The sequence below is a fragment of the Mustela nivalis genome (assembly GCF_964662115.1).
Source record: "Mustela nivalis genome assembly, contig: HAP1_SCAFFOLD_1799, whole genome shotgun sequence".
Taxonomy (NCBI): Eukaryota; Metazoa; Chordata; class Mammalia; order Carnivora; family Mustelidae; genus Mustela; species Mustela nivalis.
The window spans coordinates 4424-76512 of NW_028134865.1; the positions used below are offsets into that span (position 1 = coordinate 4424).

The 72089-nt window shown below is 40.7% G+C and overlaps 2 protein-coding genes, 1 long non-coding RNA gene and 1 pseudogene across 4 annotated transcripts in view; 3 read left to right on the forward strand and 1 right to left on the reverse strand.

Annotated features, from left to right (window-relative positions):
* Window positions 1–995: 995 nt before the first annotated feature.
* On the reverse strand, window positions 996–56717 carry LOC309858055 (nucleoporin p58/p45-like). Its single transcript, XM_082750750.1, is given in 15 exon segments — window positions 996–1138; window positions 26242–26382; window positions 29825–30197; window positions 34075–34280; window positions 35539–35786; window positions 38470–38644; window positions 38964–39029; window positions 40152–40176; window positions 44571–44681; window positions 47306–47443; window positions 48092–48241; window positions 50537–50572; window positions 52242–52384; window positions 56513–56522; window positions 56525–56717. Coding segments are annotated over 11 exon segments (999 nt in total). The 5' UTR covers window positions 56619–56717; the 3' UTR covers window positions 996–1138; window positions 26242–26382; window positions 29825–30197; window positions 34075–34280; window positions 35539–35735.
* LOC309858056 lies at window positions 7827–13127 on the forward strand. The gene is made up of 2 exons (XR_014308027.1): window positions 7827–8407; window positions 12853–13127. It is a non-coding gene; the product is annotated as an uncharacterized lncRNA (long non-coding RNA).
* On the forward strand, window positions 15644–20704 carry LOC309858054 (ral guanine nucleotide dissociation stimulator-like). Its single transcript, XM_082750749.1, has 6 exons — window positions 15644–15982; window positions 16381–16488; window positions 17868–18061; window positions 18648–18707; window positions 19638–19837; window positions 20089–20704. The coding sequence occupies exons 1-6, from the start codon at window positions 15845–15847 to the stop codon at window positions 20397–20399; spliced, it is 1011 nt and encodes a 336-aa protein (XP_082606875.1). The 5' UTR covers window positions 15644–15844; the 3' UTR covers window positions 20400–20704.
* Window positions 56718–61249: 4532 nt separating the features above from the next.
* The window catches only part of LOC309858057 (mitochondrial import receptor subunit TOM20 homolog pseudogene), a 19568-nt pseudogene continuing 8728 nt past the window's right edge, over window positions 61250–72089 (forward strand). Inside the window, exon 1 of the transcript in view lies at window positions 61250–61382. The product of the transcript in view is annotated as a mitochondrial import receptor subunit TOM20 homolog pseudogene (transcript). The remainder of the gene's footprint in view (window positions 61383–72089) is intronic.

Here is a 72089-nt window from a genome sequence, read left to right on the forward strand (position 1 = left end):
TAAATAAATACAAAAATAAATAATGCTTTCTTGGGCTCCTGTGACATTACAGAGTTATTCTCTCAAATTGTACTTACATTAAGAAGCCACTTTAAGCTAAACATGTGTTTCTCAAGTCATTCTCCTTAAGTAAAATTAAATTGCTTTGCTAAATTAAAACTTATTTACTGGTCTACTTAAAAACTATAGGAAGTAAAAGCAAACAAACAAACAAAAAATCGATAGGAAGGTTCCGATGTGTGATTTTCACACAGTTGGTAAATAGCATCATTGTAAAAATTCTGGCCTACTAGAAGTTGAGTTCAAATGAAAGATGAAATGAAGTAAATAACACTGAGAACACAGTAAAGTGCCACTGTTTTTTGACTTCTACTGATTTCAGCATCCAAAGTGAGACAACATCAGAATTTTTGGCACAGATAAATGACCTAGGAATATATTATCAAAGCACTGAAATATGAAAGATGCAGCAAAAAGCTCAACATACGGGAATTTAAAATGATCTAGGGTAGTATTCCTATGAACTGTAACATAAAAAGAAATGCTTTATGTGTTTTGCATGTACGTATCAGAAAGTATGATTTATGCTTCATATTCACATAGGGAATTCTGTTGTTGTAGGCAAACTGCCCAACCGCTAAGTATGGACTTGTTGGTCATTGTCTTTTTTTCAGTTACATAACCTCCTGTTACAACTGAATGAGCAAACCAAGATAAATCCCACTTTCAAGCAGGACCAAACAAAGAAGTCTTTCTAGAAGATCAAACACTTCTCATCAATCTGGCAGAGGGACCTTCTTACTAAGAAACCACCCCTACTGGCTGAGGAACAGACTGTACAGGGACTCTCAAGGTAGCCAAACACACATTCCACACCCCCAAACACCTTGTGCTCACCTTTTCCAACAGAGTAACAGCCCTCATTTAAATCTTACCAGTTTGTCACAAGGATTCCCTGAGGGCAGATGAATGAAAACATGCAAACTCGAGGCCTCACCTTGTGTGAGCTGGGACTGTTGTGGTACAGCGGCTGTGCATGGTGCTGGCTGCTACTCTGAGCTCCTGCGTCCTGGACAGGGTTACCAGGCTGGGATTTCCCCGGCCTAGCAATTGTTAAATCCACCCTCTCGCCACTAGCCTGGAGAAAACACACATATATAATCACCAGTCATTAATGATGCTTCTCACTTAAAAAAATTATAGGGAGGGTCATTTTCAATGCACTTATCATCGCTGTATCAGAGCCTCACCTGAGTGGGGACTGCAGGCCCCTGCTGGGGGTGGGGCAGACGAGGGAGTTCATTTCAGGAGCTAATACTTTAAAACTTCTGCAGGTAAAAGAGCCACACACAGACCTCTTGGGTAAACCTTCCCTAATCCTGGAAATACCAAGGGTGTAAGCAAAGAAAGCCTGGGTTCTGATCTCCCCATGATTTCTTGAAGGGTAACTGTCTTTTTATACTTCCCTCCCCTGCAAAACTGGCCTTGGACTGAGAGAAAGAGAGCAAAGAAGATAAAAGGACGAACGGATTCTAAACTGGATTACAATCCTTTGTGATTTCTGAAATAAATTCCAAGATGGCTACTTTGAGAGTGATAATCAATGAAACTACGTGTAGCTCTGTTTCCACACACTACAGCTTCGAATCGAAAATAGGGATCAGCTTAAACAGTCCTGAAAAGAATGATAACAAAGGTCCTGTAAAACAGGATTAGTATTTATATACATCACAAATTGTGTGCCTATATATGCCATATGTGCACTCACACATAAATGTAATTTTAGAGGTGATGACAACCACGTTGAATTTAGAGGTCCATTATCTGTATTTATAGATCTAGATCTGAAACACAGATTCACATTTATTATACTTTTTAAAGCTATTTTAGCTTTGCTTTTAACGTACAGGCCTGGTCTACTTGATGCTGATTCTTGGTCATGACTACAACTTTCCAAGTTTACTATCATTTCTATGGGAAAATTTGACAGCCTGCTTTCAAGAAGCTGTGGTGGAAAGTAGAGCACTCCTCCCCCATGACTGCAGTCAAGTTGGAAAAGGAGTGAAAACCATAATTTTAAAAAAATGATTTTATTTATTTATTTGAGAGCGAAAGCGAGAGAGCAAGGTGGAGGGGCAAAGGAAGAGGGAGAAGCCGACTCCTCGCAGAGCAGAGAGCCCAATGTAGGATCTGAGCCGAAGGCAGATGCTGAACCACGGAGCCACCCAGGTGCCTGAGTGATAACCAATTTTAAGGCCCTATTAAAGTCACTTACTTATTCAAGTATTTCATTAAACTAGTTTCAGACAATTCTTCCAATAACTGAAAGAATAACACTCCTCATGTGGCCAGAGTCTGGGGATTTGATCTAACAGGCAAATTCCAAATAGAACGCTTACAATCCAGATATTTGAGATTCTGACACTTCCCAGTATTAGATCACACGGTGTGAAGGGTGAGAAACCCCTGTGATCTCATTTCAATATTAAGAATTGTTTGCTTTACTGCCTAACCCTCCCCACTACCAAATACTCTATAACCAGTAATTCAGCTTTATGGGAAGACCCCTGCTCATGCAAACCTATTAACAAACAAATCCCTGATCTTTTTTGATTTCTTAAAAGACAAAATTCTGGCTGTGTGATGGAAGTGGACATATAAGCTTTAAACGATGGGCCAACATTTGGGTTTAGGCCAACTGCCTATCTAACTCTTCAGGGTTTCAAGCACAACAAAAGAATTCTGTTAAAGTCAAGATTTTAAAAATGCAGGATGCCTAAATGACAATACCTGTATTTCATAAAATAGTGGCATGCCCTTTTGATGGGAGTATATACTGGTATGATCTTTCTAGAGGGAAGTTAAGCAAAATGTCTTAAACTTGAAAACAAAACATTAAAAAGTCTGTTGACAGGGGAGTGTTTACGTAAGTTTTAGCACAACACGCCTACTATACAGCTATATCATGGTGCATCTATTTTCAGGGTAAGAAGGCCACAACATACAGCTGACGTAAAGAAAGGGTGGCAAACTCAGAATTTGTAAGCTGACTGCATGTCTAAGTACCTACGTAAATAGGAACCTATTTATTTGTAGGCATATACAGAAAAATGACAATGTTCTTCAAAACTTTAATGTCACTATCTTATGGACTTTAGACTGACTGTGATTTTGATTTCCTTCTTCATTTTCTGTATTTTGTCTTCCTTAGTCTCCTTTTCAGACATGGAATACATGTTATTCTCAGAATCCAAAACATTAAGATGTTTTCCACAAAGAAACAACTTGAGAAATATATTTGGTATCATATATATGTATCTGTATTCAATTTTTTTCAATCTCAAGTCTGGGACAAGAGACCAACTCCTGAATCTCCCTCCTAATGCAAGACGGCTACCGGGTGTGTGTGTTCCCAAAATTATAATGAACCAAACATTTGTGAAATGGAGTAATGAAATGGGATTTAAATTTGGGTTTTCTTACACAGTACTTAAATCTTCATTGTTAATTCTGTTTACTATACACATTTCCCAGTGACTATCAACCTACTTTAATTCCTGATGCTCGATTATGTTTACTGCTTGGTTTCCTCTATGTCAGAGTGTTTTCTTGTGCTTACTAAAAACAAAATAAAACATAACTAAATAAAACACCATACACATCTTTGTTTCACCCCTATCATTGTAGGAGATACCCATATCATTAAATGCTCTGGTAGGTTATAGAACCGGAAGGTCTGGCCTGGATTATTTTCTACTTTTTCTATCTTATTTTTTAAAAAAATTTATAAAGCTGTTTTCTTTTTTTAAAGATTTTATTTATTATGTATTTATTTATTTATTTGACAGAGAGCAAGAGAAGGAACACAAGCAGAGGGAGTGGGAGAGGGAGAAGCAGATTCCTGGCTGAGCAGAGAGCCCCGATGTGAAACTGGATGCCAGCACCCTGGGATCATGCCTGACCGAAGGCAGATGCTTAATGACTGAGCCACCCAGGTGCCCCTCTACTTTACCTACTTTAATGTTCTTATTGAAATTTTTTTTTCTCTAATAATAACCATCTTTACTTCACAGGGATACTGTAAGAACACAAGTTATGATGTGTTTGAAATGCTCTGAATGCTTTATAAAAAGGGCACTACAGAGATAATGAGTTCTTCTCAATAAAAATTGATTTTCCCCACTTGTATGGAGGTGAAGCGGAGAGTGAACGTTACAAGAGCAGGGAAGTCACAACTTTGGAACCACAGCTCCTTCAAGCTTTTCTTGTCTCACCTGTTAAATGTGGACATAAATGTGTTTTTTATGTGTGGGCTTAGGTGGAGCCCATGGAGCAAATGAAAAACCCATGTGCAAAAATAGAGCCTTCACTCTATAAAGAGCAAGGCTAAATGTTCACAGGGATACAGTTTTCCGGACAGGATTTTATCTGTAATGATAAAATCATCTCTTGTGCATTTTGAAGGATTTGGGGAGCCGTGTTTGATTTCCCCCATGAAATATCAAATATCCCTCAGGTTCTCATGTTACGAAAACATCGACATAAAGGCTGAGCACATGGAATGAATATCCGCGTGTACCTGAATGATCTGGGCGGCAAGCTCAGGGGTTCCGAGCTTCAGGTCGTGTCCATTGATGGCGAGCACTCGGTCGTTGCTGCTCAGCCTTCCATCCTGTGCAGCCAGCCAGGCCCTCTTCCAACAGATCAAGGATAAAAACACCTGGTTCACCGGTCCTTTGAATGGGTTTAATGCCAAGTTGTTCACCAGAGTCCTGTTTGTGAAAGACTACGTGGAAGACCTCTTCCCGGGGAGAGCTACTGTCGGGGTGGCTGTAGGTCCGGCCCCCAAAGCACCGCTCTCCAGCACGCTTAGGTGCAGCGTGGAACAGGGCTGGGAAAGGGCGGCTCTGGCATAGTTGTGAGACACATTGTTGGTGTTACAGTTGTTGACCTGGAAGAAAAGAATTATGACTGAGGTGGGACAATCTTTTATCCTCTCAACTGGTAAACATTTATACGCCATTTCCAAAAGAAACGGACTTTGGAAAATGACATACAGTCATTATTTACAAAGAAAAGCCCTCTGAAGATGTTTTAAAATGCACAGTTCCTAAGCTTCACTCACAATGACTAGCACGAAGTAGAGAATGGCAGTTAGGATCTCAGGCTTCAGCGAGGGTGCTGAATCAGAGTCCCTGGTCCTGCCAGTAGTGGGATGTCTGAGGGTGTCCCCTGAGTGGTGAGATGGGTTTACTCTCCGCTTCAAGGGACCAGGAGGAAAATGCAGAGACAGCAGCAGCATGTGGCAAGTGCCAACAAAATACTAGTTCTAGTGGAACAGAAACTGAAGTTCTACTGGATTGATGTGGCTTTTCCAAATGAAAAACACCTACCCTGGAAAAAATACACCGAGTTTTAATCTAAGAAAAGGGACAGATTCTAGATACACAACCTGATCTCAGTTCAGTCATTTTTACTTTAAAGAAAAGCAGGTAATTACAGTTTCACTCTGTTTAGCACTCAAGTGTAACATCTATCTAATACAACAAGCTTAACTCAGTACTCACAGAACATTTATTTACTAAACCTTATGGCCCTGAAAGGAATATAGTGACTGATCCTGGGACAGGAACAGGACTAAGAAAATACACCCAGCTTCAGTTATTCACCTAGTCAGAGGAAGAGGTTGGTGCAACTCTGAGTGTTTATCACAATTAGAATTCCTCTCCTCATCTGCCTGCACCAACAGCAAGCAGGAAATCGACATTCTCTTGGATGTGTTATGTGGCACAGGCTCTGGGTTAGGTGCTTGTGATTACCCAAAGCCTTCAATCTTTTTCACGTGAGTCTATCTTAAGGAAAGTCTTCCCCCTTCCTACTCATCTCGGGATGACAGTTTTGAGCACCACTAACTTGAATTTTATTGATTTGGGCCTGTGGACATCTTTTAAAATTCAGGCATCAAATGCCATAGATCTCACACATAAACTTGCTCTTCGCCCAATTTTGCAACATCTGTGCATTTGGTTGCCATCCAGATCCTTGATGAAAAAGTTGAGTAACATAGGGTCAAGAATAGAACTTTAAGGCAGCTTCTAAAAAACCAGCCTGACGTGGATTTGTTAGTCAAAACTCATCATTTCTGGTTATTCAGCTAAAAAGCCACTTATCTCTAGGTTCTTATTTTTCCGTCTTTGATTCACATCTATCACAAATGACTTTACAAACATCTGGCTGGAATCCAGCGCTAGCCACGTGCGAGTATGTAGCCTCACACCATTTTTGTGACGTGGGTTGTGGAATATCCTACAATCGGAGATTTTCCCTTCACAAAAGTGTGGTTGCCAGTGAAACACAGAGAAAGCAGAAACCAAATAAAATACTGTTGCTAGATGTTGTAGAAATAGCACCAACAGAGTAAACTTTACCACATCTTTAGCTAATTATCTTTTGGACCAATGCAGTCAAGACATGACTGCAATTATTTTCCTCAAAAACCAAAAGTGATGGGACACCTAGGTGGCTCAGTTGGTTAAGCAGCTGCCTTCGGCTCAGGTCATGATCCCAGCATCCTGGGATCGAGTCCCGCATCGGGCTCCTTTCTCGGCAGGGAACCTGCTTCTCCCTCGGCCTCTGCCGGCCACTCTGTCTGCCTGTGCTTGCTCTCTCTCCCTGTGTAAGCTGCAAAAAAGGGCAATCTGGTTCTTTTTGTCTTGGCCACAAAGGTGTCAAAAGGTCAAAACCAGCTACAAGAGTTCCTCCACGGAGAATCAGTTTAGGAGCTGGGGTAGAAGGAATACAGCATAAGGTGTCCAGAGAGCTGTGCCAACCTCATGCAACCAGAATACTACTAATATCGTAAAAGGACAGCAAACACAGGAATGCGGTAAATAGCTAGCTATGGTAGGATCAGAAACTGGATTTTACATAAGCTGGATTAGTTATGTTTCCTGTATTCTCCTATTGCCTCTTTGGATTTAGTCAAGAACAAAACACTGCAAGTTCAGTCTGTGTCAGCCAGGCCAAGTGCAATGAAGGAGGGGTTTTGGGCCCAAGTGTCGAAGTGGAAATCACAAACTACAAGAGGCAGAATACAGATGGGTGTGGAAACCAAAGCCAGGAACCCCCAGTGGAAAGGTCAATCCTTGCTGCTCTTGGAGCCTAGTTTGTCTGTCTTCCCCTCTGGACATTTCTCTTGAAGAACTAAAAATCCTAGAGGTTCTAAGTTTGGTTTTAATGAAGAAGACAGCTATTCCCAACAGGATATCATAACCAAATCCACTCTTTTATTGACTCAGCAAGTTTGTCCTGGGTATCGACTCCAGGCACAGCTCTGTGAGAAGCCTGTCCCATAGTATGTAATAATGGCGGCTGCCATCCCCAAAGGAAGACACTACATTTGAATAACTCTCTGTGACCAATTATGCATTAAGTGGTGAAGAGAAGGAATGTCTTCAGCACTTAGTGTGAGAAGAGGTCTGAATGGGTGAAAATGGCAGGGCAGGGCTTTCTGGATGAAGGTGGGGAAGCTGTAGCACAATGGGGACAGGCTGGAACATGGAGGGAAGCAAGGAGACTGCTATGTCTGGCTTTTCTGCTACATTATACATTCTATGAGGGCAGGGGTTGCTTTTTGCTCTTAATTATACCCTCAGCTCTGACCACCATGCCTATGATGTTTCAGTAATACACCGATGGCTACAGCTGAAAGAAAAAGCAAGGGTGAAGGCTGAGGGGACAGGTTGTGTAAGAGTTCAAAGAGGACCTGGACTATTAGATTAATCAGTATGGACTTGATTCTCTGGTCCAATCTATCAGGAAAAGCAGAGTCACAGGTGAATTAACCGGACAATGTCGTACCGGATTTCAGAGCAGAGTAGGGAGGCAGGGGTTTTGATTCTCCTGGGTTAGACGTGAAGCAGTGAGGGCACAGACCAGAGAGATGGCAGGGAAAAGAGAAGGGGTGAATACCAACAGACCGTGGGGAAGGACCCAGCAGTGAAATCGAGGAGGCAAGAGTCCTTGAGCTTGGGTTCCTAGAAGACATCTTTTCTCATTCATGCCTATTTCTTCTCTCCTAAATATCCATTCTTTTAGCTTCAAGTACCACATACACTTGTATGGGTCATATATCCAGGTCAATTTTCACATACACTCTAGAATTCACATGAACAGTAGAATTCTGGCCATCTCATGCTCATCAGTATGCCCTCACACACAACATCATCTTGCCCGAAGCAAGTTCATTTGTTGGAGTAGCTCATTCTTTTTAAAGAGAAGAGGGAGAGGGTAGCACCAAGGATTAGTGCAGAGTCAGGCTGTTTGTGGATGAGAGTGCGTTTGAGAGCCAACAAGAGGTGGTCATGATTTCCGAATTCTATCTTAAATTCAATGCTGTAAGTTTTAAGTAACTTGTGCTGTGTGACCTGTCTTTTCTAGATTATAGAAATCCGTGTAGAGAAGGATGAATCAGACAACGAAGGTAACTGATGGATGGTACCCTGGGACTAGGGATAGAGCCAATGGGACAAGAGAATTTAGCAGTGAAGGTGGCCCCGAAATAGACAACCGTGGAGACCAAGCCAGGAGGAATCCAGCTGGCCTGGAGAGCCACACACTGAGGCACATGCGGGATCAAATTTAAGATGGGGGTAAAAATACATTCCATGAGTTTGGGGGAAATCAGAGAAATTACAGATAAATTCTGATCTGTTTAGCACTAAAAAAAAAAAACAGTAAAACTTACCTTTTTAGAAGTCAGATTCCACAGTACCCTAATTTCCTAAGTTTTCAATTGATGAATAAGAGCAACAAAAGAGGCAAGTTAACAAAATCATTTAAAAAATTGATACCTGAAGAATTGGGTCTCCAGCAAGAAGTCTTCCATCTTTGGCGATCACCCCATGCCGACAGACTTCCTGGATAACAAGGTTGATCAGTGGCCTTTCATTGCCGCCCACAATGCTAATTCCTAGCTGAATATAAGGATCAGACCGGTGAATTTCAATTGTAGTAATTATAATTATGCCTTCCGGAAAACTAACCGGCTGCTGCATAGCTGCCAAGTTAAAAACGAGACGGAGAAAAACAGGTGGAAAGAAAAATGTTTTCTATTTTGATTATCTTCACGTAAGTAAGTTATCGTCTATCATTAGTGATGACCTTATGTTAATAGATGATTCATAACAAAGCAATACCACGGGATAAGAAAAACAGAATGACCAAAACACCAATAGGTAAGATTAGCAAAACACTTCCTCTTTGAAAGGTGATCAGTAAATAATCAACAAATAACTACTATGCATCAGATCACTAGGGACCACACAGTGATCTGATAAAGAAATATACAGAAAATATCATCTTGCCCTAATTGATCAGATTGACAAAATATCAATATACAAAATATCATCTTGTCAGTTGACCCATGAAACAGCTGTAAACAGTGCAAGGCAGTACATATGAAATAAAAAAGACAAACTCTGTGACATACAATCACCGTAGTGGTTGACAAAATAACCACATTAAGCAAGAAGAGGAGGGTCTTGATCTGAGCAGTAGGAGATAGAAGAATTGTTATAGCCAAGGCTGGGAAAACTGGGATTTGTAGAAAAATTGGAATTTTCATAAGAGATAAACCTATTTAAAAGTAAGACAAAGGGCCAACTACTAAGATATGCCCAAGATCTAGGACTAGAGGTTTTCTGCCTGTTTCCTGGTGGGTCATGTAGACAGATCAGTGGCTGCTACCAGAGGACAGCAATAGTCAGACACATGGCCTTGGGAGTCAGATACATACCTAGCCATTTCGTGGCTCTCAGACTTTGACCAATGACTCCCTGACTAAGTTTCCTCATCATTAAAAAAAAGCCAGTATTGGTACAAGCATTTAATAAGTTAATATATGTAAAGTGCTTGGCACAGTGCTGACACAGAACAAGCACGGAGGCTGAGGTATTTTTTTGTTCTTCTTGATGCTGTGGATTTCTTAGTCAAGAAGCAATAGGCATCAAAACAAACAAACAAAAGAAGCCTGCTGATGACCAGTGAATTTGTGGACTACAACAGAAGAGGGGGAGGGGGAAGGATAAGCCTCAAGGTAAGACTCCCTTTCTGTTTCTAACCGGCAAACTGTTAGACTTGTACACTTAAAAGGTGAATATGTGATATGTGAAGCATATCTCAGTAAAATTATTTGTTGAAGAGGAAAAACAACAACAACAACAACAACACCCCATGTAGGGAAAGTAATAGGCAGTACTGAGAAGAAAGGAAATATCTGATTTGAAAACAGATGAAAAGCAAAAGCAAGGTGAAGAGCACATACTGTCAGTGGCCGTGTTCTCCTCGAAGGTGGGGTTGTCCAGGCCAGGCTCCTCAGGCCACGGGGGCAGAGACGCTGATATCAAGCTGCGCTCAGCAGGTGCTGTGCCTGTCCCTGAACAGTCCGTTTCGAGGGATAAAGTACCTGGAAGATCTATTACAGTGGTTCCATTTTCATTCTCAATCTCTGTCTGAGCTTTATCAGTTTTCCTCCTTTCTAGGGCAAGTCTCCGATGAAAAGCTCCAGGACATCTAGAGAGAGAGCATTAGGGGGTTCCCAGATGATTTGAAAGGAAAAATGATAGACAGCTTGTGCCCCAACAACAGAATAGCCACTGCTTCAATGCCAAACTCACCTAGAGGTAATCCACAAGTGGTATGTAATCTGATTTTAACCTCTGCTCAAACTAAATTCCTACCACACTGTGTAGCAAACTTAAAACAGGCGTTGGCACAAATAGTGGCTTCGTGCATGTCTCAAAAAATACTTCAATAAAAACCTGTATTCAGATACATACTAGTTCCAGAAATACACCAGCACAGTTGACGGTATACTGCAAATACTATTCTGAGATCCTGATTGCATAACCCCCTTTTCACAGGGATGGCTTAACTCCTTAACAGGAGTGGAAACAGCAGTCTTCTTCCACAATGTGCTCCTGCATCCAGACTTGGACCCTGAGTGACACTGTTCCTTTCCAATCTCAGGGCCAAGGGTACACATTCATGTATTAGTGAGAAGCAATACATCTGAGGCTCTGCCACTTGCAGAAAAGCAGAGCAAAGGCTCAAGAGGCTGCGTATGGTGGGTGGCGGTCTTATGTCTAGGACTGCAGACTTCATTCAATGATAGTGTGTTTTAAAATCTCAAATTTCATGAAAAATCAAGTATAGGATAAATTTATTGAAAACTGGAAGCTATCCCTTAGCTGTAAAAGTAATGAATTTCCCCTCACAAACTAAAGATAAGTTGTGGGTTTCAAGTTCTTGAAAAAGATTGCTATGGAATTTCTTTATCCAGCTTTTTCTCATTCCCGGTTTCCTCATCACCTTATTAAGAAAGAGGACAAAGGATTTCCCTTCTGCACTGTTGTGCTGCACTCCAGGAAATGTTCCTGCAAGGACCTGACAAGTAACGTGGAATACTGTATCACTGAGAAAAATTATTTTTGTCAAGTAAGTAGATTGCATGAGAAATGCATTTTAAAACTATTTCATTCAATAAAAAAATGGTGACAAAAAGTGGATCATAAAACAATACTTGAGACTAAAACTATAGGGAAAGATTCAATTCTCCAAATGCATATCACACACTGGTATCCATGTGCGTAACAGCCAGTCTTCGATGGAGAAACAGACTAGGAACAGGAAGTGGGAAGGAAACATAAGCAGAATGTGCACAGCTGAGAAAGAGCCTAGCTAACAACTAAAAAATCCTACAAACTAAGTAACTGTAAAGCCCCTCTTATCTGATGCAAGAATAAATTGTTTTTTCTTTTCTTTTCTTTTTTTTTTTTTTTGTTTTGTCAGAGAGAGTGAGCACAGGCAGAGACAGAAAGAGAAGCAGGCCTCCTGCTGAGCAAGGAGCCCGATGTGGGACTCGATCCCAGGACTCTGGGATCATGACCCGAGTGGAAGGCAGCCTCTTAACCAACTGAGCCACCCAGGTGTCCCCAAGAATAAATTTAAAACTGGAACCCTGAAGTTGTTAGAGAGGTAAAGAACCAGGTATACTTACATCCCAATGGGACAGCAAATTGCTAAGAGGGACTAAAGACAAGTATTTTGTGTGATATCACAGAGAACTATGGAAGAACGCATTCATCTAGCACTCAGGAAGGTTACAGAAGACTACGCAACACCCACCTTTAAACAGATGGGGAGCTGGGCACACAGAGACGGAACAACTAGCCAGGAGGAGACGATGAAAGACTTCAAACTACACAAGGGAGGCAAGAGTGCCAACAAAGAAAAAATGACATAGATTATACCATAGAAAGAAAAAACAAGTACAGGGGCGCCTGGATGGCTCAGTGGGTTAAGCCACTGCCTTCGGCTCAGGTCATGATCTCAGAGTCCTGGGATTGAGCCCCGCATCGGGCTCTCTGCTCAGCAGGGATCCTGCTTCCTCCTCTCTCCGTGCCTGCCTCTCTGCCTGCTTGTGATTTCTGTCTGTCAAATAAATAAATAAAATCTTTAAAAAAAAAAAAAAGAAAAAACAAGTACATATGAATGGCAAAAATCATGAGCCTCATTAACATTTATAACTAAGACATAAGACTGGCAAGTCATCAGAATTTTTAATAGTTAAAAAGCTTAATATGGTTTTTATTTAATGGATGACAGATTTTTAAAAACATATTTTTCTGCCTTGCTTGTACGATAGAGCAATTTAGCCAGCAAGTACTCTTAGGAAACAAACTAGTTAAGAGTATCAGCTCTTCCACTTATTGACAACCTCTTCCATTTATTAACAACCTCTCTGCCCATATTCTTCTTTATATAACAAAGATAAGACGGCCTAACTCATAGAGCTGTCATGAAAACTAAACTGGACTAATATAAATTGCTTAAAATACTGCCTCATAAATAATCAGAACTCAATACAAACTAGTGACTACTAGTATCATAGCAACTTAAAAGTACTCAAGCTAGGGCTCCTGGGTGTCAGTTGGTCAAGCGACTGCCTTCGGCTCAGGTCATGATCCTGAAACCCAAGACTGAGTCCTGCAACTCACTCCCTGCTCAGCAAGGGGTCAGCTTCTCCCTTTGACCCTCCCCCCTCTCATGCTCTCTTTCTCTCTCTCTCAAATAAATAAAATCTTTTTTTAAAAAGCACACATGCTATACAGTTTTCTTACAGTACATCTGTATCAAGTCCCCCTGCTTGTGCTCTTTTCCCTCTAATAAAGAAATAAAATCCTAAAATAAAACATAACAAATTGAGCATCAAAGTGAACCTTGAGGCCTTCAAGACCTGGCCGGAAACACCCTCCTGTGTGTATTTCCTTGTCATCTTTCTTGTTGTGCTGATGGCGTCAGAGGTGCATGTCATCCCAAGGAGGGAGAAGGCCGATGGTGGAGAGACTCTGGGCTCCTGAAGAACACAGAAAGGATTTCAGTCTCTAATCTGAAGATCCACTCAGCACTGTCAAGGGGGGGACCTCTGTGGTGACAGGCTACCAAAACCTGGGGAGTTACATGGTCATTCAGCGTAATGTAATATAGCTCCGTACAGCATGTTGAAATGACCAAGTTCACTTGAATAGTGATCAGCCTAAAACCTTTAAAGAGGACCAAAGAGGCACCTGGCTTCCTCAGGCACTAGGATCCTTGATCTCAGGGTTATGAGTTTGAGGCTCACATCAGTCACAGTTAACTTAAAAATAAAACAAAAAGCGTACACAGGACTAAAATCAGTGAGGCTCAAACAACGAAGCTGGTCTGTGCTGGGACGGATCCTGTCTCCCGCTCATTCAGCCACTGGGCACTGCGCACTCAGATGGTGCCAGGGCTTATCAGCCCAGCGGGTTCTCCTCGTGAGAGCTCAGGGTCTAGAGCAGAAGATGGACAAATGAGAAACCAAAATGTGAACGGGAAAAGCGATTGCTCCACAGCAAAAGAGCAAGGGACACAACTAAGGCCCAAACTCCACCCGGTGAGGGGTATGACAAGGCTGTGCTGAGATGACACGGAGAATTCCTGCGGGAGGAAAAGAAGGAGACAGCCCTGCACAAATGCGAGTGCATTCCACCTGGCGGAGGGCACCATGGAGCAGAGGACTGGAGGTTAGAAAAGGGGGCCAGGGTGGCCAGAGAAGCTGAGGAAGGACCAGAGTGGGAGGGGAGGAGGGCCAGGGCCCGGGAAGTTGGGCAGTATCAGTGCCCTTCTCCCAGGGCTGTGTGACCACACTTCCCCACACTCAGTGGCTGAACCAACAAATGCTGCCTCGTGGTCTCAGGGGATCAGGAATCCAGCAGTGCTCTGCTGGGGGCTCCTGCCAGAGACTCTCCTTAAACTGGGCTGCTGACAACACCAAGGGAGGACCTGCTTCACCGAGAACCTGAGCGCACTCAGGGGCATGGGCCAGATACAGCCCATCTCAAAGACCTGACTTTTGTCTGCTGTGGGCCCACAGGGCTGGGCCATGTGCGTATGTCTGGGTCATGGTTCAACCTAGGGGCTTGTGCTCCAGTATGAAGATTGGAGAGAGAACATGGATCCGAGTCAACATGGGGCTGGGCAATGAGTTTTCGAACAAAATCTCAGAAGGGCCTTTGGGTCACGTGGCCACGTTCTGTGACATGGAAGTGAATCACCAAGTCCAGACCACACTCTGGGGAGGGGTCACACAAACATGTCTACACAGGAGTTGTGGAACCAATGGAGCCCCCGAAGGGAGACTGTGAAGATCCTTGAAGGGTCCGGGCCTTGCCCAGAATCAGACTGGTATGGATGCTTAGCCGGCTTGAACCCAGCTCTTTGAGTATCCTCAAAGTTGGGGTCCTGGATGCAACGTAGCCATTCACTGGGGGCTCTGGAAAAGTTTTTCTGGAAGGAAGTGGCTGTTGGCCTGGAAATGTTATCGGGCTGAGGGTGATCATTGGTCTCCTAGACAGGAGACATATGCCCAGGTTCTTGTCTGAGGAGGATCCCGGGTCATGGCGACCCACTGGATGGACCCCTATCTGCATCACACACTTTGGAAAGGAGAGAATGGCCTGCATCCCGGGACAGGCGGTCTCTAGGGCTAAGGGCACATTCTGACCATCAAGGGCCAAGGCTCCAGTCCCTTCTTTAGGGTTTGCATTGAAAAGAAAAAGCCTAAGACCTTGGGAAGCTATTACCCAGCCCTCTGTAAGTGGGGCTGTCCTCTTCTGGGACTCCAGAATGTGAGCACCGATGAACACATGTGTGCACACAGGAGCTTGTGTGCTGGTGCACACAAACACACACCCCAGGAGGGACTGTGGGGTGGGATCTGATGAGTAGCAGATTCCAAGAAGTTGACAGGAGGGAGGAAATTGGGTGGGAGGTATTTCCTACATGTGACAGCCCTCCTCTAACATCATAGCTATTATCCAACCTATGCCTGTGGACATCTGATAGAAAGACATGCTGGACTCATCCATATTTGGCAAGAAGACCATCCTTGTCTGCCACAATGGCTTATCTAGGGTCTGAACCAGGTAAGAATAGAGACTTGTGTCTGAAACCAGGTGTGTTTGCAAGCTGGGGCCCTGGCTGCTCCCAGACCTTCCCTGGGGGCCTGTGGAGAGGGGTGTGTTGGGGTCACTGTGTACAGATAAGATGTGGCCTTGCATGCAGAAGGGGGAAGAGGAGATGGCAGATGGGAGCACTGTTCGTGTAGGGGTCCAATCAGGAGTGGGCCCTGATAGGGCATCTCAGGAAGTGATGTCACTGCCTGGATCACAAAGGCCTTCAGAACTTGGAACCCCTGCAACCAGGCAGCCAGTCTAGTCCAGTAGCAGGGTTACTGGACTCAGGACCTTGACACAGAAAGATGTTTTCCTGTTGTGTACCTAGTTTCTGGGGCTCTGGGTACCAGAACCCCCAAGAAAATGACTTGTTCCCATGCTGCAGACATTGGCTAAAACCACCCCCCCAATGCCGCAGGACCTTTCGAGGGAGACGCCATAAGGTACTTACTACTGAGGAGACTAGGCGATGCCCACCCCTCTGAACCGTCCTAGGGAAGCCCCATCCCTTTCTCTGGAGTTTGAGGGGAGGAGGGATATGTGGGGGTTCCTGCCCATGGGCTGGAGGAGGGTGAGTACAGTGGATACTCTTGTGATCCCTTCTTGTTCACACCAATGTCAGGGTGGGCAGGGTGCACAGGGGATTCCTGAGGTGACTCTGAGCTGTGCCAGAGCACATCCAAGGCCCTGAAGCTGGGCCACGTTTCTCTCCTTGGGGGAGGGCTCTGCCACCTGGGCTGTGGTGTGTCTGGAATGGAGCGCCCTGGGTCTGAAGACCAGCAAAGGCCTCCAGACAGGGCTCTAAGTCCTCCTGCCTGCCTGCCGGGCACTGTCTTTAAAGAACGCCCCAGAGGACATGGTGCAGGAGGTGACCGAGGAGATTGCCTGCTCTCCTTCCTCCAAGGACACGAAGCCGCACACGGCCAACAGAGTCTGGCGCTGGCTCAGGGTGAGTGCAGGTGCTGGGGAGACCCAACCCCGGGGCGCCCATGCAGCACCAAGGGCCCCACTTCCTAGAAGCCAACCTGGCCTCCTAGAGTCCTGTACTCCCGTGAATCTGCATCCCATCTCTTCCCCAAACTGGCCCACAACGTTCTGCCCACGCCTTGGACAGAAGCACTGCCATTGTCCACATACTTATAGGAGTATCATTAAAGAGACTTTAGACCAGGTTTCATCCCGTTGATTTAGACTCCTTTTGCCCTGGCCAAGGCATTTTCCTAACTCGTGCTCCCAGGTGCCCCCACTGGCCCAACAGTCCTTCCTCAGCTTCTGCAAGTCTTGCAAAGACTGGATTGGGAGACTTTGATCCAAAGGGACATGGTACTCTGTCTCTTGCTCTGCGCTTTGGTATTGATGGAACACATTGTTGCCCCCCCCCCCCCCCAAGGAAAAGGAACAGGGGCCTCACTGCACTGCACTGCACGGCAGTCCGGAAGGCCAGTCATTGATCACAGCCATGGAGCCCTTTACTGGGGCAGGACTGGATGTAATCCCCTTCTCTGGCCAAGGCACAGTGCTGCATCCTACAGCCTCCGTGCCTTCTTATCCTAAGCCCTCTCACCTTAAACATCTCTGTGTTCTCATCTCAAGAATGGGATATGTTGGGTGCCGGGGTGGCTCAGGGGTTTCAGCCTCTGCCTGCAGCTCAGGTCATGGGTCTTGGGTCTCACAGTCCTGGGATCGAGGCCCACGTCGGGGGCGTGGGGTCCTCTGCTCAGCAGGGAGCCTGCTTCCCCCTTTATGTCTGGCTGCCTCTCTGCCTACTTGTCACCTCTCTCTCTGTCAAATAAATAAATAACAAGTCTTTCAAAAAAGTAAAAAGAATGGGCTATGTTATCAGAAATAACAGGATCCATGCCACTCAGGCAGGGATGTGCTATCCATACTCCGCTCACAAAGGGACCTCAGATACTAGCAAGTTCAGACATCATTTCTTTCAATTCTTTGTATGGATACCAAGAACATTTTCTCATTGCCTTAAAGGCTTCTTAACTGATTGGCTGATTGATGGATTTGAGAGAGAGACAGGGGGAGAGTGGGGAGAAGTAGACCGAGAAACAGAATCCTCAAGCAGACACTGCCCTATGGACACAGCCCTACGAGGATCGCAGCCTCAGAACACGGAGACCATGACCTGAAGCAAAACCAAGAGCTTTAGGCTGAACCCAATGAGACACTGAGTCACCCGATTCTTTTTCGGACTCTGGGCTCTCTTGTCCCACCTCTTGCTGAAGTCCCTGAGATCTGGGGGCTCATTCTGCCCTCCAAGCCCCAACCCTCCTGGTGGCCACAGCACTGACTCATGTCTCCTCTGATTCACCTCAGGGGAAAAATCGTTCAACCAGGAAGAGGAGCAAGACCTCGGTGCTGATGGCCAAGCGGGCCAACAAGCTGCAGGCCGCAATAGATCACCTGGTGCCTGCCGTCATCAGACAAGATCTACACTGTGTCCACACCTTTCTGGACACATACCGTCACTTGGCCACCCCCCAGGAGGTGCTGGACCTCCTCTTTGCAAGGTGAGCACCCTCCCCTGCCCCTAACTGCTCTGTGAGATTTGGCCAATTCCTGTTGTGAGACTCTGGCAGGTCCCCAAGCTTCCCCAAGCTTCCCTTGCTCCTAACTGGGGCAGAGGTATTATAGGGACTCAGTGGGGTCTTGTAGGGAAAGGACACCTGGGAGCCTGCGCCAGTGGAAAATTCTGCTGGAGGGCCTGTGGGCATGCTCTTTGCTCATTCCTGTGCCCCTCATGATGAAGCCTCTGCCTCATCCCTGACTCTCACTATGATCTTGAGCTGGGCTCCTTTGCCACTGAAAGGGAGATCTGAGACTCCTTCTGGGGCCTGTGTCTGGCTGAATCCAGAGCAAGCATCCCTGGGGGTGAGCAGGGGCCGGGCCCACTCAGATGTCGGTGATGGGCTGGTTGGGGCCCTTTTATTCAGCAAGCATTTAGGAAGCCCCGGTAGGTGGAGGCGATTATCCAGGAGCTGAATGGGATCCCTGCACAGAACAGAGAGCACCCCAGGGCTGCAGGCTAGTCGAGGGTCTGGCGGTGAGAGCCAATATCCACAGACATCTCATGCGATGCCCCCTGGCCTCCTCTAGATTCGGATGTGTTTATTCCAGCTATGATGAGGTCGGCGGACCCCAGGAGCAGCGCAACATGTGAGTAAGCTTTGGCTGCTTTAGGAGGGCCTTCCCTCTCCACCAGGGTAGTGAGGGTCCTGTGAGTTTGAGGGGCTGCCGGACCTTCAGACTCACCTCGTTATTCTGCTTTATGGTAAATGTCTGAGAGCTTCTACTGGAAATTGGAAAGGTGCCCTGGGGAACTGGGGTAGGTGTGTGAGCACTGTGGGAGAGCAGAGGGGGATGGAGGACAGCTTCCACCCCTGAGAGGGTCATGCTCCATCCCTGCCCCTTCCCAGCCCTCTCTCTGCCCCAATTCTGGGACCCAGAACACAGGATTTAGGAACCATCGCATAGCAGTGTTGGCACCTGCACGTTGGGTGCACAGAGGGGTCTCAGGGAGAGGGTGACCCAGTAGAGCCCAGGGAGCAGCAGGCATCCCACACCCTGTGGGAGGTGAGTGTCAGTGGAAACAGACCCACTCTCATGGCACCTAGTGAACGGGCAGAGGAGGGAACGGTGGAGGTATGGGGAGGGTCCTGGGAAGGCCTGGCTAGAGACAGAGTCCCTTTGTTCCCTCCTCGGTTGGATCTTCACTGAGCAGAGGCGAGTGCAGTGAGGGTAATTAAGAGGCCAGACACCACTTCTCCCCAGGCACATGCAGTTGAATTCAAGTGGCTCGTGGGCAAGGAGACAGACTGAGGAGTGTGTCCAGCTCCCCTAAGAAGTCCAGAAATGCTCCCCCCATTGACCAAGGACTCCCACTCCTAGCGGCTTTTGGCCAGCCTGCCGTGTGGGAGCAGGCCTTTCTCACGCAGGACTGCCAGGTCGCAATTGGACAAGGAGTCCGACTGGTCTCAGACAGGAGCTGACAGCCCAGGGGCCCAGGTTCCCACATAGGTTCCCTGGGATTTTGGTTTGGATGCGTACCCTGTCCTCTGACTTCTCTGCCTCCATGTCTGTCCCCAGGGCCGTCTATGCCATCCTGAACACCTGGGTGGAAAAGTATCCAGGGGATTTTGTGCAGCCTCCGGAGTTTCCCAGCTTGCATACGCTGCTGGCCTACCTGCAGGTCAATGTGCCGGGCTCGGACCTGCAGCGCCGTGCCCAGCTTCTGCTTCCAGAAAGGCAATGCGCTCCTGAAAAGACCACGGAGCCAGAGGCTAGGGGTGAGGAGGACTGGGGGTGACTCATGTGGGCCTGAGGCGGAGGCAGGGTGGGCCACCCTGAGGAAGCCTCCGTAGATTGTAATTGGGCCGAAGAGAGTGAGTCGTCTCAGATCCCTGTCCCCATGGGCTTCCATCAGGGACACCTTCTGGGGGCTGGGTCTTGAACGCAGGCCACGCTGAGTGGTGGGGAAAGGGAAAGGCAAAAGGGAAGTCAATCAAGCTGATGATGCTTTCTCTTCTTGGAGCTACAGCACCGGCCCCAGAGCCAGATCAGGATGTGTCTCGGGAAGTTGTTCCACCAGCCACTCTGGCACCTGCTGCACCTCTGGGGCCTGAGCTGGCCCCCGCCATCCCTGCTATGGCTGCTCACTATGGGTTAGGAAGACCAGTGACCCCCCCTGACCCATTGGGGCCAGGGCAGATGGTCGTCAGGGCCCTCGTTCACTTCTCTGCCACGGAAGAGCCACCAGGCCTTTTGACTTTCCTGGATGACCAGCAGGGTCCTGCCACCGAGCTGCCGCCCCCTGCCTCCGTGGAGCAAGCAGGCTCGGCCCCCGAGTAGCAGCTTGTACTGGCTGCAGCTCCAGAGCATGACTCCCCCTCCCCCATCATTTCCTTCTTTATCGTATTTGTTTTCTGTATTCACCTCTATAATTACTTCATAGATGTTATTTATTAAATAAAGTAGAATTTGAGTTTATATAACATTTTACTCGCATCCTTTGCAGTGGGATATGGAGGTCTCATTAGGTCCATCCAGAGTGTTGCACAACCATGTCGTTCTACGACGTTTCTGTCACAGAGACACCCACGCTCCTCATCGCTCACTGCTCTGTCCCTCCCCCAGTCCCTGCAACCACTGCTCTTCTCTCTAAATTTATCTTTTAAAATATAATAACCTAAGGAAAAAAATACCCTTTTCTTCTATAACTTGATATGCCATTGCCACTTCATCTCTGACCAGGACCTTCCCCCTCACATCCTGGACAAATGAATTTACTGTGTTCCATACTGAGAAATGTTGTCACTACGATTATTCCATGAAACTGCTGAAACGCTGTCAGTACCTTGGAAGCCCAAGCCACATGAGCCACGACGGCGACCAGCTGGAGTCCTACTCATTCTCCCTGAAGGTGCCTGGCTGCTCTTCGGTAGCCTGGGCTGCCTCCTCGACAGTCTGGACCTCAAGTGCTTTCAGGACAACAGCAGGGGACGCGGTGCTGGCTTTTAGCATAGCCATGGCCTCACTGTGACTTCAATTGTTCAAATCAATGCCATTGATATTCAGCAATATATCACCTGTCCAAAGGAATAAACCAGAAAATGAGATGAGCTACCAAGTCATTATCTTCCCTATACATCCTGTTATTTGTAATTTTTCACATCTCTGTCATTCTTACGATATCGAGGGAAAAATCCAATTCATGGAAAACATTCCAAAACAACTCAAAACTTTAAGATAATTTCATCATACATAGGAAAAAATGTGGCTTGAGGCACTGTGATTTGACTGGACGTCCAAGTCATTAGACCTGGTTTTGCTAATGTGCAGGACCTGGGCATGTTCATTTCTCTTCTTTGGGCTTCAGTGATTTCTATAGTTCTTTCCTGCTCAAAAATTATTTGATCTTTTGCTCTTAGAAATGAATTTTTAACATATCCTGTTTTAGAGTTACACAGTTTTATAGATATAGTCCTACAGAGTTTGCTCAGCGTGGATGTATCAGAATACTTAAAGAGAAGAGATCCTTGGGTCTACACAAAGAAATGAAACTTGTGATTTGAGCATCTTTTGCTTAAGGAAGAAAAAAAGGTGTTTGTTGCCCTGACAAGTAATATAATAATAATAAAAAAAGGGCAACGAGGATTATATAAAAGGTTAGGAAGGAAAGGATGAGTGTTCTATTTTTTAGAGGGTTTTTTCCAACATCAAATAATGCAATGATCTAAATAAACATTAGAAAATAATGGAAAGGGCGCCTGGGTGGCTCAGTGGGTTAAAGCCTCTGCCTGCAGCTCAGGTCATGATCCCAGGTCCTAGGATCGAGCCCGCATGGGGCTCTGCTCAGCCGGAAGCCTGCTTCCCCTCCACCCACCCCCCGCCTGCCTCTCTGCCTACTTGTAATCTCTGTCTGTCAGATAAATAAATAAATTCTTAAAAAAAAAAAAGAACGGAAACATCATCAAACTGCAGCAATTTTCCTTCCCATTAGGCGTTTTTCTAACCTTAGAGAGAGGTTTTACACTTATATATGGAAGGGACACTTTAGAAGATTTTTAAAAAATCATATTTGATAGAAAATTTGGGGAATATTTGTTACTTTTTTCAAACATGAGTTGCATGCAGGGAGAAGATGGGAAGAGTTTCACTGTTCCCAGCCCTTCCTATCTTACCTCCTTTGATGCGGCCATCACGTGCCAGACAGCCATGAGCTGGCACACTGGTTACAAGGATGGGCAGTTCACCACTCTTGCTTCCTCTGCCCCCTGCCACTGTCATTCCCAGGGACTCAGGTGGTTCCTTCTTTACAGTAATGTGTTTTTCTTGGCATGTAACACACTGGGGAAGATCCTAACACAGGAGAAGAAAATTCATTGCAAAATAAATAATACATAGCTGAAGTAAAGTAAGGAAACTGAAGGAAAAAATACCATGGCAATGATAAAGTCACTGTTAAAATCAGTTACTGAAGAAATAATACACAGTTCCTCATGGTACAAACATGACACCGAACACTGGGGATCACAATGTCAGACTTTGGATGGCTGTATTTTCATATGACTATGTATGGAACAGAAAAAACTCAGGACTGTTGACATGTGGAAGTCAAAATAGGGCCAATTCTACAAAGGTAAATAATGCACTTGAGTTTTAAGATTCTGAAGACAAGCTAATTAATTTTATTTCTCTCTCTCTCCTCTATTCTTTGAGAGAAATGGTGACAGAATAGTACAAAAGTAAAGTGCGGATTTAGTTAACTGCCAGAAAAAAGCTATAGATCTATCTTCTGTTTCTTACTCATGAGAATGCTCGGTCATGAAATGGGTGCAAACTGATCTTCACAACCTTCATGGAAAGCTATAAGGATATGAAATAACTGAATTTTTGAAAAAGTTAAGGAAGAGAAAAATTCTCCAACAAACTGTGTTCTCAGGAAAAAGCAATTTTTACCGATATTGATTGTTTCTATTTATGGGGACACTCCTAGAAGAAAAGGAAACTTTAAAACATCACCTTTTTTTAAATTAGAATGCCATAAAAAACAATGGGTACCTATGAAATATTAATATTAAAATAGCAATAGTAACTAACATTTATTGAAGATTTACTATGTGTAAAGCAAATGGTTTCACATGTATTATTTCATTTTCATGGTTTCATTACATTTCACTACAATGGTCCGGAGTGTAAATCCTATGGTTGGCCCCATTTTATAAACAAGGAAATAGCCTTATTAGAAAGGTCATGTAGGGGCACCTGGGTGGCTCAGTGGGTTAAGCCGCTGCCTTCGGCTCAGGTCATGATCTCAGAGTCCTGGGATTGAGCCCCGAATCCGGCTCTCTGCTCAGCGGGGGGCCTGTTTCCTCCTCTCTCTCTGCCTGCCTCTCTGCCTACTTGTGATCTCTGTCTGTCAAATAAATAAATAAAATCTTTAAAAAAAAAAAAAAGAAAGTTCATGTAATTTGCTCCAAATTATATAGCTACGCATGATCACACTGGGATTTGAGGTGATTCAAGTTTAAAAAAAATACACATACACACACACAGTGTATATACATAAACATGTATTCATATGTAGTTGTCTATGTTCATACAGCATGATGCTATATGCATCCACACTACAATGGTGCTATCCCATTAAGTGTAATGATGGAAGCTCCTATCTCAAAAGGTTCCTTAACACATATACTGTAACAGCATAGTGTAGATAACAAGATAACTATTACCACGACTAACAATATCAACAGCAGAACTAGATGAGTTCTTTTGCTAGAACTGTAACATTTCCTTTAGTGACACTGCTTCAGAGCGGACAGGTACGACGTGTCAGTCAAGCCCTGCACCGGCAGGGGTGTCTGCTCTTCTCTCCTCCTGAAACCAACACTCTGAAATTTTCTTGAGGGCACTACTTAAATAGCCTAGAGTTCCTAGAATTTTGACCTCATAGAAAACCTGTAAACGTCCACAGGTGGTATCATAGCATATGACATCTATGTTCGCATCCTTCAAAACTGGGCAAGACCCACGTGATTATGAAGACAATCCAGGTAAACTCAGCTGGGAGCACATTGACTTCAACGCTTGTGTCTGTCAGGTATCGAGTCAATTAGAGGTGGTTGTTTTATTCCTCCAAATGGCTGAGATGTATGCATTTTAGCCAAACTTCACAGATTACTCTTGGTATACTTCATGGAAACTTCTAAGGGCTTAACACTGGATGAATGTTTCCAAGCAGGGGCTACGCAGGGGCTTAGTAATAGAGTAATGTGTGCTTTAATTTTTAACAATGATTATCCTCTGAACAGGTTGTTTTGATAAATTTGTATTTGTTTTCCCTAGGAGACCTTTATATTTTAAAGTAGGATTTGACATCACAAATGCTGTATGTTAATGGTAAATTGCTAAATTAATGCTTAAAATTCCATTAATGTGGCTGTTCTAACAAGCAGGTTTACAGAGCACCTAGAGTAAGAATTCAGCATTGCTATTTAAAACACCACCACTTAAAATTAAGGAAGAGGAACTAGTAAAAAGAAAAATATTTGTGCCCAAAACAAAAAAAAGGACATAAATCGTCCTCTATATGAACGCTGAAATGGTTAAATTTGTAGCATTGTCTTTGAGCACCCATATTTCCACTTTCTGTAGAATTCATGGATTCAGTTACCAACTTTTGCCTTAATCATGATTCTTTAGGAATATGTATATATAGGTAACTTGTAAATCAAGGACCAGCTATATGAACAACTCCTATTCAAATTCCTTTTCGAAACAATAACTGCTTTTCGTAGTCATCATTGTGAAAGCAAAATTATAGGTTCCCTTCACACATTTTGTATTCTGTTCAAAAATAAGATGAAGTTTGTGCTTATAATTTCTTAAAAGTTTTAACTGAACAAAGACCAGTGACAAGTGTATACTTCAGCTCAGAAAACAAGATAAACCTGATGGGCCAAAAATACTTGTGCCTTTAAATGATGCTTTCTTGGGGCGCCTGGGTAGCTCAGGGTGTTGAGCCACTGCCTTCGGCTCGGGTCATGATCTCGGGCTCCTGGGATCGAGTCCCACATCGGGCTCTCTGCTCAGCGGGGAGCCTGCTTCTCTCTCTCTCTCTCTCTCTCTCTGCCTGCCTCTCTGCCTACTTGTGATCTCTGTGTGTCAAATGAATAAATAAAATCTTAAAAATAAATAAATACAAAAATAAATAATGCTTTCTTGGGCTCCTGTGACATTACAGAGTTATTCTCTCAAATTGTACTTACATTAAGAAGCCACTTTAAGCTAAACATGTGTTTCTCAAGTCATTCTCCTTAAGTAAAATTAAATTGCTTTGCTAAATTAAAACTTATTTACTGGTCTACTTAAAAACTATAGGAAGTAAAAGCAAACAAACAAACAAAAAATCGATAGGAAGGTTCCGATGTGTGATTTTCACACAGTTGGTAAATAGCATCATTGTAAAAATTCTGGCCTACTAGAAGTTGAGTTCAAATGAAAGATGAAATGAAGTAAATAACACTGAGAACACAGTAAAGTGCCACTGTTTTTTGACTTCTACTGATTTCAGCATCCAAAGTGAGACAACATCAGAATTTTTGGCACAGATAAATGACCTAGGAATATATTATCAAAGCACTGAAATATGAAAGATGCAGCAAAAAGCTCAACATACGGGAATTTAAAATGATCTAGGGTAGTATTCCTATGAACTGTAACATAAAAAGAAATGCTTTATGTGTTTTGCATGTACGTATCAGAAAGTATGATTTATGCTTCATATTCACATAGGGAATTCTGTTGTTGTAGGCAAACTGCCCAACCGCTAAGTATGGACTTGTTGGTCATTGTCTTTTTTTCAGTTACATAACCTCCTGTTACAACTGAATGAGCAAACCAAGATAAATCCCACTTTCAAGCAGGACCAAACAAAGAAGTCTTTCTAGAAGATCAAACACTTCTCATCAATCTGGCAGAGGGACCTTCTTACTAAGAAACCACCCCTACTGGCTGAGGAACAGACTGTACAGGGACTCTCAAGGTAGCCAAACACACATTCCACACCCCCAAACACCTTGTGCTCACCTTTTCCAACAGAGTAACAGCCCTCATTTAAATCTTACCAGTTTGTCACAAGGATTCCCTGAGGGCAGATGAATGAAAACATGCAAACTCGAGGCCTCACCTTGTGTGAGCTGGGACTGTTGTGGTACAGCGGCTGTGCATGGTGCTGGCTGCTACTCTGAGCTCCTGCGTCCTGGACAGGGTTACCAGGCTGGGATTTCCCCGGCCTAGCAATTGTTAAATCCACCCTCTCGCCACTAGCCTGGAGAAAACACACATATATAATCACCAGTCATTAATGATGCTTCTCACTTAAAAAAATTATAGGGAGGGTCATTTTCAATGCACTTATCATCGCTGTATCAGAGCCTCACCTGAGTGGGGACTGCAGGCCCCTGCTGGGGGTGGGGCAGACGAGGGAGTTCATTTCAGGAGCTAATACTTTAAAACTTCTGCAGGTAAAAGAGCCACACACAGACCTCTTGGGTAAACCTTCCCTAATCCTGGAAATACCAAGGGTGTAAGCAAAGAAAGCCTGGGTTCTGATCTCCCCATGATTTCTTGAAGGGTAACTGTCTTTTTATACTTCCCTCCCCTGCAAAACTGGCCTTGGACTGAGAGAAAGAGAGCAAAGAAGATAAAAGGACGAACGGATTCTAAACTGGATTACAATCCTTTGTGATTTCTGAAATAAATTCCAAGATGGCTACTTTGAGAGTGATAATCAATGAAACTACGTGTAGCTCTGTTTCCACACACTACAGCTTCGAATCGAAAATAGGGATCAGCTTAAACAGTCCTGAAAAGAATGATAACAAAGGTCCTGTAAAACAGGATTAGTATTTATATACATCACAAATTGTGTGCCTATATATGCCATATGTGCACTCACACATAAATGTAATTTTAGAGGTGATGACAACCACGTTGAATTTAGAGGTCCATTATCTGTATTTATAGATCTAGATCTGAAACACAGATTCACATTTATTATACTTTTTAAAGCTATTTTAGCTTTGCTTTTAACGTACAGGCCTGGTCTACTTGATGCTGATTCTTGGTCATGACTACAACTTTCCAAGTTTACTATCATTTCTATGGGAAAATTTGACAGCCTGCTTTCAAGAAGCTGTGGTGGAAAGTAGAGCACTCCTCCCCCATGACTGCAGTCAAGTTGGAAAAGGAGTGAAAACCATAATTTTAAAAAAATGATTTTATTTATTTATTTGAGAGCGAAAGCGAGAGAGCAAGGTGGAGGGGCAAAGGAAGAGGGAGAAGCCGACTCCTCGCAGAGCAGAGAGCCCAATGTAGGATCTGAGCCGAAGGCAGATGCTGAACCACGGAGCCACCCAGGTGCCTGAGTGATAACCAATTTTAAGGCCCTATTAAAGTCACTTACTTATTCAAGTATTTCATTAAACTAGTTTCAGACAATTCTTCCAATAACTGAAAGAATAACACTTCTCATGGGGCCAGAGTCTGGGGATTTGATCTAACAGGCAAATTCCAAATAGAACGCTTACAATCCAGATATTTGAGATTCTGACACTTCCCAGTATTAGATCACACGGTGTGAAGGGTGAGAAACCCCTGTGATCTCATTTCAATATTAAGAATTGTTTGCTTTACTGCCTAACCCTCCCCACTACCAAATACTCTATAACCAGTAATTCAGCTTTATGGGAAGACCCCTGCTCATGCAAACCTATTAACAAACAAATCCCTGATCTTTTTTGATTTCTTAAAAGACAAAATTCTGGCTGTGTGATGGAAGTGGACATATAAGCTTTAAACGATGGGCCAACATTTGGGTTTAGGCCAACTGCCTATCTAACTCTTCAGGGTTTCAAGCACAACAAAAGAATTCTGTTAAAGTCAAGATTTTAAAAATGCAGGATGCCTAAATGACAATACCTGTATTTCATAAAATAGTGGCATGCCCTTTTGATGGGAGTATATACTGGTATGATCTTTCTAGAGGGAAGTTAAGCAAAATGTCTTAAACTTGAAAACAAAACATTAAAAAGTCTGTTGACAGGGGAGTGTTTACGTAAGTTTTAGCACAACACGCCTACTATACAGCTATATCATGGTGCATCTATTTTCAGGGTAAGAAGGCCACAACATACAGCTGACGTAAAGAAAGGGTGGCAAACTCAGAATTTGTAAGCTGACTGCATGTCTAAGTACCTACGTAAATAGGAACCTATTTATTTGTAGGCATATACAGAAAAATGACAATGTTCTTCAAAACTTTAATGTCACTATCTTATGGACTTTAGACTGACTGTGATTTTGATTTCCTTCTTCATTTTCTGTATTTTGTCTTCCTTAGTCTCCTTTTCAGACATGGAATACATGTTATTCTCAGAATCCAAAACATTAAGATGTTTTCCACAAAGAAACAACTTGAGAAATATATTTGGTATCATATATATGTATCTGTATTCAATTTTTTTCAATCTCAAGTCTGGGACAAGAGACCAACTCCTGAATCTCCCTCCTAATGCAAGACGGCTACCGGGTGTGTGTGTTCCCAAAATTATAATGAGCCAAACATTTGTGAAATGGAGTAATGAAATGGGATTTAAATTTGGGTTTTCTTACACAGTACTTAAATCTTCATTGTTAATTCTGTTTACTATACACATTTCCCAGTGACTATCAACCTACTTTAATTCCTGATGCTCGATTATGTTTACTGCTTGGTTTCCTCTATGTCAGAGTGTTTTCTTGTGCTTACTAAAAACAAAATAAAACATAACTAAATAAAACACCATACACATCTTTGTTTCACCCCTATCATTGTAGGAGATACCCATATCATTAAATGCTCTGGTAGGTTTTAGAACCGGAAGGTCTGGCCTGGATTATTTTCTACTTTTTCTATCTTATTTTTTAAAAAAAATTTATAAAGCTGTTTTCTTTTTTTAAAGATTTTATTTATTATGTATTTATTTATTTATTTGACAGAGAGCAAGAGAAGGAAAACAAGCAGAGGGAGTGGGAGAGGGAGAAGCAGATTCCTGGCTGAGCAGAGAGCCCCGATGTAAAACTGGATGCCAGCACCCTGGGATCATGCCTGACCGAAGGCAGATGCTTAATGACTGAGCCACCCAGGTGCCCCTCTACTTTACCTACTTTAATGTTCTTATTGAAAATTTTTTTTCTCTAATAATAACCATCTTTACTTCACAGGGATACTGTAAGAACACAAGTTATAATGTGTTTGAAATGCTCTGAATGCTTTATAAAAAGGGCACTACACAGATAATGAGTTCTTCTCAATAAAAATTGATTTTCCCCACTTGTATGGAGGTGAAGCGGAGAGTGAACGTTACAAGAGCAGGGAAGTCACAACTTTGGAACCACAGCTCCTTCAAGCTTTGCTTGTCTCACCTGTTAAATGTGGACATAAATGTGTTTTTTATGTGTGGGCTTAGGTGGAGCCCATGGAGCAAATGAAAAACCCATGTGAAAATTTAGAGCCTTCACTCTATAAAGAGCAAGGCTAAATGTTCACAGGGATACAGTTTTCCGGAAAGGATTTTATCTGTAATGATAAAATCATCTCTTGTGCATTTTGAAGGATTTGGGGAGCCGTGTTTGATTTCCCCCATGAAATATCAAATATCCCTCAGGTTCTCATGTTACGAAAACATCGACGTAAAGGCTGAGCACGTGGAATGAATATCCGCGTGTACCTGAATGATCTGGGCGGCAAGCTCAGGGGTTCCGAGCTTCAGGTCGTGTCCATTGATGGCGAGCACTCGGTCGTTGCTGCTCAGCCTTCCATCCTGTGCAGCCAGCCAGGCCCTCTTCCAACAGATCAAGGATAAAAACACCTGGTTCACCGGTCCTTTGAATGGGTTTAATGCCAAGTTGTTCACCAGAGTCCTGTTTGTGAAAGACTACATGGAAGACCTCTTCCCGGGGAGAGCTACTGTCAGGGTGGCTGTAGGTCCGGCCCCCAAAGCACCGCTCTCGCAGCATGCTTAGGTGCAGCGTGGAATAGGGCTGGGAAAGGGCGGCCCTGGCATAGTTGGGAGACACATTGCTGGTGTTACAGTTGTTGACCTGGAAGAAAAGAATTATGACTGAGGTGGGACAATCTTTTATCCTCTCAACTGGTAAACATTTATACGCCATTTCCAAAAGAAACGGACTTTGGAAAATGACATACAGTCATTATTTACAAAGAAAAGCCCTCTGAAGATGTTTTAAAATGCACAGTTCCTAAGCTTCACTCACAATGACTAGCACGAAGTAGAGAATGGCAGTTAGGATCTCAGGCTTCAGCGAGGTTGCTGAATCAGAGTCCCTGGTCCTGCCAGTAGCGGGATGTCTGAGGGTGTCCCCTGAGTGGTGAGATGGGTTTACTCTCCGCTTCAAGGGACCAGGAGGAGAATGCAGAGACAGCAGCAGCATGTGGCAAGTGCCAACAAAATACTAGTTCTAGTGGAACAGAAACAAGTTCTACTGGATTGATGTGGCTTTTCCAAATGAAAAACACCTACACCGAGTTTTAATCTAAGAAAAAGGACAGATTCTAGATACACAACCTGATCTCAGTTCAGTCATTTTTACTTTAAAGAAAAGCAGGTAATTACAGTTTCACTCTGTTTAGCACTCAAGTGTAACATCTATCTAATACAACAAGCTTAACTCAGTACTCACAGAACATTTATTTACTAAACCTTATAGCCCTGAAAGGAATATAGTGACTGATCCTGGGACAGGAACAGGACTAAGAAAATACACCCAGCTTCAGTTATTCACCTAGTCAGAGGAAGAGGTTGGCGCAACTCTGAGTGTTTATCACAATTAGAATTCCTCTCCTCATCTGTCTGCACCAACAGCAAGCAGGAAATCGACATTCTCTTGGATGTGTTATGTGGCACAGGCTCTGGGTTAGGTGCTTGTGATTACCCAAAGCCTTCAATCTTTTTCACGTGAGTCCTTCTTAAGAAAAACCTTCCCCCTTCCTACTCATCTCGAGATGACAGTTTGGAGCACCACTAACTTGAATTTTATTGATTTGGGCCTGTGGACATCTTTTAAAATTCAGGCATCAAATGCCATAGATCTCACACATAAACTTGCTCTTCGCCCTATTTTGCAACATCTGTGCATTTGGTTGCCATCCAGATCCTTGATGAAAAAGTTGAGTAACATAGGGTCAAGAATAGAACTTTAAGGCAGCTTCTAAAAAACCAGCCTGACGTGGATTTGTTAGTCAAAACTCATCATTTCTGGTTATTCAGCTAAAAAGCCACTTATCTCTAGGTTTTTATTTTTCCGTCTTTGATTCACATCTATCACAAATGACTTTACAAACATCTGGCTGGAATCCAGCGCTAGCCACGTGCGAGTATGTAGCCTCACACCATTTTTGTGACGTGGGTTGTGGAATATCCTACAATCGAAGATTTTCCCTTCACAAAAGTGTGGTTGCCAGTGAAACACAGAGAAAGCAGAGACCAAATAAAATACTGTTGCTAGATGTTGTAGAAATAGCACCAAAAGAGTAAACTTTACCACATCTTTAGCTAATTATCTTTTGGACCAATGCAGTCAAGACATGACTGCAATTATTTTCCTTAAAATCCAAATTGATGGGACACCTAGGTGGCTCAGTTGGTTAAGCAGCTGCCTTCGGCTCAGGTCATGATCCCAGCATCCTGGGATCGAGTCCCGCATCGGGCTCCTTTCTCGGCAGGGAACCTGCTTCTCCCTCGGCCTCTGCCGGCCACTCTGTCTGCCTGTGCTTGCTCTCTCTCCCTGCATAAGCTGCAAAAAAGGGCAATCTGGTTCTTTTTGTCTTGGCCACAAAGGTGTCAAAAGGTCAAAACCAGCTACAAGAGTTCCTCCATGGAGAATCAGTTTAGGAGCTGCGGTAGAAGGAATACAGGGTAAGGTGTCCAGAGAGCTGTGCCAACCTCATGCAACCAGAATACTACTAATATCATAAAAGGACAGCAAACACAGGAATGCGGTAAATAGCTAGCTATGGTAGGATCAGAAACTGGATTTTACATAAGCTGGATTAGTTATGTTTCCTGTATTCTCCTATTGCCTCTTTGGATTTAGTCAAGAACAAAACACTGCAAGTTTAGCCTGTGTCAGCCAGGCCAAGTGCAATGAAGGAGGGGTTTTGGGCCCAAGTGTCGAAGTGGATAATCAAACTACAAGAGGCAGAATACAGATGGGTGTGGAAACCAAAGCCAGGAACCCCCAGTGGAAAGGTCAATCCTTGCTGCTCTTGGAGCCTAGTTTGTCTGTCTTCCCCTCTGGACATTTCTCTTGAAGAACTAAAAATCCTAGAGGTTCTAAGTTTGGTTTTAATGAAGAAGACAGCTATTCCCAACAGGATATCATAATCAAATCCACTCTTTTATTGACTCAGCAAGTTTGTCCTGGGTATCGACTCCAGGCACAGCTCTGTGAGAAGCCTGTCCCATAGTACGTAATAATGGCGGCTGCCATCCCCAAAGGAAGACACTGCATTTGAATAACTCTCTGTGACCAATTATGCATTAAGTGGTGAAGAGAAGGAATGTCTTCAGCACTTAGTGTGAGAAGAGGTCTGAATGGGTGAAAATGGCAGGGCAGGGCTTTCTGGATGAAGGTGGAGAAGCTGTAGCACAATGGGGACAGGCTGGAACATGGAGGGAAGCAAGGAGACTGCTATGTCTGGCTTTTCTGCTACATTATACATTCTATGAGGGCAGGGGTTGCTTTTTGCTCTTAATTATACCCTCAGCTCTGACCACCATGCCTATGATGTTTCAGTAATACACCGATGGCTACAGCTGAAAGAAAAAGCAAGGGTTAAGGCTGAGGGGACAGGTTGTGTAAGAGTTCAAAGAGGACCTGGACTATTAGATTAATCAGTATGGACTTGATTCTCTGGTCCAATCTATCCAGGGAAAGCAGAGTCACAGGTGAATTAACCGGACAATGTCGTACCGGATTTCAGAGCAGAGTAGGGAGGCAGGGGTTTTGATTCTCCTGGGTTAGACGTGAAGCAGTGAGGGCACAGACCAGAGAGATGGCAGGGAAAAGAGAAGGGGTGAATACCAACAGACCGTGGGGAAGGACCCAGCAGTGAAATCGAGGAGGCAAGAGTCCTTGAGCTTGGGTTCCTAGAAGACATCTTTTCACATTCATGCCTATTTCTTCTCTCCTAAATACCCATTCTTTTAGATTCAAGTACCACATACACTTGTATGGGTCATATATCCAGGTCAATTTTCACATACACTCTAGAATTCACATGCAATTCTGGCCATCTCATGCTCATCAGTATGCCCTCTAACACAACATCATCTTGCCCGAAGCAAGTTCATTTGTTGGAGTAGCTCATTCTTTTTAAAGAGAAGAGGGAGAGGGTAGCACCAAGGATTAGTGCAGAGTCAGGCTGTTTGTGGATGAGAGTGAATTTGAGAGCCAACAAGAGGTGGTCATGATTTCCGAATTCGATCTTAAATTCAATGCTGTAAGTTTTAAGTAACTTGTGCTGTGTGACCTGTCTTTTCTAGATTATAGAAATCCGTGTAGAGAAGGATGAATCAGACAACGAAGGTAACTGATGGATGGTACCCTGGGACTAGGGATAGAGCCAATGGCACAAGAGAATTTAGCAGTGAAGGTGGCCCCGAAATAGACAACCATGGAGACCAAGCCAGGAGGAATCCAGCTGGCCTGGAGAGCCACACACTGAGGCACATGCGGGATCAAATTTAAGATGGGGGTAAAAATACATTCCATGAGTTTGGGGGAAATCGGAGAAATTACAGATAAATTCTGATCTGTTTAGCACTAAAAAAAAAAAACAGTAAAACTTACCTTTTTAGACGTCAGATTCCACAGTACCCTAATTTCCTAAGTTTTAAATTGATGAATAAGAGCAACAAAAGAGGCAAGTTAACAAAATCATTTAAAAAATTGATACCTGAAGAATTGGGTCTCCAGCAAGAAGTCTTCCATCTTTGGCGATCACCCCATGCCGACAGACTTCCTGGATAACAAGGTTGATCAGTGGCCTTTCATTGCTGCCCACAATGCTAATTCCTAGCTGAATATAAGGATCAGACTGGTGAATTTCAATTGTAGTAATTATAATTATGCTTTCCGGAAAACTAACCGGCTGCTGCATAGCTGCCAAGTTAAAAACGAGAGGGAGAAAAACAGGTGGAAAGAACAATGTTTTATATTTTGATTATCTTCACGTAAGTAAGTTATCGTCTATCATTAGTGATGACCTTATGTTAATAGATGATTCATAACAAAGCAATACCACGGGATAAGAAAAACAGAATGACCAAAACACCAATAGGTAAGATTAGCAAAACACTTCCTCTTTGAAAGGTGATCAGTAAATAATCAACAAATAACTACTATGCATCAGATCACTAGGGACCACACAGTGATCTGATAAAGAAATATACAGAAAATATCATCTTGTCCTAATTGATCAGATTGACCTAATATCAATATACAAAATATCATCTTGTCTGTTGACCCATGAAACAGCTGTAAACAGTGCAAGGCAGTACATATGAAATAAAAAAGACAAACTCTGTGACATACAATCACCGTAGTAGTTGACAAAATAACCACATTAAGCAAGAAGAGGAGGGTCTTGATCTGAGCAGTAGGAGATAGAAGAATTGTTATAGCCAAGGCTGGGAAAACTGGGATTTGTAGAAAAATTGGAATTTTCATAAGAGATAAACCTATTTAAAAGTAAGACAAAGGGCCAACTACTAAGATATGCCCAAGATCTAGGACTAGAGGTTTTCTGCCTGTTTCCTGGTGGGTCATGTAGACAGATCAGTGGCTGCTACCAGAGGACAGCAATAGTCAGACACATGGCTTTGGGAGTCAGATACATACCTAGCCATTTCGTGGCTCTCAGATTTTGACCAATGACTCCCTAAGTTTCCTCATCATTAAAAAAAAGCCATTATTGGTACAAGCATTTAATAAGTTAATATATGTAAAGTGCTTGGCACAGTGCTGACACCGAACAAGCACAGAGGCTGAGGTATTTTTTTGTTCTTCTTGATGCTGTGGATTTCTTAGTCAAGAAGCAATAGGCACCAAAACAAACAAAAGAAGCCTGCTAATGACCAGTGAATTTGTGGACTACAACAGAAGAGGGGGAGGGGGAAGGATAAGCCTCAAGGTAAGACTCCCTTTCTGTTTCTAACCGGCAAACTGTTAGACTTGTACACTTAAAAAGTGAATATGTGATATGTGATGCATATCTCAGTAAAATTATTTGTTGAAGAGGAAAAACAACAACAACAACAACAACACCCCATGTAGGGAAAGTAATAGGCAGTACTGAGAAGAAAGGAAATATCTGATTTGAAAACAGATGAAAAGCAAAAGCAAGGTGAAGAGCACATACTGTCAGTGGCCGTGTTCTCCTCGAAGGTGGGGTTGTCCAGGCCAGGCTCCTCAGGCCATGGGGGCAGAGACGCTGAAATCAAGCTGTGCTCAGCAGGTGCTGTGCCTGTCCCTGAACAGTCCGTTTCGAGGGATAAAGTACCTGGAAGATCTATTACAGTGGTTCCATTTTCATTCTCAATCTCTGTCTGAGCTTTATCAGTTTTCCTCCTTTCTAGGCCAAGTCTCCGATGAGAAGCTCCAGGACATCTAGAGAGAGAGCATTAGGGGGTTCCCAGATGATTTGAAAGGAAAAATGATAGACAGCTTGTGCCCCAACAACAGAATAGCCACTGCTTCAATGCCAAACTCAACTAGAGGTAATCCACAAGTGGTATGTAATTCTGATTTTAACCTCTGCTCAAACTAAGTTCCTACCACACTGTGTAGCAAACTTAAAACAGGCGTTGGCACAAATAGTGGCTTCGTGCATGTCTCAAAAAATACTTCAATAAAAACCTGTATTCAGATACATACTAGTTCCAGAAATACACCAGCACAGTTGACGGTACACTGCAAATACTATTCTGAGATCCTGATTGCATAACCCCCTTTTCACAGGGATGGCTTAACTCCTTAACAGGAGTGGAAACAGCAGTCTTCTTCCACAATGTGCTCCTGCATCCAGACTTGGACCCTGAGTGACACTGTTCCTTTCCAATCTCAGGGCCAAGGGTACACATTCATTTATTAGTGAGAAGCAATACATCTGAGGCTCTGCCACTTGCAGAAAAACAGAGCAAAGGCTCAAGAGGCTGCGTATGGTGGGTGGCGGTCTTATGTCTAGGACTGCAGACTTCATTCAATGATAGTGTGTTTTAAAATCTCAAATTTCATGAAAAATCAAGTATAGGATAAATTTATTGAAAACTGGAAGCTATCCCTTAGCTGTAAAAGTAATGAATTTCCCCTCACAAACTAAAGATAAGTTGTGGGTATCAAGTTCTTGAAAAAGATTGCTATGGAATTTCTTTATTCAGCTTTTTCGCATTCCCGGTTTCCTCATCACCTTATTAAGAAAGAGGACAAAGGATTTCCCTTCTGCACTGTTGTGCCGCACTCCAGGAAATGTTCCTGCAAGGACCTGACAAGTAACTTGGAATATTGTATCACTGAGAAAAATGATTTTTGCCAAGTAAGTACATTGCATAAGAAATGCATTTTAAAACTATTTCATTCAATAAAAAAATGGTGACAAAAAGTGGATCATAAAACAATACTTGAGATTAAAACTATAGGGAAAGATTCAATTCTCCAAATGCATATCACACACTGGTATCCATGTGCGTAACAGCCAGTCTTCGATGGAGAAACAGACTAGGAACAGGGTTTGGGAAGGAAACATAAGCAGAATGTGCACAGCTGGGAAAGAGCCTAGCTAACAACTACAAAATCCTACAAACTAAGGAACTGTAAAGCCCCTCTTATCTGATGCAAGAATAAATTGTTTTTTCTTTTCTTTTCTTTTTTTTGTTTTGTCAGAGAGTGAGCACAGGCAGAAACAGAAAGAGAAGCAGGCCTCCTGCTGAGCAAGGAGCCCGATGTGGGACTCGATCCCAGGACTCTGGGATCATGACCCGAGTGGAAGGCAGCCTCTTAACCAACTGAGCCACCCAGGTGTCCCCAAGAATAAATTTAAAACTGGAACCCTGAAGTTGTTAGAGAGGTAAAGAACCAGGTATACTTACATCCCAATGGGACAGCAAATTGCTAAGAGGGACTAAAGACAGGTATTTTGTGTGATATCACAGAGAACTATGGAAGAACACATTCATCTAGCACTAAGGAAGGTTACAGAGGACTACGCAACACCCACCTTTAAACAGATGGGGAGCTGGGCACACAGAGACGGAACAACTAGCCAGGAGGAGATGAGGAAAGACTTCAAATTACACAAGGGAGGCAAGAGTGCCAACAAAGAAAAAATGACATAGATTATACCATAGAAAGAAAAAACAAGTACAGGGGCGCCTGGATGGCTCAGTGGGTTAAGCCACTGCCTTCGGCTCAGGTCATGATCTCAGAGTCCTGGGATTGAGCCCCGCATCGGGCTCTCTGCTCGGCAGGGAGCTTGCTTCCTCCTCTCTCCGTGCCTGCCTCTCTGCCTGCTTGTGATTTCTGTCAAATAAATAAATAAAATCTTTAAAAAAAAAAAAAAGAAAAAACAAGTACATATGAATGGCAAAAATCATGAGCCTCATAACATTTATAACTAAGACATAAGACTGGCGAGTCATCAGAATTTTTAATAGTTAAAAAGCTTAATATGGTTTTTATTTAATGGATGACAGATTTTTAAAAACATATTTTTCTGCCTTGCTTGTACGATATAGCAATTTAGCCAGCAAGTACTCTTAGGAAACAAACTAGTTAAGAGTATCAGCTCTTCCACTTATTGACAACCTCTTCCATTTATTAACAACCTCTCTGCCCATATTCTTCTTTATATAACAAAGATAAGACGGCCTAACTCATAGAGCTGTCATGAAAACTAAACTGGACTAATATAAATTGCTTAAAATACTGCCTCATAAATAATCAGAACTCAATACAAACTAGTGACTACTAGTATCAAAGCAACTTAAAAGTACTCAAGCTAGGGCTCCTGGGTGTCAGTTGGTCAAGCGACTGCCTTCGGCTCAGGTCATGATCCTGAAACCCAAGACTGAGTCCTGCAACTCACTGCCTGCTCAGCAAGGGGTCAGCTTCTCCCTTTGACCCTCCCCCCTCTCATGCTCTCTTTCTCTCTCTCTCAAATAAATAAAATCTTTTTTTAAAAAGCACACATACTATACAGTTTTCTTACAGTACATCTGTATCAAGTCTTATAACATATAAGACTTAAATAAAACGAAACAAAACCCTTCAATAAAATTACTTTAAGTTAGTTTACCTGAGCAGTTTCTATTTTCAACTTGTCAATACTGAGGGTGTTCCTCTGTAATCCACTGGCAGCCAGTGACAGAAGCTGTTTCAGAGCTTTAATATCTTCTTCCACTTTAAGCATGGCTTTTGAAGACATTCTACTAATTTCTTCTTGTACATGTTTCTGTTCCTTCACAAATTTCCTAAAAAGATACATAAAACTGAATTCCAAAAAATACACATTTGGTTTCCTATAGGAAAAAAGCATATTTACTATAGGCTGGTCAGAGTCCTAGTGTTTTTTAAAAAGGAAATATTAAAAATTCATGCACAGTTCGCATGCTTTTTAAAGATTGACAATAACAGAATTTTTATTCCCATTATTCTGCTTTGTTTATACAAATATTAAAATTTTTACCAACACCCAAGTTAAAATGTTTAAGAGGAAGAAGAGATGTTCCCCTTAAAATAGATTCTAACATTCTTCAACATGATATATCTAATTACATATGACACACTCACTGGAGGTTTTCAACATCCTGGCAGATGACAGGAGGGAGATTTTCATCCTTCAGTGCTTTACTATCCCTGAGAAAAATGCCACAGATAGATTAAAGCCATTGAGGTTCTAAAAAGCTGACAGCTGAGTTCCACTATGTAAGTGTTAAAGGGGAGGAGGTAAAACAAATATTCCCCATTTATAGCTCTTATGGTTAATTTCAAATCTCTTTATAAAAAAATGTTGTTTCCTGACCTTTAAAATAGCTTTAACAATTCATCTGACAGGGAGATTTCTCTTCTAATTTCCCTTTTAGAAGGATTGGCACCTATCATAAGTACACATAAATGCACCTGACCAAATGTTTAAGAAAAAAAATTAGAAAATCAAGAGATTAAATATTGAACTAAGTTCCCCTGGCTCAAAAACTCTATGACTGACCTTTTATTTCGTTCAAAAATATTAAAGCATTCATTAAAGAAAGTCCACAAAGTTCTCATAATGAGATTCTCATTATATTTTACTTGATTTTTAGAATTTCAATTTATTCTTCAACAAAATAAAACCTAGGGATAGACTAAAAGAATTATAAATATTTAATGAGAATAGGAAGAGGTGAAATGTGGCATGCTGTAATGGAATTATGAGTTAAAATTCAGTCACAGATCTGCTACTACTTCCTTCATAGAACCTGAAGCAAACCTCAGTCTCCTACAGCTTTCTCATTTATGAAATAGGGCTAAAGTATACAGAAGATATTTTGGAGGCATGAACTTGATCATTTATTTACAAATGTTTTATCTAATGTAATACAAATTAGGTGAGAAAATGTAAGTGCTAGTAAAAATAGTGATCTTCAAACCTATCTGATGTATATAGATAGAGGCTTTTCTCCCTCTTCATCATCAGAAAATAAATGGGACTGGTATAGTAGTTTATATAGAAAAGGTATATATACCTAAAACTGAGCATAAAGTATCCAGAAAGAATTGGTTATAAACTTTCCTAATAATTAAAAATTAAAGATCTGACCTTCCAAAATCTTTCCAGAGCATATGTTTATTATTTTACTTTAGACAAAAACTGATTCAAAGAATTTTTCTTCTAAATGTCTATATAGTTTCTTTTACTTCCGATGAGACCACATGCCTATAAATTAACAAATAAAATTCTTCAAATAAAATACTTTGAAAGTTAAATTGTAAACCTACTCTGGTCTTGTTCCTGTTTTATCACCTAGAAAATTCAAGAAGCTTTATGTAAAAACAGGTCATTTAACAATGTATTCCAAATTCAAGTTTTAATTTAACACAAACTTAGGTATAAACAGAAACTTCTAAGCATTTTTCAGACAGCCTCGTAGACATCATGTGAGGTCACTTGTCACAAACTCCAAACAACATACTATGGGGACATGTTTGCATACACATAAACAGATAGTTACGTAGCTGATTTGTATCTATTTCTTTCAAGGGCAAGATTCTTCCTCTTTCAACTATCTTCTATGAAAAATATTCTTGCTTGGCACAGTTGACCTCCTGCAAGTTCTACTGGATGCTTTCTTAGGTTCTATCAGTTTAGAATACAAAAACATGTCAGACTACCTGGATGTCTCTAAATATTTTACAAGAGCAGCAATTTTTCAAGATGATGTTTTTAATGTGTGCAGATATATCAACAGCTTTCTCATGAACACTTATTTAGTGGTTATCATTATTAGTGTATGTCTAAAAGTAGAAAAGTAAAAATTCTCCGTCAGCAAAATTCAGTGACTCACTTTCTGCTTTTTTAGAATTTACTTCACACTGCAAAATAAGACCTGCTCAATGAAGGAAATACAGGAACACACAAAACTTCATCCCATCACAGAACCTTAATGGTTCCTCTTTCAACCTGTTTTGGCACTTACACACACATTTTTAAACGTGATCGGGATGACCATAAGTTATGTGCACATATTTTTTCAGGATGTTGAAATTAAGTCTTTTTCATGTCACTTAACATCGTTTTAAATGACCACAGAATACTGATGACATAGCTGTATCAGAAACTTTATGCCCAACCCTCTTCTTAACATATACACCTTTACTATATAAACAATGCTGCTACAGTGAATGCCTTTATCTCCAAATACTTGTGCATGACATTATTTGTATTCCACAAAAAGAGGAATTTATAGGTCAAAGATTACATCAAGGAAAACCTACGTATTATCAAATGATCCTTTAAAACAACTGTTCCAATTTAACTTCCCACCTACTACGAATAAGTAATTTTTCCGTCACACCCTCAACAACAATGGACATTTTTCTGAAACAATCACTGCCAGTACATAGGTGAGAAATGCCACTTCATTATCAGCTAAATTCATATTTCTGACAGTACTAAGTAAAACATTTCAAATATTAATTATACAAGTCTATTTCTCCTTGAGTGAATGGTCTATTCAGGCTATTTGAGGTATATCCGAGGTATGTTTCTCACTGACTTCTCAGAGCTATTTCAACATTAAGCATATTAATTATCTCATACATATACTTTATGTGTCTATTTCTAAAATGAGACCTTGATATCAAGATACATCTCAATTTCGGATGTTAAAATGTGAAGAAAAAAAAGCATCAAAACAGCAAGTATTTTACTTCCAACCTGTCCTTTACCTTTTGCCTTTGTCCATAGGGTTTCTTTTCTTTAGCTTTTTAATCTAACTACAATTTATTTTTCCTTACTTTGTATGTTGATATTTCTCTTTCATAGTTTAACATTTCTGAAATTGATATCCATGTTCTACCGATGCAAGCCTTTGACTGGGTGAGACACAGTAAGATAAAGGAGGAATTTAATTTTTATCCCACAGACTTCAACTTTTTTATTCATTAGCGTCCTATTTTGCTCTCTCTTTGATATTCCATTTTTATTATATTTACAGAAGTCTCTATACACACAAACCTGCGTATAAAAAACTTAGGCCTGTTTTTGGCCTACCGTGGGCCCTGACTAGTCCATCTAGCTTGGCATCTGTAATACCTGTGGACTGCTGTCAAAGCTCACTGTCAGCACTCCACCTCTGTTCCTGCCCTCCTTCACATTATCTTCCACATGGCTGCCAGAATGCTCTTCTTCAAACACTTATCTCATGTCATATTATTCACATCAAAACCCTAGTGGGTCTCAACTGTCCTCCGTGTAATTACAAAACTCTTTAAGATGACATACACGGCCCTTCCCTTTATGACATCTGGAATCTGATCTTCCCATGCTGCAGCTCGCCGGTTTTCCAGCAGTTCTTCAAAAGAGTAAAGATCATCCTTGTCTCTAGATCTTACTCCATGCTGCCCCCACTTAAAGACCACTGCTTCCTACCCCTCTTCATCTATCAAACCCAATACAGCAGGTCCAGGCTAACTGATGCAGCTGCTAGGGAAACTGAGAAATCCTTTAGATTAATAAAGAACCCCTGGACACGTATAGCAGGTTAAAAGGAACTGGATGTGCTATATCAGGTCATGTGCACTTATTCTACATACTCCTTTGGTTCAACTCTGAGGCACAACACAAGAGGAAGACAATGGGGGAAGGTGGAGTGGCATGGGGGGGAGGGCACGAAGGGAGATTAACTCCTTATATTTCTCTTACTCCTTTGCCTCAATCAAGTCTTCCACGTGGAGCCTAAAAGCAATTACAATAAAGAGAGAACCAGTTTCATAATTAAAATCAAAGTAGTTCAAGGGTACCAGACTGCTTCAGCTGATTAAAAAATAAGCTGCTAAAATATCTAAGAAAATTCCTTCTAATTTTGATGCGGCTACAAAGAAAACTAAGTAAAAACAAGAGACAGACCCCTATGTTTAAAAATCAATTTTCGGGGCGCCTGAGTGGCTCAGTTGTTAAGCATCTGCCTTCAGTTCAGGTCATGATCCAGGGTCCTGTGATCAAGCCCTGCATCAGGCTCCTGGCTCAGTAGGAAGCCTGCTTCTCCCTCTCGCACTCCCCACTTGTATTCCCTCCCTAGCTGTCTCTTCTTCTCTGTCAAATAAAATTAAAAATAAAAAAGTAAAATAAAATAAAAATCAAATTTCATTCAAAGTTATCCTAAATTTTCTAAGTTTAAAAGGATTTTAGGATAGCCAGCTTTTAAAACAGTACATCACCTAGAATCGTCTACATAATAAAAACCACATCCAAATAAAAAATTCCTACACAGATATATGGACTCCTTCATCTGTTACTCATTCTAAGTTCTTAAGAGGATTCAATGCAATACGTGAAACATGCTTTCATCAGAGGCAGAAGAGGCAATGCAAGACAAAACAAAAATCATGCACAGGGAATCGACAAAACAAAAAATCATGCACAGGGAATCAACAAAACTAAAACATCTTTCAAAATGAATCTGGATTGGTAATTTTTTAACAAGAATATTCAGCATTGCAAGAGCACAGGAAGAACGGCATTTTCATAGTGGCTGGTGGGTAATCAATTGGTAAACTCTTTCTAGAAAGTAATTTTACATTATTTACCAAGAGTCTCCAAAACTCTCCCCTCTCTTTAAGCCAGTGATTCAGTTTCTAGGTTGTCTTTAAAAAATAATAAAAAAATATGAATGAAAATTTATAAGAAAAACAAACACATAGAGAGCATTTATTATGTGCCTGGCTCTACTGAAGTCTTATAAACTGTAATCCTTGGACCAACAATGTCAAGTAGTTACTGTTCTTTTCTCCCACTTTACAGATAAAGAAACTAAACACAGAGGGATAAATAACTTGAACAAGGTCGCAGAGCTTATCAACAGTGGAGGGGATCTGAAGCCAGATTTCAGCTCAAGTCTATCCCCTTAAGCTACAATGCCACATTGCCTCTCCCCATAAAGATGCTCAATATGTTGATACTTCCTAGAATATACGAACTGAATACAAACACTAATAATGGAAGGACGGCTGATTAATGATGTATCGATTCATAAAGCTGACTTAAGCAGCAATAAAACACTCCTAAAGAATTACTGAACTGACAAATACTGTGATATAACATATGAGAAAGAACAGGTTACAAAGCAATACAGTTGACCTTTGAACAATGCAGGGATTAAGGGTCCTAAACACCCATGCAGTTGAAAATCTACATATAATTTGACTCCCCAAAATCTTTACTAATAGCTTCCTGCTGACCAGAATGTTTACTGACAATATAAAGTCTATTCACACACACTTTGTATGTGATATGTACTACATACTGCAGTCTTACAATAAAGTAAGATAGAGAAAAGAAAATATTAAGAAAATCGTAAGGAAAACACATTTACAGGACTCCACTTTTACTGGAAAAAATTCACATATAAGTGGACCTAACCAGTTCAAAGCATGTGTTCAAGTATCAACTTATATACCATACATGTGTTCATGATCCCAACTTAAGAAGATATATTCATACACACACTGATAGCTACATAACCGTATGCATAAACAAAACTCAGTTTTCTATGAAAATAAAATCTTAAACACATAATACACAAAAAATTTGTGAGATATAAAGTAAATGTAAAAGTAAAAACTTTACTACTGAACATGTAACTAAAAATCTTACTGACATAGAAATTTAACTTACTGTTAGAACAGAACATTACTTACTCTTTTTATCTGATGAGGTACGAAAATCTATACCACCAAGACCTTCATTGCCTGCAGTTGAAGTAGCTGCTGTGGTTCCCAAAGTCAAGCCTAAAGCATTCTGTCCAAGTCCTACAAACAAACCAAATATAATTTACAAAGTCTTTACAATGATTTTCCCTCAATGGACAAAATTCTCAAATGCTTTCAAGCTGGATCCCATTTTTCTTCAAAATTGCTTTAAGCAAATAACATGGAATAAGTCTAAAGCTGGGATTTAATGGTGTATGTAGTCTGGATAATATAATTTTAACTTCTTTACGTTTTAGGTAACTTTTTAAAGTGTAGACACACAATGTCACATTAGTGTACAACAGTGACTTGAAAACTCTATACATGCTATGTTCGCCACAAGTGTCACTACCCTATCTGTCACCATACAACCTAATTACAATACCACGGATTATATCCATCCCTGTGACTGATTCCATAACTGGAAGGTTGTACCAACTCCCCGTCAGCCATTTTGCCTGTCCTCCCTACCCTTTCGGGCAACCATCAGTTCTCTGTACTTATGGGTCTATTAATTTTTCTTTACTAAAAAGGTCAGAGTTTATCTGTTAATTCAAAAAATGTGAACATACTACTTGTTTTGTTTAAATCCTCCTGAAAAAGCAGTTTTAGTTTGTATATTTCCAGGTAAATACTTCCTGTCCTCTAGTCATGCTTTGTAATTGGATACTTTTTAAATTATCAAGTATTGGATGTGTTAATTAACTTGATGGGCATTTACAATGTGCATGTATATATGAAATCACTATGCTCTACACTTTAAAGATCTTACACTTTTACTTCTCAATTATACCTCAGGAAAGCTGGTAACAGATAAATAAATTAATAATAATAATAATCCGGTAATGATTTATAAGATTTCAGCAAATCTTATAAATCTTATAAAGCCAATAGTTTCATTATTCATGAAATCTAAAGAACTGAGAGTTAGAAGCCTTACAGTTCAAACATCAAATTTCATACTCCCAAGCTTTTTAAAAAAAAATTTAATGAAAGAAATAGACTTCATTTATTTAAATCCTACCTCACTGACAAAAGGAATTGAAGGGGCTAAACTACAGTTAATCTTAAGTCATGAAGGTATGCTTGTAAATCAAGTAGCAAAATTTTAAAAGACCACGCATTGGTAAATCATCTAAGTCCATGCATTACCAAGCTCACATAACTGTGGTTCTTTTTGGACAGATGCTATTTACTTTAAACAGAGGAAACAGCAGAGGTACTGAATAAAAGCAGGGGATATATGAAGAGTGGATTTAAATACTGACAATGTGTGAAAAAAAAAATACAGCTAAATGAATGTCCATTAAAAAAAAAAAATACAGGGGTATGTTTAGTTAGCACAACCATAAATCAAGCACTGACGTGTGTCTAGAGCCTAAGAAAAATTCTAGCAGGCCTACAAACTCATTAGAAAGACACAAAAACAATCCTCCACCTCCCCTTTCTGTTATTTTTGTGTTTTGCTCTCATAGGACTCTTTAGGAGAGATGTTTAAACACTTATCCTACAAAGAAATGTATGTTACAGTCATCCAGTGATTCAGTTATTAAAAGATATTTTGAATACCTACAAGGTGAGACTACAGTGACAAAGACAAGTATCTGAAAGATAATGCAAATCTGAATGCTACAAATTTTTACAGATTATCTTCACCAACTCCTTTTTTCCCTTTCCACTGACCCAGAGTTTCTTCACTAAATTTAGCACCTGAACGGAGGACATGAAAGAGCTGTTTAATAGAAAACACTAGGTCATACTCCTTCATCTCTCCCACACGACCAAGTATTAGACACCTACGAGGTGTTGAGTAAAACTTCTGATATAAAATAGCCATTATACATGAACCTATGTATTACTGGGAATGCTATGATTTTAACATGTTTCAAAGCCAAAAAATATGTTTTTCCTAACACATAAATTGTTAAAGAGAAATTCTTGATATTATATTGCTATGTGAGATAATTATACAATGTTTTCAAATCAGAGGAAAGCTCTTCTCACTCCTACATGGTATTATATTACATTATTTATAGTATCATGTTTCCTCTATTATTCATTCATTTATATTTATATATACATATATTTATAGTATATCTTAATACTCAAAACATCGACAGAATCCTTAACATGAAGCTAATTTCAAAATAAGAAAGAAATGAAAAATCAATCCAAGATGGAAAATATGAAGTATTCTTTGCCAATTGAATTGATACTTTAGTATTTTGCTTGACTAGAATAAATTTAATACTTGTGTTCTAAAACCTTTTCTTCGAAGCACGCTAATAGCCTTTCCTGATGCCTGTAATGGAGAGCCATTCTTAAAACCAGGGCTTGAAAGGTCAAGTTGTTTTGCAACGAACTTAGATACCAAATGATCCAAGACTCTACAACTACCATTTCTTGATAAATTTCTCTAGAATAGTTTATAAGATCCTTAAACAGGCCCTTCTTTGTTTCTTTATATAGTCAGTCAATACTGAGAAGCAGAAAACTTTTTTTCTACAATATGGCTAAGATGTCCAATTATGCATGAAAACCATTATTTTATAATTCAGTTTTCATACGAAACAACAACATTCAGGTTAAAGAGACAAAGTGGTCTGTTCCAAAGGTCAAAATACAGATAAAGTAAATTTAAATATAAATATTTACTATTTTGGAAAATGAATACCATGAATTACCGGATGTGGCTGTATTTGAACTCTGGAAAAGTGAACCTCCCAAACCAGCTAAGGCTCCCCCTAAGGAAAGGCATGTTGATGGGGTAGTAATTGTAGCTGTTGTTCCACCCAAATTATTTAGGGTAAATCCTGTAGATCCTATAGAAAGTAAAACGGTAAAGGCTTCAAAAGGAAACATCATTTCTAAGAACACTGGAGAAAACACAAAACATTCCCTACCACCACCAAAACAGACAGCCCTCACGTCCATGACAAAATTCACTCTAGTTTTTCCTAAAAAACTACTTGCTAAAGATAAAATTACATAAACTTAAGAATAAAGAGAAATAAGACCGTAAGGCAAACGCTACTGACACAAATAAGAGTTCTAGGTAACACTAGAATGGTGTAAGGTAACAGATTCCAGAGAATAATAAAAAGTTTGCAATGCAGGATGCCAAATTCGCCTTCAAAATGGTATGAATACTAAGGCAGGCAAGGCTGATGCAAATTCTTTATCCTTTCTTGTCACCAATATGCTCCTTGAAAACAAAGTGAATATTAATAGTTTTACATTTTACCTCTCACCCTGTCCCTGCTTTGCTCTGTAAACAGAGATCAACTTCCAGGATGGCTCCTGCTGCTTTAAAGCCAATGATGATCTTTGTAGGATCCTAATAGCTGAGTGATTAAAATAAAAACTTTCCAAAACTGAAGTTATCTTGAATAAGGTGGATCCCTATATTCACTAGCCAAAAACAAAACAAAATTCAACCACAAAACGTGACTTTTTCCATTCTGCCTCACCTGCTGGAGTTGACGTCAGAGCAGACAAAAGAGTAAGACCACGAGCTGAGGTAGAAGTAATAGGGAGAGCAAATGGTGTGGCAGATGCGGCAGGTTTACTAAATCCTAAACTGAAACCTGCTGTAGACGCAGATGTAGTGGCTGGCGTTCCTGTGTCAAACAAACAAACAAATCCTATTTTACCATGACTGTATATGTATTACACCGGTTTCAATCAGGATCCCTAAAAGTTCGTGACCCTACTTTTGTAGCCAGAAGGATACGTGGGTAGGTATGAAAAAGGAAAATATAGAAGTTGGAGCCAAATCATGGTGAATAATTAAAAGAGGATGCTATGATCTTAGGAAAAGCAAGAAAAAGTCCCATCAATGTGGTCCTATTGAAATCCAATTTCAGTTCTACCCCTGGATTTACCTAAAACAGCACTTACCCTTCCTTTGCTCTATACTCTACAGAAAAATATTCCTCTCCTCCAACGCTATTTAAACCACCATTCTCTACTGTTTCCTCTTCCTTTACTTCTGTCAACCCTGGCTACTCCTTCCAGTCTGCTTTTGTCCATCTCCTTCCTCTGTTCAGTTCTTAAATGATACTGCCTACGGCTCCAGGCCTGCTCCCATACTTCCCAACTACAGAATCTCAGCTAGGGCAACATGGGTCTAAATCTACACCTACCAGAGTCTCCACTGGTTAGCTCTACCGGGATGTCCCTTAACTTTCCACCTCTACGCCTCCCTACACAAAACGTTTCCTAAACCCCCTGCCGTGGTCCACTCAGTTGCTCAAGCCAGAAACCATAATCACCCCTGACATCCCTTCTCTCTCCTGAATTCTACTAGCCATGAATCCTGCTGATTCTACTGCAGAAATAGCTCTGGATTACAAGCATCCTCAAAACCCTTAGCTCATGTCATCTTCTTCTCAAGAACAAATATAACCTCTTAATTTGTTTCTGTGCTATCAGTCCCTCTAAACTTTAATCTATTCTTGGAATTATTTCAGTTACTTTAAAAAAGAAGAAGCGAGAACACCAACAAAAAATAATACCCTGGTGATTCTCTCTGACTGAAGGCTCTTATTAGCTCTATACTATCTCTACACTAGAGTCAAAAGGCGTGGCACACAAACACCTTTCCTATCTACTTCCAATCTGTTCTTCACACCCCCTCTCTCCCTACCATTCCCACGTCTGAATCCTAAATTCTAACCAAGTACTTTTCCTACTTCCCTGAGTCCCCTCATGACTGGGCTGTTGCACGTCTCCATCAGGAATGATGTTTCCTGCCTCCAAAATAAACTTCTACTCTTATCTTCCTCTACTTCCCTCGTGCCTTTCATACATGTTAGAGCACTTATCAGGTCATACAAGAACATGTTACTATACCTGCCAGTCAGCTTCACCTCATCACCCACTGAATGCCTTACTCATGCTCATTCTGATGCTCTTGACATCATTAGTACCACCTGCACCACCAGTACCATCACCACACCACAGCTAATACTAAATGTTCAAAGCATTATGTATACTCAAGGCCACAGAGTTAGGAAGTAATAGCTATTCCAAACTATTAAATGAGGAAATACATAATGACCTGCATTTTGGCTTTCCCTAAAGGCACTGAGAGAAGCAGCTGCCAGAAATTAAACTTCTGGATTGCCCTTACCACAACCAGAAATTCCTGCCCGGGTACAGTGCTTTGAAATCCTGTATGGGTTCTAAAATCTCAGAAAAGAAGAGAATCCAACTGCTTGCCCCAAAGCCAATCCTGTCCAAAACTCTGGTAACGAACAGATGGGTTACCCTTTCTGTGGGTCACAGGTGAGTAGCATCCAAAAGAACAAAGTCCACCAATCTTTAGTTTACTTCAAATGTTAATTAAATTAATAAACTTAACTTTAACTGAGTTCCCATACTATCTTTTCATTCATTCATTTCCTTTGACATTATTAACTGTCATACTACTTACTCACATTCCCTTTGGCGTATCGCTACAGAGAACCATGGCGTTTTTGAGCTGAAAAGAAATACAAAAACTTTTCAGTCCTACCCTTGTTTTACAGATAACCAAAAGCTGCCAGATACTACATGACTACCTAAGACCTCACAATGATTTGGAATTACAACAGGGCTTAATTCTAAGACTTCTGGTCTAGAGTTTGTTGCTTTTCTTTTTTCCACTAAAAGGGTTCAAATGACTATAAAAATACAATGTAAAATAAACCTCCAGAGGAAAAAAACCATTGCTGTATTTAAAGTTTTTTTTTCCTGAATTGAACAGTCATTGACTTTTTTAAAAACTCCAGTACTGAAAGGCTGTATAATGAGTCAGTGTCTGTGATCTATTAGGTTCCTTACATGCTTCCTTCTATACCCCAGCTCTGTGAGATAATAAAGAGAAGAGAAGAAAACCACAGATCTGGGATCTTTCCTCAAAAAATTCTTACCCAGAGTTAATCCTGTAGTTATACTTGTTGCTATTCCTGGGGACAAAAAGAGAAATAAAATTTAATCATCAATGGCAGATGACATTTTGGGGGGGTTATTACAAGGGCAAGACTTAGAGTCATCCTCAGGATATGATACTACAACAACCAGTATCTTCTACCATGACCGCTAATAGAAACGTTCTTCCTAGAGCACTGGTTTTCATATTACCGGCTATATATAATTATATAGGGAATAAGATTTATAAATGCAAACAACTACTGCTTATAACAACATTAGGCAAGGAGAAAAAAAGCTACTCTAAGCAAACACTGGCACACAAAGTCGTTTCAAGGAGCTCACTGGAAGCTCCCGCATTCCTGCAGTTCTTACATTTTCTATGTGTGGCTGTGAAAAGTTTCAATCAAAGCTGCAATGTCAATGCATAAAGTGGTAACAGAGACCGAGAGGCCCTGCGGGTACAGAATAAAGAGTAAATAAAGAAATAAGCTTTTGAAATGGCAGCATTACTGACACATATTTTTAATAACCAAATATCTTTAAGTATTAAAAAACAGATTTTTATTATCAAAATGTCTACCAGAAACCTTGACCTTTTGCCCTTTTCCCATCTAAACGACTCTTTTAATGATATAAAAACTTAAAACATCTCTTAGGAAGGTAAATTATAATGTTATAGCAAGAAAGGATGCTGACTGCACCATATATACTAAATTAAATTAACGTCCAAATTGGTAAACTTGATTTATCTTCACTAAGGTGAAACACTGCATTATATACTCTCTTGTAAAAATTAAATTAATTCTTGGGGCGCCTGGGTGGCTCAGTGGGGTAATCTGCTGCCTTCGGCTCAGGTCATGATCTCAGGGTCCTGGGATCGAGCCCCACATTGTGCTCTCTGCTCAGCAGGGAGCCTGCTTCCCTCTCTCTCTCTCTCTCTGCCTGCCTCTCTGCCTACTTGTGATCTGTCTGTCAAATAAATAAATAAAATCTTAAAAAACATTAAATTAATTCTTTATATTTAAAGAGGTATATCTTCATTGTGTCAAGTATACCAAAAAAGAAGTTATTTTGAAAAGAGGTCTTGGGATGCCTGCGTGGCTCAATTGGTTAAGTGGCTGCCTTCAGCTCAGATCATGATCCCAGGTTCCTGGGATCAAGTTCTGCAATGGGCTCCTTGCTCGGTGAGGAGCCTGCCTCTCCCTCTGCCTCCTGCTCCCCCTGCTTATTCTCGCTCTGATGAATAAATAAAATCTTTCTTTAAAAAATCGCATTTCTTTAAATTTGTTTCTCTTCTTTTTTGAAGATTTATTTATTTTTGAGGAAGAGCTTGGGGGAGGGGGGTGCAGTATGCAACAGGAGGATAGGGAAATAGAGAGAGAAACTCAAGCTGACTCCCCAAGGAGCTTAAAGCCCAAAGAAGGTCTCATTCTGCAAGCATGAGATCATGACCCGAGTGGAAATCAAGAGTTAGACCCTTAACCAGCTGAGCCATCCAAGAACCCCTAAATGGGTGTTTTCATTTACACTAGAATAGATCATAACCAATGTTACGCCTACCACTGGCCCTTAAGTCCACATCCCTATATATTTTTTCATCTTAATATTTACGTCTGACAATCCATATAAAGGGCAGAGATATAAGCCAGAACCTTAAAAAGAATATCCCATAGCTACTCCCTGAAATGTGACAATCCTCCTTACCTGTATTTGTTCCTCCCAGAGTGAACCCAGCGGTAGGTTTCGATCCAAGGAGCCCGGTTCCAAAACCACCTGAAGGAGCAGATGTCGTGGCAGGAGTTGCAGTGCTTCCAAGAGTTCCAAAATTGAGCCCCACTGAAGGGTTGCTTATCTATAAAGAACACAAAATAAAGTCTACTGGAGCCAGTATTTCCTAAAGAAAAATAAAAATTAACTCTTCAAGGTTAAACACTTTCTTTCTTTTCACATATTCAATATATTGCCATAGAATACAAAAAGAACTATCAATTTATTTTTAACCAACCCAATTCAAATATTCTCCTGTTCTCTTTAAAAATAAGTCACATACAAAAGATTTCAGATCCCAAGGAAATCATAAACAGTATCACATATTCTCCTTCTCTAAGTTTTATTGACAGTTAGCATATTTTAAAATGGCCACAGAGCAATCCTATGAATGTGGATCATTTTCCTCTTGAATGACTCACGTATAGTCCATATTTCTAAATACATTTGTTCTTTCCCAACTACTAAATAAAGAAAAATAAAACATACTCAGAAAAGTTCTTTTAAGTGATCTTTGCCACCTCTCTGTTGCTTTATCACCATATTCATGGATTTAGGCAGGGACGGGGGATACAGTTACGTTTCTTGTCACCAAAACAGCATCAAGAACTGGGGTAGGGGTGAGAAGAGGAAAAGGACTAAACATAACCTGGCAAGAGGAAAATACAAAGTAAAAATTACCCTCTATCCAGATTATGTGTTCATAAGCAGAAATTCTCTTCAGAGTTTCTGAAAGCTTAAAAAGAATAGCTGGTAATAGCAAGTGATGTGAACAAAGTTCACAACTTTCAACTGTTCTTATCAAAACTCAGGGGCTCATATTTGCTATCTATTGTGGGAGAACAAATTATTAAAATAATCAAAATGTCTCAACAACCTGACACTCCAAAAATTGTAGAGGAGAGTTAAAAGAGACTATAACACATAACATAATGGGAGCTCCCATTCATCCTATATAGGTATCTTTATTCTATCCTGCCTGCCCTTCCAAACAGACATAATCCCAAGAGAAGTCAAGGTCAGTTTTAAAAAGCTTATGTCTGGGACACTGCAATTTAAGGAGGTAGCGGTGTTATGGCTGGGTTCCAGTGCCAGCTCTCCAATGTCCTGGGACTTGTGTGACATAACTTAGCCTTCTTGATCCTCTGTTTCCTCATATGCAAAATGTTAATAACTGTGCCCACTTAACAGATTTTTTGCAAAAGATTGAGAGATTAGGCATGGTGAATTAACTTCACTTAATAAATGTTATTACTGTCATCATTAGGAACTTAATAAATTCAATTAAACACATTTTATACAATGTATTACACCAGCCAATCACTGTGAGGGGAACAGAACTTGAAACCAGTCATCAACACTGAGTAGGGGGTCAAAAAAGGGGTCCTGGGATCGAGTCCCGCATCGGGCTCTCTGCTCGGCGGGGAGTCTGTTTCCTCCTCTCTCTCTCTCTGCCTGCCTCTCTGCCTACTTGTGATCTCTCTCTGTCAAATCAATAAATAAAATCTTAAAAAAAAAAAAAAAGGGAGCTGGCCCTGTGTCTTAATTTATCATGGATTTTATTTTATTTTTTTTAAAGATTTTATTTATTTACTTGACAGACATAGATCACAAGTAGGTAGAGAGGCAGGCAGAGAGAGAGGAAGGGAAGCAGGCTCCCCACTGAGCAGAGAGCCCGATGCGGGGCTGGATCCCAGGACCCTGGGATCATGATCTTAGCCAAAGGCAGAGGCTTAACCCACTGAGCCACCCAGGCACCCCTATCATTCATTTTAAAATGATGTCTAGGAACATGGGTATGTGAAGTACAGAAGGTTGGCAAAACAGGGTTGCAAAGTCTCACCAACAAAGCACAAAACTTTGAACACTTAATCAACTGAGCTAAAAAGGTATTTTAATAAATGTTATTGGCAAATTTTGAAGACCTCAAATTAAGGAAATGGTAATTATGCTCTCCTCCCTCCCAAATAATTCAGTGATCCCATTTGGTTTTACTGCTATTCCACAAATTAGAAAGATGCACAATGAAATTATGTATTTTTATTTTTTCTGAAATTTTGTATTTTTCGACAAAATATTTAAAATTTCTTGACAACTAAGATAAGTGAAGACACAAGGCACTGTTTCATAATTAAATGTGAAAACATTACCGAAGAAATACATCAAAGTGGTATCTTCTTACTCAAGAAAGCAAAAGAGAAATTTCTCTACAGGAGAGAAATTTATTTAAAAGCTACCCCAAACAGGACCAAGTTTTGCCTCAACCCACTATTATCTGCCAATGGCTCATCAGAATGTGTTACAGCTCACTCCAACAGGTCAGGAATATTGTATAACTTCTCCAGCATGCCCTAATGTGGACTTAGAAAGTAACATTTAGGGAGCACTTACCAAGTGCCAGATATGTTGTTAAGTACTTTATTCATCAGCATCTCTGTTCCAGATGTGGAAACTGAGGCTTGGAGAGTAACTTCCCTAAAATGATTTACCTAAAGAGACCAAATCGGGATGCCTGGGTGGCTCAGTGGGTTAAAGCCTCTGCCTTCGGCTCAGGACATGATCCCAGGGTCCTGAGATAGAGTCCTTCATCGGGCTCTCTGCTCAGGAGTGAGACTGCTTCCTCCTCTCTCTCTGCTTGACTCTCTGCCTACCGGTGATCTCTGTCTCTCAAATAAATAAATAAAATCTTTTAAAAAAAAAGTATATTTTTGACACAGCAATTGCTATTCCAATGAACTAATCTAAGTAGGAGATGACAGGAATACTTTTCGCCAAATAGGAGAAGGGTTACTGGTTAAAAACCTGGAAGAAAGAGCTGTACCCTTATTTATTTCACCATCTAAAACAGAGTCCATTATATGGAACTGTGTTCAATAAATATTTGTTCCATGAATGACAAGAGCTTGCAACAGGGCGGTGACACGAAATGAAGCAAATGGAAAGGAGGTAATTAAAATTAGCAGGCCTTGCTGATTAAGGGTGCAGAGAGAAAAGGAGGTATTAAGGGAAATTCCCAGACTTTTTCCTTGACTATGTAGTCTGTACCTCCCCCACTTTTCTTGGTAAATTATATATATATATATATATATATATATATATATATATATATAATTTAAAGATTTTACTTATTATTTGACAGAGAGAGAGAGAGCTCTCAAGTAGGCAGAGAAGCAGGGGGTATGCCCCTTGCTAAGCAGAGAGCCCCATGTGGAGCTCAACCCGAGGATCCTGGGATCATGACCCCAGCAGAAAGCAGAGGCTTAACCCACTGAGCCACCCAGGCGCCCCTGTACCTCCCCTTTTTAATATAAGGAAGATACTTTTGGCTTTTTACTCTACAATGACAACCCTCAAGCTTCAGGAGATAGATACCTTGTAACATTTTCTATGCACACTTCTTGATGTAATGAACTCCTCCCCTTTTACCTTAAAAAGACGGAGTTCTAAAAATTAAATCTCTCACCATGAAAATGACCTTTGACTATTATTAATGTCTTTTTCTAAACCTCTGCTGGCTGTATTTCGTCATCGCCTGAAGCGGTGCTTTAGCAGGTTGCACAAAAACGATAAATATGCTACCTACAGTTTTCAGTGTAACTAGAAGACAATGTAAGTCATTCCACCATAACACTCACGAATACTACTACGCACACTGTTCAAAATGACCACCAAGAAATGCTGCAACACGTATTTAAAACAAAAAAACTACAGTAACAAAGGACCATGTGGTACCAAGAGGTGAGCTCGTTTAGAATACCACGAAATCATTAAAGCAGTGGAATGTCCAAAGCCGTATATCCTGCAATGAATTCTGAATTATCAGCGATAAAACTCTAATTGTCCCCATTAAATTTTTCTATTGTCTTTTTCTGAAACCCCAGAATGACCCACAATGTCGTGCTCCGTTCTGTGCCTCAGACTGCCGCACTGCTAGGGCTCAGCGTGAAATCCCAGGCCCTTTCACCCAGCCAGACCCCACTCGACAGGGACACTGGGTGAACCACTGTGGATTCTGGGGACCTCACAACCCCTGTGACCACCCTCCCGACCAGGCCCCCAAACGGCAGGACTATGAGGCTGGCGCTGCGCAAGTCTGTCTTTCTCCCAGACCCACTAGAAAGGAACCCAGCGCGAAGGGAGAGGGACGGGCCCACCCACGGGAGTCTCACGGAGAGGACCAGGCCGGGAAGGCGCAGAAGCGCAGTTACCTAGATGCCCCGTCCCGAAGGAGAAACCGCCGCCTGCGCCGGTCCCGCCGGGGGCTACGGAGGTGGAGCCCAGCGTGCCGGTCCCGAAGGAGAACCCCGTGGACATGGCTGCCGGGGCTCAGCGCCGAAAGGAAGCTGCAGGGGTTCTGGACGTTCCTCTCTCCTCAAAGCCAAGGCGGGCCAGGCAGCATCGCTCTTGCCCCGCCGCCGCAACATGGCGGGAACTTCAAGCCCTAGAAGCTGAACAGACCAGGCCGAGGTGGGTGGGGCAAGCACCCGACAGCACGTTCCGGCTCCAGCCGCGCGCACGTAACCCGCCGGGAGCGAGCCCGCCCAGCAAGGCACCCTAGGATGGGAGGAGCTCGCCGCCGCAGGGCATTCTAGGAAGGGGCGGGGCCGGCTGCGGGGGGGGGGGGGGCCGGCTGCGCTGGGTTGGGCGGGGGGGGGGGGGGGGGTTGTGGGGAAGCGTGGCCTGGGGGGCGGGCTTGGTGGGGGTGGGACTCCGGTCCTCTTAAAGGGTAGGCGCTTGGCGTTAAACAGCAAAACCCTTCCCTTAGTTCTGTATTTGCATACGTGGTGATGTAATCTGTACTTCATGGATGTTGAATATTATTGCTTATGTCTTTATCTTATTGCATATGTTTAAAATTCTCTAGAATCCACATTTAGGAGTGAGTTGATGGTTCCTAGGATATGTATGTGTTCCACTGGATAAGAGGAAGATAAATTGTTCTTGAAAGGTTTTGTAACAAATTACACCCCAACAGCAACCATGGTCTGAGAGTCCATGCTGTTATCCATCCTTGCCAAAACATGTTAGTGTCAACGTTTTTGAATTTTCCTGATTAAAAATAAAGTTAAATACTTTCATATATGCTTACTGAACTTTTGTCTGTCTTATTTTGTGAAGTCCTGTTTAAATGTTTTTCCCATTTTTCTGTGGAGCCTCTGCCTTTTTCTAATTTATTTATAGAAGTTCTTTATATTTTCTTAATATGAATCCTTTGTATATTATATGTATCAAAACTGCCTTACTCTCAGGGTGCCTGGGTGGCACAGTTGATTAAGCCTCAAACTCTGTATTTCAGCTCAGGTTGTGATCTCAGGGTCCTGGGATCGAGCCCCATGTGGGGCGCTGTGCTCGGCACAGAGCCTGCTTGTCCCTCTCCCTCTGCTCCTTCCCCCTATGCTCTCTCTCTTTCTCAAATAAATAAAATAGTTTTTAGAAACCTGGCTTAAACTCTATGGTTTTTCCTGTACTGCTTTGTTGTTGTCTTTTTTTTTAAGGAATAGAATTGTACAATTTAAGTACTGTTCAATTTATTGTCTACAATGTTTGTATAGTCTGTTTTAAATAATTTCCTCTATAATAAAGTCATGAGACTCTTCTCACTTATCCTCCAAAAGTTTATAATGCTGCCTTTCACACTTGGGTCTTCAATCAACATAGGAATGCATAGTGTGGGGTCAGAATCAAATTTCATCTTTTGGCCCATATAGATAGCAAATTTTCTCAGCCCCATGAATTGAAAAGAGAGTTTCCCCACACTGATCTGTAATATCACATTTTTTCATAAACCAGATAGCTACATATATGTGGTTTTATTTCTGGACTCTCATTCTGTTTGCCTATTCTTGCAACATGCCACCTTAAGTAGTATAATTTGGGAAAGTCTTGCCTTCTTGTTCTTCCTCAGAATTATTCTTAGACCTTTACATTACCATATAGGTTGTAGAATCAGCTCATTACACATACATACTGACAAATCCCTGCACCCCCAAAATATATACACACACCAACCTGTTAGGATAGTGATTGACAATACACTGAATTTATAGATAGATTAGTTTGGAAAGAATTGATATATTTTAAAATTGACTTTTCTATTCCATGAATATAGTGCAGCCCTTCAATTTAGTTAGGTCTTCGTGTGTGTGTGTGCGTGTGTGTGTGTGTGTGTGTGTGTGTGTGTGTGTGTGTTGGCAGGGGGAGAGAGAGAAATTGAGATAGATCTACCCCAACATATCTTTTCATCCATCCATTTATGAAGTTTTATAACATTCTCTATAAATATCTTACACGTATTTTGTTAAATTTGTTCATTGACATCCTACATTATTTTTATGCTGAGGCAAATACAATTCCATTTTCATCTTCTATTCAATTGGAATTTATATGCTATTTCTAAAAGCACTTTCCTAGCAATTAAAAAATATGAACAGCCTTTTTCTTTTCTTTTCTTTTTTGAGAAAGAGAGAGAGAAGGAGAGAGCAGGGTGGGGATATATGGGAAGGGGCAGAGGAAATGGAAAGAGAAAGAATCTTAAGCAGGATTGATCTCACAACCCAGGATCATAACCTGAGCTAAAATAAAAAATCAGATGCTCTAACTGACTGAGCCCCCCAGGCGTCCCTACACACAACTTTTTAAGATGAAAGTTAACTAGCATTCCTAATCTCTACCAAGATGATGCAAGGATCCTAATACATTATTTCAGTCCTCACTCATATATTTAAATTGCTTTTCAATTTTATAAAACTTGAGTATTATTTTTTATGCAGTCAGTGTTTATTTACATTTATTCATTTCCTACATTTAAAAAATCATCATTTCTTTTGTAGCTTAGATCTTCCATCTCTGATCATTTTACTTATTCTGAAGTATAAATTTAGAATTTGCTTTAGTATGGATCATGGCAAACTCCATCTTTTTGTTAGTTAGTTTGTTGGAAAAATGAATTTTCCTCCCTACTCTTATTTTCTGGAAGATATTTTTTCCTGAGAGAAGTATTTTATTTATTTATTATTTATATTCATTTTTTGAAACATTTTGTTTTCCCAAGTAATCTCTGCACCCAGCATGGGGCTCAAACTTACAACCCTGAGATCAGGTGTCCTATGCCGCACTGACTAAGCCAGCCAGGTGCCCCTGGGAAAAGTACTTGAGATTGTCAGTTGTTTCTTTCTGTATATGGAAGATACCATTGCAATGTTCCATGACTGCTATTGCTGATAAGAAGTCTACTGGAAGTTTAATTGTTGATCTGCTGGAGGTAATTTGTACTTCTATTCTGGATGGTTTTAAAATCCCTATTTTTGTCTTTGGTGTTGCCGTAATGAATTCACCATAGTGAACCTGTAGTTCACTAGCCTGTGTCTAGAGTTGGATTTCTTTTTAATATACTTGGAATTCGTTGGTTGCTTTATTCCATGGATTGGTGTCTATCATGCATTCTGAAAAAAAAAATGAGGCATTGTCTCTTCAAATATTATCTTTGCCCCAGTCGCTCTCCTTCTCTCTTATTCTTGTGAAACTATGATCAAGTTTGCTTTAGATCTTTTAATTCTATCCTTCATTTTTCTTAACCTCTTTTCATATAATCTTTTTGTCTCTCTGTATTCCTTTTCTTTGTGGATAATCTTCTTTTAGTAACTTCCAGTTTTCTAATTCTTTTTCTAATTTGGCTCATCTGTTAAACTCACCCAATGAGCTTTCCATTCCAATTTTTGTATTTCAGTTGTAGAACTTATATTTGGTTGTTCTTCATATTTTCTATATCATTCAAAAATCATTTTCCCATACACTGCAGATGTTTTAAGGGGCTTTAATTTCTTGAAATAAAACAGTTGCTTTATAAACAAAGCCTGATAATTATAAAATCTTTTATTGCCATCAGGTTGTAACTGCCAATGATCTCTTGAGAATTGTTTCCTTGTGTACTAGTTTTGTTGTTGTTGTTGTGATGAATTATTTTCCTGTGAAAACTAATTGTGAGAATTATTTGAAACCTATCGTAGAGATACAGTCCAATCAAAAAGAATTTGTATTTGCTGTAATAAAATTCTTAGGCACTACTAATTGCAAACACTTTCAAATATACGCACAGCTTGACATTTGGGAGAAGTTTTTTGGGTAGTAAGAATATAGGTTGCAAATCCATCTATTAACTTTTTTGTGGTTGTGATATATCCAAGACAGGCAATTTCTCAATGTCAATGCAAATTTTCTGATGTATTCTATGGTTTGGGTTGGTTGTATTTTTATATGTCCCTGCCTTTATGGAGGAAGAGTACCTCATTAGACTCCCCATTCATTAGGCCCTAGATTTTAACTTCTGGATTTTATGTCCTGTAAGAAATATAAATGGCCCTTTTGCCACAATTTCACTATTCTGCTTACCTCTCTGGGTGTACACTTTCTTATAGTGTATAGTGTATAACTTCTCTACTCAAAATGCTAACAAAACAGGAGGCTGGGTCCTGAGACACTAGGAAACAAGCTCAAGGAATAATATCAGCCCATGATTTAACTCTTTGAAGAAATAATCTTTGTTTCCTCCTTGGCTCTTGAAGATTGGTTAACTATCATGAATGACACAATAACTATCTGGACCAGGAAGTTCACACCATCAGACTATCTCAGTGGAAACAAATGGTCATTGATGTTCTTCACTCCAGAAAGGCAGCAGAACAGGAGACAAAAGTTAGGGAAAAACTAGCCAAAATGTATGAGACCACAAGAGATGTCATCTTTGTATTTGGATTCAAAACCCATTTCAGTGGTGCCAAGACAACTGACTTTGGTATGACTTAGGATTACTTGGATAATGCAAAGAAAAATGAACCCAAAAATTGAGTTGCAAGACAGAGGATGTATGAGAAGAAAAAGACCTCACGAAAACAGTGAAAGTAATGCAAGAGCAGAATGAAGAAAGTCAGGGGGACTAAAAAGCCAATATGGTGCTGGCAAAAAGTGAACTGGAGATTCAACAACAGAAGGAGAAACACTTGGTAGTGACTTCATCTGTGGTGATTGTGCAGATTTTTAATGAGAGAATTAATAAACCAGAAATTAAAGGAAAAAATGAAAGTATCCTCATGATCCCTATAATGTACCAAACCACAGCAAGGACAAACACCCACCAGAACAAGAGATGTGAAACATCATCTCAAATAACCAAACTATTTACTAGTAAATGGGTACATTCCTATTGCAACTTGAAGGTACATGCTATAAAATAAATGAACTATGGATTAAAGTCATTTGGAGAATCCACAAGCACTTTCTCCAAGAAATGCTACTCCAACCTAAGTAGAATTTTTCTGATTTAATTCTTTCTCATCTTTAAAGCTTTTCTAGTTCCTCTCAGTATTTGTCTGACTTGACTCTCAAAGTCTTTCCTTTGGAGTGTGCCATAGCAATTATGTTTCTCAAGGTCAGGTGATAGGTGACAACTAGGAGAGCTCAGGTCCAGGTCCTGGCTTCACCATAATTCCAAAACTCCTTTGGTTACTGAAATGCAAGTCTGATGGATTATTATTTCTGGATCTTGACTCTGTAAACTGGATTAGCCCTTGCAGTCTCTGGACTGCTACAACAGACTAGAAGGCTAAGACTTGAGCCCTATGGGCTAAGTGCCTAGGGGCACTTTTGGTCACTTACTGCCCACTAAAGTGGGTTTATTCAAGAGTGATAATCTTCTGAAAGCTAAACATGGTTAAAAAGCTAAGTGTATGTAAACTATGTATCTGTACCCCAAACTAATATTTGTAGATGTGAAACTAATTTGTTCATTATTTTTTAAAGAGAGTAGAGAAAAAAGGTTTAAAATGTGTGTGTGTGTAAGTGAAGAAATGCCATTTCTCCCCTAAACTGTGCAAAGCTATAAATCATACTATTTGAGACAATTGTGCATGTATTTACTTCCTCTGAATTATATTTTCACAACACAGTTGCCAAGTTGGTCTATTTCTACTGCAGAGAGTAGTGCCTGGAATTTGTCAGGGTACCTCTGCTATTACTCTGTGGGTTTTGTGGTTGTCAGGATTACTTTCAGTGTGTATGCGTGGGAAAGGCGCTTGCGGTGGGTGGGAGGTAGGCAGAGGGAGAGGCAACAGGAAATATGAAGAGTAAGAGATTAACCTAAGAAGAATATTTTCCAAAAGAAAAAAAAAAGGAGAAGAATATTTTCTTTTCTTTCTCAGAAAGAGTAAGTCTGGTAAAGAAATATAGTGTATAAAACAACAAATATTTAGGAAAAAAAACCTCAAATTTTTATTTTTTAAAAGACCAATTTATAATATTAAATTTCATGCTGTTAATAATTCTTGAGTAAAACAATTTTATGTATAGCATGACTAATTTCTTATATCAGGATTTAGTAACAATAACAGAAATTTACAGCTGGAAGGAAACTTAGTACTCTCCTAGACCTTGCCTTCATTTTTAAGAAGAGAAAACAGAGCTAAAAGGTTGACTTGCCAGAGGTCATAGTCAGTGATAAAAAGGCTAGGATCCAGGTCTCATCATTTCCTCTCAGATGTCCTTAACACAAATAGTTTTGAAATATTAACTTTTCCAATTTGCAGAGCTTTTCATTTGAGCTCCACAACACATTTTCACATAAATAATATTTGTAGGAGATATTATAAGCATTGCACCACATCCCAACATGAACATATTTCAAATCTGTACCTCTCTACTTTTAATTCATTTTTTTACTAAGAACAGTTAAGAAAAGATGTTTCTATATAGGTATATATTAAGAATGCTGCCTTAGACTATTCTTACCAATTTCATTAAGATGAAATACATCTGAATTACTACAATTTTAAAAATTTACAGCAACCATCAATTTCAAAGATAGACCTATTTTCTAAAAGTCATACCTTCTAAAATCAAGCAAATTATGAAAAAGGGGAAGCGAACATGAATCTTTTTGAAAATTACCCAGCACTCTAATTGAAAGTCCTTTACCCTTCTACCATTTTTATTGTTTTTCATCTTTCCCCCAAACTACATATAAATAATATGAGAAAAGTTCTTCATCAATCCATACAAAGTTTTTAAGCAACAATGTAATACTACTTCATTACAAGTCCTCCGGGTACAGAATCGTTTGCTGTGGACATGGAACAGACCGACGGAAGTTTCAGTCTTCGAAATGCTAGCTCAGAATAAAGACCAACATGTGGAGGATGATAAACTAGTCTGGATCCCCTTGATAAAAAGACCAATTTTCAATAAAAATATGGTGAATACATTTGTATGTTTAAAAATGCACAACTGTTTATGTTAAAAATAAAATAGCTTTGGGGGGGAAACCTTAATAACGAATTAATAGAATTCATAGCACAGTTTTTCTAAGAAAATATTTTCTAGGTTCCTTGTTTGGAGGCTGGGAAACTGTCTTCCATTTGTCATGGATAATGGCCACTGGCATAAAGGCAACATGGAGGCTCAAGGAATAAGCCCTCCTCTCCAGAGGAACACAGCATGAGCACAGCACAAAGACAGCTTTAGTTATGTCTTCATAAGTCAGATGCTCAGAATCCATAATACCTAGACTCCTATTACTGTTGAATGGGACAATCTATAATAATGTGATCACAGTGATTATAGGTCTGAAAGGGATAAAATAACATTTTGTCCAACTCATAAAAATCTCACCGGTCATGAACATCTAAGTTTCTAGTTTATGTCATGTATGTTCCAAATCTCATCACCACTGAAATTTTAGGGTATAGGTATTATCATCCTCATTTAGCAGATGAGAGAACTGAAAGACTAAGAGAAGACAAAACTCTGGATGATTGACACATCTCCAAAGGCAAGAGAAACAAAAGCAAAAATGAACTACTGGGACTTCATCAAGATAAAAAGCTTTTGCATGGCAAAGGATATAGTCAACAAAACTAAAAGGCAATCTATGGAATGGGAGAAGGTATTTGCAAATGACATATCAAATAAAGGGCTAGTATCCAAAATCTATAAAGAACCTACCAAACTCAAACCCAACAAACAAAAATTCCAGTCAAGAAATGGGCAGAAGACATGAATGTTTCTCCAAAGAAGACATACAAATGGCCTGCAGACACATGAAAAAAATGCTCATTTCTCACCAACGGGGAAATACAAATCAAGACCACCACCAGATACCACCTCACACCAGTCAGAATAGCTAAAATAAACAACTTAGGAAACAACAAATGTTGGTGAGGATGCAGAGCAAAGGGAACCTTCTTACAGTGTTGGTGGGAATGCAAACTGGTAGAGCTACTCCAGAAAACAGTATAGAGGTTCCTCAAAAATTTAAAAAGAGAGTTACCCTATGACCCAGAAATTGCATTACTAGGTATTTAACCAAAGGATACAAACATGGTGGTTTGAAGGAGCACCTGCACCCCAGTGTTTGTAGCAGCCATACCTACAATAGCCAGAATATGGAAAGAGCCCAGATGTCCATCAACAGATGAATGGATAAAGATTTGTTATGTGTGTGTGTGCATGTGTTATATGGAATATCACTCAGCCATCAAAAAGAATGAAATCTTGCCTTTTGCAATGGATGGAACTACAGTGTATTATCCTAAGTGAAGTAAGTCAGAGAAAGACAAATACTGTATGATTTCATTCATATGTGCAATCTAAGAAACAAAACAGATTAACATAAGGGAAGGGAAGGAAAAATAAAACAAAATGAAAATGGAGAAGGAGGCAAACCATAAGAAAGGCTGAACTCTAGAAAAGAAACTGAAGGTTGCTGGATGGGAGGTTGGTGGGGGGAAGGGGTAATTGGGTGATTGGCATTAAGGACATAACCTGATATAATGAGCACTGGGTGCTATATGCAACTGATGAATCACTAAATTCTATTTCTAAAAATAGTAATACAGTATATGCTAACTAAGCTGAATTTAAGAATTAAAAAAAGTCTGTGATTCCTTTGCTAAGATGTGCTGAGCTCTATCACAATTGTGTGACTTAAATGAGCTATAAATTAGTGTTCATTCTTTCCTATAGATAATTCTCATTGTTCTTTAGTGTAAATTAATCGAGCCTTATTAAGTGTGGCTAACTGTCAGGCTAAGGATACACAGACAAAACCAAACCCAGGGACCCTCAAAGAGCTCAAACCAGTGGAGAAGTATAATAAGTAAACAACCTGTTACAGATGAAGGCGATTGCAATGAAAAGATCACACAGAAGTGGGGTGGTAGCATGGAAGAGTAAAGGATTAACTTCATTTGAATTTTCTGGGGAAGATTCGAATAGAAGTTGACTTCTGAGGGGCACCTGGATGGCACAGTCAGTTGAATACCGACCTCCTGTTTGCACGTCAGCTCATGGTCTTGGGGTTGACGGATGGAGTCCTGTGTCAGACTCTGCACTAAGTGAAGAGTCTGCTTGAGTTTTTCTTTCCCTCTCCTTCTGCCCCTTCTGCTCAGGCTCACTCACTCTAACTCAAATAAATAAATATTAAAAAAAAAAAAAGGGATGACCTCTGAGATTATTTTTGAAAGATAAATATGAATTCACGAGATTGGGAAGGGCCAAAGAGCATTCCAAGCATTTGGTAGGTCCTGGAGACTTCTCCCTCCTGGCATGTAATTATAAGCTGTCCCGCACTGCTGGTGTATAAAGTAAGAGTGGGGCCTGTGGGACCTGAGGCTGAAGAGGCAAAGGCAGATTAAAGAACCTCACGTGTGCCTGTTACAGTTTGAATTCAGCATAAAGCCAGTAAGGAGTCATTGGTGGGTTTCAGTTCTTGGAGATAAACTATGTATTATATTCAAGTTTGAAACTGATGATGTTGGTAACAGATGGATTAACCAAACACCCTAAAAGGGCCTCTAGAGATCATACATGATCTGGCTCCTTTGTATTTCTCCAGCTTGATTTTGAGTCATCCTCTTCTGTCCTCTATCTGGTAACACTAAACCACATTCGGTTCTCTTTTCTGGGCATTTGTACAAGTGGTCCCTTTGCTTGGAAATTCGTTCTTTTCATTTTGAAGGTCTAACTCTTCAACTTATCTTTTAGAGCTTAACAGGAAGATAATTTCTGTTGGAAAGCTTGCACTAACCCTCAAAAATTGGAGCTACCCATCTACCATGTGGTACTTAGTCTGCTTGTACTTCCCTTCTCAAAGCACTTACTTCACTGTCACGTGACCAACTGCCTGTTGATTTTCTCTCCAGATACTGTGAATTTTCTAAGGGCAAGCTTGAAGGCCTGTGTATCTACAATACCTAGTGCAGCCCTGCAATACAGACAGTGTTTGAAAAATAGCTCTTGAATGGGTGCTGAATATCAAGTGTGCAGCTAGCAGTAGATCAATTGGGTGACCAATGATAAAGGTCTGAACTGAAGAGGGTTAGGATCACTAAAGCTTGGTGACTTGCCAGAGTTAAAGAGGAAAGAAAAAAAGGAAAAAGATTAAGTAGTGAAGGATAGTTACCAATTTTTAAGAAAATAGGTAGGACAACACAACCATGGTTGCCTATAAAAGCTCTCTTTCTGACCTCTCTCCTATTGCTCCTACCTCAGTTTTCCCAAAATGCGAGACATACTCTTGCTTCAAAATGGACAACTGCTGTTCCTTCATACTGGAAAAATATTCCCCAAATGTCCCCATGGCTTGCTCCCTCACCTCCTCAGATCTTTGCTCAAATGGTAACTGTATAGTGATGGCTTCCCTGAGCATCCCACTTAGAATTATAACCCTATCCGCATCTTGGCTCTCCTTGGTCCTCTTCCCTCCTCTATTTTTCCCCACAGAATTTATATCAGACACACAACATATTTATTTGCTTTGTCTTTTCCACTACAGATGTGTTCCCTGAGGGGTAAATATTTGTTAATTTGTTTACTTCACTACTGTACCCTCAGGGCCTAGGACATAGTAGGCATTCAATATATGTTTAATTAATGATTGAACAAGTGAATTAACAGTAGCATCAACATCGGTACAGAGTGGGGAAAAAGTATGCAGAAAATGATTATGTGCACTTTTAAATATGCTCAATTAGAAGAGGTCACTGAGAAGAAAGATAAAATTGGAAGAGTAGCAGGGGGACCCTGGGTTTGCTTTATCCCTCAAACAGAGGAGCTCAACATCAAATCATTTTGAACAACTAGGAAATAGATTTGAGGATTAAGAAAATAATCTGCATAACTGGAGGGAGAGAAAGTGGCAGATGTGAGGTTTGGAGCTATGAACTAGGGGAGAGAAAAGCTGTGGTGCTGGGAAAGGGAGGGAGCCATTTTTTTAGAGTGAAGCCAGGGAGAGAGGGAGAGGGCAGGAGAAAGAACAGCATATAGGGTTCCTGCAATATGCTGGGGGGAGGGGATCCCCTGAATGACACTGAGAGAAATCAGTCCCCCTCCTGGAGTACATGTGGAAGAGGGATTTTGCTTTTCTGAGGACAAAAGGCCCCCTAGGAGCCACTGAGTGGCTGTTTAGCAGCAGGGGACAGAAGCATGTGTAGAGGGCAGATATGCTGGTCACAGCTTTCCACTGTGGGGCCCAACAGACTCCACTCTGTGTGACTGCCTTTATGGGACAGAATGGTGCTGGGCAAGCTGCAAGCCTCTCCTCCTAGGGAGAGAAGCAGGTCCACACCTTGCTGGGTCCTTTAAGATTTGGAGTTTTCAATACCAGCCATGGGACAAAGATAAAACACATAACTGTGGCATAGGGTGTGCAGATGGCCAGGCACAGGGAAGTTGAGGTGCAGTGATAGGATGAAAGCCTGGAACACAGGAGAAGAAGTTGTTTACTTTTTTATCAGGGCCTCCTAAACAGTAGCAGCTGTGAGTTTTCCCCCAGGTTGAGAGGGTGGGGTGATAGGATCTTCCACACATTCCCTTCCCCCCACCACCATGGTTGGACTTAAGAGAGAAACAGAACCTCCAGGGGAGGCTGGAGTCCCTTACACCAAACCCTGCCCTTGTGCACCCAGCAGGGGCATGTTTCCTAAGGCAGGTCTGACTGTGAACCAGCACCGGGGGCCTCTTCCTCAGAACAACATACGCTGCCCCACATGTACCAGGTCTACTAATCACAGAGTGCTCTAAAGCATCAGATTCAGTTCTGGTGGAAATAGGACCAGGTTTTCTTTTCTTATCAAGATAAGCAAAAACTAAAGGAGTTCATGAACACTAAACCAGCTCTGCAAGTAATACTAAAAGGGATTCTTAGAGCAGGAAATAGATACGAAAAGTGACAGGAACTTTTTAAACCATTTTTAAAAGGAACACAGACAATCTACAGGAACAGCGATTTTACAAGTAATACAATGGCACTAAATTCATATCTATCAATAATTACTCTGAATGTAAATAGGCTCAATGCTCTAATCAAAATACACACGGCTTCAGAATGGATTAAAAAAGAAAAAAATAATCAGCAAGATGCTGCTTACAAGAGATTCATTTTAGACCAAATGACACCTCCAGACTGAAAGTGAGGGGGTGGAGGACCAGGCTAATGGACACTGTGCTAATGAATCATGCTAGTGGACATCAAAAGAAAGCTGGAATAGCCATACTTACATCAGAAAAACTATATTTTAAACCAAAGACTATAGTAAGAGATGAAGAAGAGTACTGTATTATAATAAAGGGGTCTATCCAACAAGCTCTAACAGTTACAAATATTTATACCTCCAACTTGGGAGCAGCCAAATATATAAATCAATTAGTAACAATCTTAAAGGAACTCAGTGATAATAATATGAGAGTAGGAGGGGCCTTTGACACCTCACTCACACCAATGGACAGATCATCTTAAGAAGATCAACAAGGAAATAATGACTGAATGACACACAGGACCAGATGGACGTAAGGGACATATTCAGAGCATTTCATCCTAAAGCAGCAGAGTACATATTCTTTTTGAGTGCACATGGAACATTCTCCAGAAGAGATCACATACAGGATCACAATTCAGGCCTCACCAAGCACAAGAAGACTGAGATCATACCATACATATTTTCAGACCACAGTGCTAGGAAACTTGAAGTCAACCACAAGAAAAAATTTAGAAGGACCACAAATACATGGAGGTAAAAGAACATCCTACTAAAGAATGAATGGGTTAAGCAGGAAATTAAAGAAATTTTAAAAAAAATTGGAAGCAAAAGAAAATGAAAACACAACAGTCCAAAACTTTTGGGATGCAGCAAATGCAGTTATAAGGAATTTGATAGCAATATAAGCCTTTCTCAAGAAGAAAAGTCTCAAATACACAACCTTAACTTACACCTAAAAAAAGCAGGAAAAATAACAGCAAATAAAGCCCAGAATCAGCAGAAGAAGGGAAATAACTATGATTAGAGCAGAAATAAATGATACACAAGTAAAAAAAAAAAAAAAGTAGGACACATCAATGAAAGTAGGAGCTGGTTTTTTGAAAGAATTAACACAATTGTTAAATCCCTAGGCCAGACTTACCAAAAAGAAAAGAGAAAGGACACTAATAAATAAAATCACAAATGAAACAGGAGAGCCCACAACCAGCAATGAAGAAATTCAAATAATTACAGGAGAATCTTATAAGCAATTATATGCCAAAAATCTGGGAGAAAAGGGTAAGTTCCTGGAAATATATAAACTACCAAAACGGAAATAGGAAGGAATAGAAAAACTGAACAGACCCATAACCAGCAAAGAAATTAAATCAATCATCAAAAATAACCCAAAACACAAGTTCCAGGGCTGGATGACTTCCCAGTGGAATTCTACCAAACATTTAAAGAAGAATTAATACCTATTCCTCTGAAGCTGTTTAAAAAAGTAGAAAAGGAAGGAAAACTTCCAAACTCATTCTATGAGGCCAGCATCACCTTGATTGCAAAACCAGACAAACACCTCATTAAAAAGAATTACAGACCAATATGGCCAATGATCATGTGCAAAAATTCTCAACAAGATTCTACCCAATCAATTTCAACAGTAAACTAAAAGGATTATTCACCAAGATCAAGTGCAATTTATTCCTGGGCTACAGTTTCCGCAGGTCAATCAACACGATACACCACATTAATAAAAGGATAAGAATCATATGATCCTCTCAACAGACGCAGAAAAGCATTTGAAAAAAATACAGCATCCTCCTCGAAAAAAACCCTCAAGAATGTAGGGATAGAAGAACATACCTCAACATCATAAAGGCTGTATACAAAAGACTAAGAGCTAATATGATCTTCAATGGGGAAAACTGAGAGCTTTACCCCTAAGGTCAGGAACATGATAGGGATGTCCACTCTTACTGTTATTGTTCAACACAGTCCTGAAAATCCTAGCCTCAGCAATCAGACAACAACAACAACAAAAAAAATAAATAAAAAACATCCAAATTAGCACAGAAGAAGTCAAACTTTCACTCTTCTCAGACAACATGATACTTTATGTAGAAAACCTGAAAGATTCCACCAACAAATTGCTAGAACTGATATATGAATTCAGCAAAGTCACAGGATACAAAATGGACATTCAGAAATCTGCTGCATTTCTATACACCAATTATAATAAAACAGCAGAAAAAGAGATCAAGGAATCAATCCCATTTACAATTACATCAAAGACCATAAGATACCTAGAAATAAACCTAACCAGAGAAATAAAAGTTCTGTACTGTAAAACTAGAGAACACATATAAAAGAAACTGAAGAAGGCACAAAGGAATGGAACAACATTCCATGTCATGGATTGGAAGAAAAAATACTATTGTTAAATGGTCTATTCCACCCAAAGCAATCTACATATTCAATGCAATCCCTATCAAAAATAACACCAGCATTTTTCACAGAGATAGAACGAACAACTATAAAATTTGTATGGAACCAGACAAAACTCTAAATAACTAAAGTGATGTAGAAAAAAAAAAAAAAAAACGCTGGAGGCATCACAATTCCGGACTTTAAGCTCTATTACGAATCTGCAGTCATTAAGACAGTATGGTATTGGCACAGAACAGACATATAGATCAGAGGAACAGAAAAGAGAAACCAGAAATGGACCCACAAGTGTAAGGTCAACTAATCTTCAACAAAGCAGGAAATAATATCCAATGGAGAAAAGACACTATCTTCAAAAAATGGTGTTGGAAAAAACTGGACAGTGACATGCAGAAGAATGGCACCAGACTACTTTCTTACACCACACACAAAAATAAGTTAAAAATGGATGAAAGACCTAACTGTGACACAGGAAACCATCAATATTCTAGAGAAGAACACAGGTGGCAACCTCTTTGACCTCAGCCATAGAAATTTCTTAGTAGACATATCACCGGAGGCAAGGGAAACAAAACAAAGATGAACTATCAGGACCTCATCAAGACAAAAGCTTTTGCACACTGAAGGAAACAATCAACAAAACCAAAAGGCAACCGATGGAATGGGAGAAGGGTTTTGCAAATGACATATCAGATAATGGGCTAGTATCCAAAATCTATAAAGAACTTACCAATTTCAACACCCCAAAAAACAAATAATCCAGTTAAGAAATGGGCAGAAGACTTGAATAGAACCTTGTCCAAAAAAGTCCTTCAGATGGCTAACAGACACATGAAAAGAGGCTCAACATCTCGCATCATCAGGGAAATACAAATCAAAACCAAAATGAGATACTACTTCACACCTGTCAGAATGGTTAAAATTACCAACTCAGAAACAACAGGTGTTTGTGAGGGTGCAGAGAAAGGGGAACCTTCTTGTACTGTTAGTTAAAAGGCAAATTGGTGCATCCACTCTGGAAAACAGTATGGATTTTCCTCAGAAAGTTAAAATG

Bases quoted from the DNA above. Each gene is read 5' to 3' on its own strand.
- LOC309858054 (XM_082750749.1), top strand. From the start codon at position 15,845: ATGTTTTCCTGTTGTGTACCTAGTTTCTGGGGCTCTGGGTACCAGAAC. The intron at 15,983-16,380 runs GTACTTACTACT...CTGTCTTTAAAG, and splicing joins TTCGAGGGAGACGCCATAAG to AACGCCCCAGAGGACATGGT. The intron at 16,489-17,867 runs GTGAGTGCAGGT...GATTCACCTCAG, and splicing joins GAGTCTGGCGCTGGCTCAGG to GGGAAAAATCGTTCAACCAG.